Source organism: Protopterus annectens, chromosome 2.part1, assembly GCF_019279795.1.
Source record: "Protopterus annectens isolate FY-2018-M chromosome 2.part1, PAN1.0, whole genome shotgun sequence".
In the NCBI taxonomy this organism is placed as follows: Eukaryota; Metazoa; Chordata; order Ceratodontiformes; family Protopteridae; genus Protopterus; species Protopterus annectens.
The window spans coordinates 1,502,856,424-1,502,928,512 of record NC_056729.1 but is presented as its reverse complement, the minus strand read 5'-3'; positions in this window follow the sequence as shown (position 1 = coordinate 1,502,928,512).

The window sequence follows — 72,089 nt, the reverse complement described above, 5'->3', positions numbered from 1 at the left end:
CAGGCATCAGCTCCAAAGGCTCCATGATCAACAAGTCAGAGTCCTCTGGATCCAAAGAACCAGTATGGCTCGGACAAGGAAGAGTACTAGCTGGCAAAAGGTCTTTGACTCCGAAGCCGCTCGGATCAGAGCCGATAAAAATTTAGCAAAGGCTGGGTGCCTGTAAAAGCTTCTGCACCACACGATCCACATCCAAATCGGAAAAGCTAATGGAAGACCGAGATGAATGGATCGAAGGTGGTACTGACTGTATAAGTGGAGATTTTGGTATTTTGGATACCGGTTCCAAAACCGGGGACTGGCTCAGAAAAATAAGGCAGTCGGCTCTGAGGTCTCGAAGACTTTTTCGATTTTTTTTGATTCAGTGGAAGTCTTGGAAGACTTTGAGGACTTACTGGATCCATCTTGGTTGCTCAAAGCCTCCAGGAAAGAAGGTTTCAGTAAACCCTGTCAATCGGTTTCCTCTTTCTCTCCTGGAGAACCCTAGAAGAAAAGGAATGGGATATGGAGCAGCTTTCTTGGAGATGTAATACTCCTAAACAATAAACACAGTTTACATAACTGTCGGTGACAGACATTTTCTGTCCACATTTAGGGCATTTTTTAAACCCTGACTTGGGGTGTTTGCCCTTACTGTCAGACATTTGAACAAGCACAATGTTATTAGGGTGCTGTAAAAAAATAGACACGCCCAACAACAATTAAAAAATAACAACAAGCTTTCCTAAAAATACAGGCTAAATATAAATGGCACAAGCCCTTCAAACTATGGGCTAAAAAGTCACACACACACAAACTATCTAAGCAGAAGGTAGATAAAAATATGAAAGTTGTGACAAAGTCACTATCTAAATGCAAACAATACTATATACTACTGTTAATGCACTAAATAAACTTTAGCTCTAATTATTTTAAAGCTGTGACAAAAAGGTCACTATCTAAGCACACTCACTTGAATCTAAACTAGTGCTAAGGAAAATTGTGACAGAAAGGACATTATTTAAACACTACAATCTAAACTAGGCCTAAGAAAAAACGAGGCCAAATAGTAATCTATGATATATCTATAATATAGGCACACCAAGGGAAGGGAAACTACACAGTAAAGCTGTAAGAGCTTATCTAAGTATCTAAAAACTACCATTTAGAAGAAATTATTAATAAATTGAAAAATATTTGAAAAATAAGGTTTTACTGGCCTGAGCTAACGAGAACCTCCAATCTGTTGCAGCGGCAAACTAGATCTGGGGTAACTCTAGGTGCATCATGGGACAGGGACTTGGCCTCGAGCTATCTAAAGACCTCGAGCTTTGTAGCAGGCCATCTCAGAGCCGGGGATCAGCTCCAAACCCATCTGTAAGAATGAACGGTGAGATAGAACAACTTCACATCAATTTTTACTAAGCTCTTATACATCAAGGTAGGAAGGAAAGAGGAAAAGACAATGCATGGTTAAATAACCTGGCATGTCAGCAGGAAACTCAGTCAGTGTAACCAATAAAAAACTCCTCCCGAACCTCCAGGAAGGGGGAAGGAGGGGGGCCGCACGATGAAGGACAACAAACATGAAACGTTATGGTAGGTACATAACTTCTTTATGTTATGTTGTCCCATCTCGCCTTCATTCTTGCTGGTTGGGACCGCGTCCCCAGCAACTGATTCTTGGGTGGCTCACTGAAATAAACTCTTCAGGACCGTGGAACAAAAGGATGCGCTATTCCTGGAGACCACATCTATTTTGTAATGAGCGATAAAGGTATGAGGATTTGCCCATGTTGTTGCTGCACAGATTGAATCTAAAGGCAATTTTGCTTGGAAAGTAACAGAGGTGGCTAAGACCCTGGCTGAATGTCCTCTGGGACTTCCTGGAAGCATTTTTTTATGCAAATGATATGAATAACTGATTGTATCTGACAGCCATTTTGATAAGGTCACTTTTGAAACTGGATAACCTTGTTTATTGTCAGCAAAGAATATAAACAATTGGTCTGATTTTCTCAGGTCTTTGGTCCTGTGTAAATAAAAACGTAATTGTCTATGAACATCCAATTGGTGTAATCTATACTCTGCCTTGTTACTGTAATTGGTGAAGAACACAGGAAGCTCAATGGACTAATTTAAGTTATACTCTGAACAAACCTTTGTCAAGAAAGAAGGATTGGTACTAAGAGAGAGACTATCTTTGTAAAAAATGAGATACGGTGGGCGAATAGACAAAGCGTGTAATTCAGAAACCCGTCTAGCCGAGGTTATAGTAACCAAGAAGAGGGTTTTCCAAGACAGAAACTTCAGGGGGCACGATGCTGCTGGGTTAAAGGGAGGCAGAACCATTGAAGCTAAAATCAAGTTTAGGTCCGGGGGGGGTTCTCTTACCAGGGGCCGTAAAAGTGTCGTACCCCGTAAGAATGCTCTGCACAACTTATGCACAACTAATGTTAGAACCCAAGTCTCCTACATGAAAATTGGAGATGGCAGCAAGTTGGACCCTTATAGTAGCTGCAGCTGCCCCTTTTTCAAAGGTTTCAGCCAGAAAGTCAAGAATCTTGTGAACAGGAGCCGTAAAGGGATCAGTGTTATTACTCTTGGCCCAATAACAGAACCTCTTCCATTTGCTAGTGTAAATCTTCCTGGTAGTGAGCTTTTGGAAGGACACTAGGATGTGTTGTACAGCAGGGGAAATGTTTGGGAGCCTGGCGAAGACTGGAAGTGGAGTAACTAAGCAGTCAGCTCGAGAGTTTGGAGGGATGGGTGAATCCTGCCTGACTGATTCATCAGGAGGTCCGGAACTGGGTCCAATATCCAAGGCTCCAGTTGAAGATGATGGCAAAGAAACAGAAATCATATCTGACAAGGCCAGTAAGGAGCAATGAGGATGAGTTTGCCACCCAACGATTTTGCTTTCTAAAGTACCTTTGGAATGAGAAGGAAAGGTGGAAAGGCATATGGTAGACCCGGAGGCTAATCGTAAACAACTGCATCCCTGGGTGACTGTCCAGGAGGGGGAACTAGGTTGAAGTAGCTGCTGTATTTGTTGTTTAAGGGAGCGGCAAAAAGATCGCAGCATGGCTAACCCAATTTGCAGAAAATCAAGTCCGCAACTTCTTGCTTCAGCGACCACTCATGAGGCATGAGGATAGCCCTGCTGAGCCTGTTCGCTATCACGTTGGATTTTCCGGGAATGTGCATCACAATCAGAGAACATTGGGAAGACATTGCTCACTGCCATACTCAAAGCGCCTCCCAACGCAAGGGGTAAGATCTGGTTCTGCCCTGCTAGTTGATGTACCATACCACTGACATATTGTCTGTCTGGATTGCAATGGTCCCGGTAGGCACAGAGTCTTGAAGTGCTTGCAACGCCAGAAGCACCACTCTCATCTGTAGAACATTGATGTGCAAATGGTACTCGTGAGGTTGCCATGTTCCTTGGACAGTCCGTCCCTGATAATGCCCCCTCCCACCCTATCTGGGAAGTGTCTGTGGTCACTGTGGCTACCGGATATGGGTCTATAAAGGGTCTGCCCAGAGTCACCTAGGGGGAGACAAGCCACTATACTAGGTCCTTTTTGCAAGATTCCGTGATCAAGATCATGTGTGAGATTGGCAAATCCTGGAAAGACCACTGAGCGAAAAGAAGCCACTGTAGAATCCGTATGTGGAAGCGTGCTAAAGGAACTAGTGTAATTTGCTGCAGCCATTGAGCCCAGTACTTGCAAAACTTGTCTTGCCTGCACTCATCTTCTTTATGAGAAACGAAACTTGCTGACGAATGGTTGACACCCTGTCTTGAGGCAGTTTTGCTATTTTTGCTATCATGCATCTTGTATCTAAGTCTGCCCCTATAAAAGTAATAGACTGAAAAGGCAGACTTTTCGTAGTTTATGGTGATGCCTAACTGGGAACAATTTTGGATTGTGTAGTCCTGTGCTTTGATTAGTTGATGCTCAGTCGTAGTAGTGAGGAGCCAGTCATCTAGATATTGAAACACCTGGAATCCTAGATGCCTCAGGTTCATAGGTTCCATAGGTTCATACTAGGCTATCTGCCCTAGGGCATTTATAAGCCTAGCCAGAATGTGTTTGGCTTTCGCCACCCATTTTAAATTAATTTTGCTATGCCCTTTTTTGAGGTTAGTATACTGTGCCTCTGTCTAACAGTGACACAGAAGTGATACCCAGGGTAAACCTACGATCTCCCATCCACTCATCAAGATTCCTCTTGAAGACAGTCAATGAGGGACTCTGCCTAACCTGGACTGGGATTTTATTCCAGAGTGAAGGGAGCCTCTGGGTTATGAATCTGTCCCTCCAGCATGTCCTATTTATTTCAGTGATGAGGTTCACGTCTCTCGAGCGTGTAGCTCGATGGGATTTGGATTTTCTGAGGTGCAGCATGTCCATTAATTCCGGGTTGGACATGGCTTTATACGTCAGGCACAGATCGTCTCTGAACAGGCGGTATGCCACTGAGTAGAGCTGGAGTTTCTTTAACCGGGCAGCATATGGCATCTGTTTGAGCCCTTTGATCCTCTTGGTGAGGTACTTTTGGGGTCTTTCCAGTTGCTGCAGGTGTCTGGTAAGGTGCATCCCAAAAGGGGCATTGTACTCAATTATGGGCCTGATGAGGGATGAGTAAAGAGGCACGATGACCTCCCTGATCTAGATGTGAATCCCTTCATGATTAGGTGGCCTATATAAAATGTTTTTCTAACCACTTTGGCCACGTGGTTGTCAAATGAGAGATTGCTATTAACTTGGGTCCCCAGGTCCCTAATTAATTCTTCTGTACTTAATGGATTACCACCTATGTGGTAATTTGTGGGCACTTTGTTTTTGCCAAAGGGATGACTATACACTTTTTGGCGTTTAGCTTGAGGCCATGGCTCTGGCACCAGTTGTCTGTTTCTATGGGGCCCTTTTGGAGGATGCTTGTGTCGGCTGGAGAGTCGATTATGGCGCCCAGTTTGCAGTCATCTGCAAACTTGGTCAGCCACAGTCCTTCCGTGTTGGCCTGTACCTCCGAGAAATATATACCGAACAAGAGAGGTCCCAGGACTGAGCCTTGTGGGACGCCACTTGCAACTGGTTTGGAGTCTGACATGGCTCCAGCAATTCTAACCATGTGGGTTCTGTCCTTGAGCCAGTTTGCAACCCATCTAGTGACATAGGGGTTTATATTTAAGTTGGTGAGCTTATCTATAATGCCCGAGTGGGGTATAGTATCGAAGGCTTTTGCCAAGTCCAGCTAGGCTGTGTGGACCACCTTCCCCTCGTCAATGGCCTTGGTGACTGTTTCAAAGAAATCAACCAGGTTTAAGAGGCAGGATCTGCCGTTAAAGCCGAACTGGGTCGGATCCAGTGTCTGTAGGTCCCCAATATCTTTATTTATGAGGTCCATGATGATCCTTTCCATAGCTCAGGTGAGCTGTGACCACTGCCCTACATTTGGTGAACACCCTGGGGGCTGTGGTGAGACCAAATGGCAGGGCCCTGAACTGATGATGACTGGCTCCCAGCCGGAAGCATAGGAATCTCCAGGATTGCCTGTCCATTTTTAAATGGTAGTACGCCTCCTGGAGATCTATGGAGCACATCCAATTGTCCTGACCCAAGAAGGGAAGAATGGTCTGCAGTGTTACCATCTGGAACTTCGTCTTTTTTACCGATTGGTTTAGTTTGCTGAGATCCAAAATGGGTCTCCAGTCCCCTGTCTTTTTTAGAATTAAAAAGAACCTTAAGCAAGTTCCAGATCCGATTTGGTCTGAGGGGACTTCCTGGATGGCTCTTTTTCCTAGCAATCTTTGAACCTCTAGGACTGCATGATCCCGAAGACTGGGTGGAACATCTGGGATAGAACGTTTGTCTTTTGAGGGGGAGGGGACTGAGAAAAGTGAATTTTGTAACCCCTAGATATCAACAATACCCATGTTTCTCTGGTGACGGATTGCCAAGCTGCTGGGTACAGTAATAGGCTGCCCCCGACTGCCTCCAAAGGTGAACAACCCGGCCTCCCTTCAGGAGTGCTGGAAGGGCCTAACAGAGAAAGTATCTCTGTCGCCCTGCTGGTGAAGACTCCCTTTGCCGCGAGGGTGGCAACTTCCATTGTTTCCCCCTCTGCCCCTGGGGGAAAAATCTCCACGTGTGTCAGGCGAAAATCCCCAAGATTTTTGGAACCATATTTTTCCACTCTTCTGATCTTTAGGATAGGGTCTAGATGGAGTGGAAAAATGGACTCCTATGGCAAAGAGACTCTTGCCATCCTGTTCACACCTGGTGAGAGTCTCTTTTACCTGAGGCCCGAACAAGTACGAGCCATCGAAGGGGGTGTTGGTAAATGAAGACTTGAAAGGTTCCGCAAATTGACAAAGGCGCATCCAGGAGCGTCTCCACAAACCTACTGTGGTACCTACTGCCCTACTCGCTCCATCTGCCGCATAAAAAATTAGCCTCATGGAGGAGTTAACCACGGAGATCAAGGTCGCAAGCTGGGAAGCTATCCTGCTCGCAACTCCCTCAGCTGTAGGATCTTGCAGGGTATTTCCTAGCTCCTTCAGAAGGGTTGCTGAAGAAAACATACGCTTCCCATACCTGTCCATCGTACAAGACTCTTTGTTCGGCAGATGGACAGATGAAGTTTCAGCAAGTTCTTTCTTAGTGGCTGCTGCTGCCACCACCATGGCATCAACAGGGACCCTTTTGGACAAGAAAGACTTATCCTCTGGAGCAGTAATAAATTTGTTCGGTCTCCTCGGAACTGGTTCTATGGTGTCTGGAGTGGCTCCATGCCTTTCGACTCACTACAGACAAAAGTGGGTCGAAAGGCGGAGAAACCCAAGAGGTGGAGGGTCAGGAACCAAATGCATCCAGGTAGACAGACTCATCCTCAGAAGGGGCTAGGGACTTCCAGCCACCCCTCTGTCTAAGGATTTCCAAGATGTCTGAAAAAAACGACATCCTCAGAGGGGGACCGTGAGGAACCTTTCAATTCATCCAAGTCTGTATCCAAAGTGATAGACTCAGGGAAGTCTAGATGCATCCTCTTACATTTCTTCTTCCGGGGGACCTTGTTCGGGGGAGGTTTCGGAAGAGGTGGGGTCACCCAGCGGGGCATCCTGGGGCACGGGTTCCCTAGGTTTGGAGGCAGAAGGAGGGACAAAGGCAGGCACAGGCACCGAGGGAGAAGGAGCCAATGCAGCCAAGGGTGGAGCAGTCTCAGGAGACAGAACGCTCATCTCGAAGGCGCCACGGTCCCAAGTCGAAGGAGCCACCAGCTCTGAAGATCTGGAGATCTCCTTCGAACTGGGAGCGACGGCTCAGAGGCTAATGTAGGAGCCGAGCTCTCCTGCACCAAAGCTCCGAGAGGGAGAATGGGGTCGGACAAGGGTCTGATGCAACTTCCCCCCTCGGAGCCGGTAAGAGAGAGCTTCAGTGCACAGATCCCTTGACGGACTGAGACATCGAGAACATCGGAGCGGTCATCGGAACCGATAAGGGAGAAGAAACTGGGGCAGACGGTTCCACCACCATGACCTCCATGCACTCCAGCTCAGAGCTCAAGAGAGTCGGAGGAGGAATCGATGGAGAAGCTGGGAGGGCCGAAGGAGCCAGTTTCCTTATGGGCTGGGCTCGAAAGTAATTTAGCAAGTGCCTGTGACTTGAGCCTGTTGACCACTCTGTCCATGTTGTGATCAGAGTGTCTGGAGGACCGAGAGGAGTGTGAAGAGGACCGGTGACTGCCCGCTCCAGTTTGCAGCAGAGGAGATTGTGGAGCACAGCATACCAGCTCCAAAGGAGGAGACCTTGATCTCTTATAGGTCCGGACTGGCTCCGAGGATACAGATGGAGCCGCCGGAGACTTAGCTTTGTTGGAGCCAATCCTGGGATCCAACAGAGCCAAAGGTTTCTCAGTGATTTTTGTCTGTTCTGAACTCGGAACTGGTGGCTTGGAGTGTTTCTCGGACACTTCGGCCGGCTGAGGACCCTGAGACGAAGAATCATGAGGGTTCTTGAGGAGGCCTCTGGAACTGAAAGCGTGACAGATCGAACAAGAGTCCGGCAGGTGAACAGCCCATAAACAATAAACGCAACTCGCATGCCTGTCCGTAAGGGACATTTTCTGGCAACACGAGTCGCATTTTTTAAACCCAGAGGGTTTCGACTCTTTAGACATGGTAAACATTAGTCAAGGAAATTTTCACAGTACCAGAAAAAACAGAAAGCTATCAACTAACAGCACACAACATGTAACAGGTAACCCAACAACAAAAAAGGAAGAACTTTTTTTTTTTTTTTAAGGGGAGAAGAAAGAAGGGGAAGAGCCTCTAATTTAAACGGCGACTCCCCCGATGGGAGAGCCTCTAACTTAAACGGCAATCCCAGAAAAGGGTGAGGAAAAAGGAAGAACCCTCTAATTTAAATGGGCTCTAAGGGGAAAGCAAGGCCTGAGGAGAAAAAATGATGGCCAAAAGCACCACAACAAGCAGAGAAAGGGGTCGTTAGACTATAGGGGGATAGTACACACTCTTAACGAGTCAATACAACCACAAAAAATTAGAAAATTAGTGATAAATAACAAAAAAGCACAAAGTACTTAGCCTGTGCCAGTAGTAGCAATCTCAATGCTGCAAGCGGCAAACGAGATCTGGGTATTTGCTGCTAGGCATGTTGGGATAAAGGGTAGCCTCGAGCCAGTAAAAGCTCTCGAGCTATAGTAAATTGGGCGAGTCGGAGCAGAGGATCAGCTCTGAACCCAACCAGCAAGAATGAAGGCAAGATGGGACAACATAACATCTAAGCTTTTCCATTTACTTCTGCACAGTTTTCTTGTAGAAGCCTTTTAACTTGAAGATAAAAGAACATAATGGACAGGAGAAGAGAGCACTGGTTATCTGGCTATTAAAGGAATTGGAGAAACCATGCCGTTAACTTGAGGTTCGAGATATCTGGATGAATTATGCCTGCCAGATGAGACAGAGTCTGGAATCGGATCCAGAATCCAAGGTGGGTAAAGTAGATGAAGCCAAAGGAAGGGGAACCAAATCTGTTGTGGCTAGTAAGGTGCAAAGAAGATGACTTTGCTCTTCAAGCAGGCAGCTTTCTGTACGAATTTGAGAATTAGGGAGGTTGAAGGGTAGGAAGACTTTGGGATTTAGGGAGAATGGAGGGTAGGCATAGAGAAGACCAGGGGGCCAATCATGGTGTAGAGCTTTCATCAGTGATTTCCCCGGTGCAGGGATCAGGACAAAGAAGCTGCTGCACTTGTTTAGGACTGCAGCAAGGCTGGCCTCACTGACAGATCACATCTGTCACCTTCCTGTTGAGACCACTTGTGAGGTAGTAGAACAGACCTGCTGAGTTTGCCTGCTATCACACTGAACTTCTCCAGAATGTGCACTGCTATTAAAAAGCAGCTGGAAGAGAGCACTCATTGCCACACTCTGAGGGCTTCTTGACAGAAGGGTAAGACCTGGCTCCCCCTTGTTTGTTGATGTACCAAACTACTGACATGTTGTCTGTCTGGATCTCAACTGTCCCTAAAGGGAGAGAGAGTCTTGGAATGCCTGCAATGCTAAGAGCACTGCTTTCATCTCTAGGACACTGACATGCATACGGACCTCTTTGGGGGACCAACTGGCTTGGACTGTTTTCCCCAGGAAGTGCCCCCCTCCAATCTAGGAAGCATCCATGGTCACTATAGCCTTGGGTTGAGGGAGGATGAAAGTATGCCCCTGTAGACCTGATCTGACCGAATCCACCACCAAAGGTATCGCTTGCATGCCTGAGTGAGTCATATTTGTGCTGACATGTGTTGATAAAGAATCTACCACTGTATTGTTAGCATCCATTGAAGAATTCTCACATGAAATCTTGCTAGAGGAACTAAAATTATATCCGCTGACATTGACCCCAATGCTTGGAAAATCAACCAGGCTGAAATCTTGGTACTGCAAATTATTTTCCTGACCTGGAATCTGATAGTCTACACTCTTAAGAGGGGAACAGAAGCTGTCAATGATACCATGTATAACACCATTCCTATGAATTCCAATGTTTGAGCCTGCTGTAACTGACACTTGTTGTAGTTTATGGCTATCCCCACTTGAGGGCAAGTCTGGAGTACTTGATCTCTCACTCTTATTAGTAGATGCTTGGTCAGGGCAGTAATGAGCCAGTCATCTAAGCATGGAAATACCCCGAATCCCTGCAGTCTCAGGTCAGCTACTAACACTGCCATGCATTGGTGAACACCCTGGGGGGCTGTGGTGAGGCCAAAGGGCAGTGCTCTGAACTGGTAGTGACTGGCTCCCATCTGGAAGCGAAAAAACTTCTGGATTAGCTGTTCATTTTTGTGTGGTACTACGCATCCTGAAGGACTATCAAGCACATCCAGTCATCCTTGCCCAAAAAGAGAATGGACTGAATCGTGACCATCTGAAAGTGTTTGTGTCAAACTGACTTGTTCAAGTCGCTAAGATCTAAAATTGGTCTCAAGTCCCCTGTTTTCTTTGGCACTAAAAAGAATCTTGAGTAAGTTCTTGACTCTATCAGGATGTTGGGACCTCTTGGATGACACTCTATTCTAACAGCTTTAGTATTTCTAGCATTGCTGTTTTCCTCTGACTGGGTGGAACACTGGGAAATTTGCATAACGATGGAGGTGGGAGGGAAAAGAGAATTATATAACCTCTGGGAAATAATCTTCTGTACCAAAGCATCTTTTATGTCTAGCCAGGCTCTCTGGTGCAGGGATAATAGACCCCCGACTTCCTTCAGAGGGGGACAATCTGGCCTCCTTTCAGGAGCACTGATAAGGTCTATCAAAGAAGGAATCTCTGGACCCTTGGTTCTGCAGGCCTCCTCTGGTGTGTGGATGTCATTGTCCATTCGAGTTCTCCCCTCTCTCCCTGGGGGAACTATCCTAGAAAAGGATCTTTGAGGGGTTGAAAAATGTATGCCCACTGCAGAGACAATCCTTTCCATCTTTCTCACACCTGGAGTATGTGCCTTTCACTTTAGGGCCAAACAAACTGCCGCTAAAGGATGAATTGACAAACAAGGACTTGAAGGGCTCCACAAAAATCACACAAATGCATCCATGCGTGACTCCTGATGGAAATGCCTAAACTTGCTGCCCTTGAGGCACCTTCAGCCGCATGTAAGATAAGCCTCATGGGCGAGTTTGAAATAGCTTGGAGAGTAGCTTAATTGCAAGGCCACATAAAACTGAGCCTCAGCAGAAATGGTCCCCAAAAGGGAATTTGAAAGTTCCTTGCTCAAGTCCCTTTGTAGTCTCGTAAAGTGTGTCTAGTAGTTCGGCGACCTAAGAGCAAAGATCATTGAAGCATACACACATTTCCCAAATTTGTCAAACGGCCTAGGAAGCCTAGGTCACTGAAGCATACACACACTTCCCAAAATATGTTAAATGCCCTAGGCTCCCTGTTAGGGGGATAGACAGAGGAACTGTGCTCAGCAAGTTCCTTCTTGGTGGCCACCATCGTGGAATGATGTGGCTCAAGGAACAGAGACAATTGGGATTCCAGAGGGAAGACCTGAGAGGATGGGATCCGTCTGACCTGCCGGAGCAGAGAACACTTTTCACTACCTCAAAAATAGAATGCTCCATGGAGAAGGAAGACAATGGAACTGAGAGGCCAGGCTTCTGGCTTACCAGTTCCCTCTGTCCTGAAGACAATCTAAACAAGGTGGAAGTCAGAACCAAACTGTCCAGTGCCAAGGCTCTGAAAACGTCAGAACTGACTCCAGTGTCTTGGACCCAACAGGGGCACTTCAGATCTGAGACTTCTCCAGCTCTAAAGACATTGGACCCAGTGTACTCCGAGACAGCTAAAAATGTCTTCAGATCCAAAGCAGATGGACTCAGAAACCTTGGATCCAGGGGCTCTGAAACTATCAGCTGGATCAGAGAAGGAGCTGTAAATTGGCAGAGTCGTAGAAGGACAGACTTCCTGACCTGAAGAGGTAGGAGCCAGGAGAACTCCCATCTGAATCTGCGCTGAGAAAAATCTCATTATCTTGTCACCATCTGCTTCTGTTAGACTTCTGGAAGATCGAGTGGAAGCCAAGGATGGGGATCTAAAATGTTGGTGTTCTAATAAAGGATAAGGAACTCTGGAAGGCAGTGGATGAACAGAGGGCGAGTACCTAGTTCTAGATAAAGATTTTGGATCAGAGGCACTTGGATCCGAAGAGGAAGTTGGATCTGGTGTTAAAACTGCAGAAGTTGTCTTCAGATCTGATTTGTGTTTTTCTTTGCAGCTACAAAGATGGAGTCGATGATGTTGACGGTTTAGGAGATCTGGTAAACGTCTCTCTAGTTTTAGCCTTGGAGGGTTGAGCTCCAGCAAATAGCTTCAGAAAAAGAAGACGGGTCTAACCCTTTTAATATAAGTTTATTCTTGGTTAGCAATGGTCCATGGATTAAAGTTGTGAAGTATTTGGCATTCAAATTCAAAAGTTGGCTGACAGTGGAATAAAGGCACAAAATCTTCTTCAGAACAATTTTATTAGCACTTTCATTTAGTTGAATCACCAAACTTCTTCAGATAACCTTCTAATACACCAGTTCATTATTTATATTACTTTAAAAATGTCACACGTTATTACCAGCCAATAGATATTCACATCACATAATTAAAACTTTTCCTTAAACATATATTAATACATAAAGTTATAAAACCTGTAAAACATTCACTAATTTTACTTGATAATTCATTTTCTTCTTATCTATCATACACTTTTAATTTTAAAAGACTATTTATTGATATATCATTTAGACCGGGGGTACTTGCATTCAGGTAAATTTGCAACCATGTCTCTTTGTTCTCCAAATTTAACTTCCAGGGTCCCCCTCTGCCTTCCTTCAGCAGCTTGTTCTACTAATGCTGCTGCTGCTGTTAACCCTTTTGTAGGAATGCACACCTGTACCCTCAGGATTTCTGGGGTATTTTGGAAACCAGAGTCCATATTGCTATTACCGATAGTAGTTGTTTGTCTCATCAGTTTTTGTAGCAGGGAGGTTAAATTGTTCACCGATTCTTGGAGTTGTTTGAATTCAGTTGCTGTAACATCCCACATGCCTTCCTTCTCATTGCCCGAAGCCATAAACTTGAAAACACCCAACGTTAATACTGACCAACAACCAAATCCAGAAGGAAGGCCGATGAATATTCATGAGCAGAGAATGGGTGCTTTTTCATTAGACTCATGGCTGAATAGGACTATACCAACAGTGCCTGTAACCGCGGGTAACGCTACTATTCTTGACTCTATGCTTATTGAATTTAAAACTAAATTGACAAGTTATCGAAAGTTACAACAAGAAAATAACTATTTTCGAAAATGTTTAAAATTACAACAGGTACCGAAAGGTTTGTGTGTGTGGAAATTCCCTACAGGGTTAATAGAACACTCTCTATTGCATCAAGAACTGCTTGCCATGTTTGACTGGCATGGTTGCAAGCTCTTGGTTAAACATAACAATCCTACTATGGATGTTTTGTATGTAGAAATCAAAGAACTAGATGGTAAAATAGTGACTGACAGTTTGTATAAGGGGTATAAAAATCAGTATGATAATATTTTCAAAGACATTGACTCATTGTGGGGCATAGTAATAGTACAACATGATGAATATGTACAAAACATGTTACAAATGTTATATGGTGGGACTTATGAAGAAGTCTCAATTAATGAAATACATTTGGGATATAAAAGAATTGATTGGGAGCTACTTGACATGCGTACACAAGATCAAATAACTGTCCAGGAATATAACTAGAGGACTACTGAATGGCCTAGGATCCAGGCGATTTAAGGGTGCCTAAAATTCATAAAAATTTAATCAATCCACCATAAAGGCCTATAGTGGATTCTGGAAAATCTAAAATCAGCTATATAGCTAAATTTCTGGAGAAACAATTAAAAACAGAAGTAAGGAACATCCCAAACCTGTGCTGTGACTCATGGCAGTTTCTGACTTTATGTAATAGTTTAAATCCATTGAATGAGGGAGACTTTATAACAATTGATGTAAATGACTTGTATAGTAGTATCCCCCATGACCAAGGTAAGAATCGGTTTTGCCTCCTATTTATGTGAAATCATGGGTTTAAACCAGGATAAAATGAATACACACAGTCAAACTGGTTGATTTAGTCCTGAATTATAACTACATTTATTTTGAGGGACATTATTTTAGACAAATGGAGGAGGTGGCCATGGGGTCAGCCTGTGGCCCCCTTTTTGCAAATGTCATCATGGCAACGTGGGAACAGAAGTTTTTGCATCCAAGTCCTTATTTTGCATATATAAACATGTATGTTAGGTTTTTGGATGACCTGTTTGTGATGTGGAAGGGCCCTGTAACAGAAATTCCGAAATGTATAGATTATATTAATAAATCAACGGATTTTCTTAAGTTTACCTTTACTGTGAGTTATGATAAAGTGGCATATTTAGATGTAATGATAGAAAGGAAAGAAAGTGGGCAAGGTTTAAAACCTAAAATATATATAAAAAACCAACACACTCAAGTATCTATTCACACTACTCCAGTAACCATCCTATACATGTGAAGAGGGGAGTAGTGAAGGGGCAAATGGCTCGAACTGCATGGATGGTCTCGGACCATACAGATTTTATTGATGAGTGTGGATTTTTATCTAATATGTTTTATAATAGGAGATATCCCAGGAGAATAGTAAACCAAATTCACAATGAAGTGATTAGTAAGTGAGAACAAGGGTATTACATGCCATTACTAAAGGAATATAATGAAAATTTGTTAACTATTAACCTGGATCAAGAGACAGTTTCTATAGACATAAATACACAGGTTATGGAAATTAATGGTAATAATGACAACAGAAATAATAATAGTAAAAAATAGTTTTGCCCTTTTGTGGTGACTTATCACAGTAATAGTATGATTATAAGAGATATACTACAAAATAATTGAAGTATAATAAAAATGGATGAAAATTTACTGGAAAAATTGGGAACTAGTCCAAATGTAGTATATAGGAGGGGCTTAAACTTTAAAAACATCTTGGAGAGACAAGTACAGGGTATTAAGGAAGGAAAGGGGAGTCTCTGTGGGATGTGCAATCAATGCAAGTATGTCTTTAATGGATCAAGTGCTCAAATTATAAATAAAGCCATCTATGTAAAAGGAAAATATAGTTGCGATACACAAGGGGTTGTATATATTGTTTTCTGCGTGAAATGCCCAAGGTTTTATGTGGGTAAAACAGAATGGAAATTGTCCCAGAGAATATATGAACACATGTACGATACTGCCCACCAAAAGGATACAAATGCATTGTATAAACATCTTAAAAAATACCCAAACACATGTTTTTAAATTTTTGATTGTACATCAGGTTGTGAAGGATGCCAGAGGAAGACGCTGGAAGTTGAATTTGGAGAACAAAGAGACATGGTGGCAAATTTACCTGAATGCAAGTACCCCCACCGGTCTAAATGCTATGATATCAATAAATAGTCTTTTAAAATTAAAAGTGTATGATAGCTAAGAAGAAAATTAATTATCAAGTAAAATTCGTGAATGTTTTAGATGTTTTATAACTCTATGTATTAATATATGTTTAAGGAAAAGTTTTAATTATGTGATGTGAATACCTATTGGCCATGACATTTTTAAAGTAATATAAATAATGAACTGGCGTATTAGGTTGTTATCTGAAAAAGTTTGGTGATTCAACTAAACGAAAGTGCTAATAAAATTGTTCTAAATAAGATTTTGTGCCTTTATTCCACTGTCAACCAACTTTTGGATTTGGTCATTGGTCAGTATTGGCATTGGGTGTTTGCAGTTTATGGCTTCGGGCAGTGAGAAGGAAGGCATGGGGGATGTTACAGCAACTGAATTAAAAGAACTCCCAAGAATTGGTGAACAATTTAACCTCCCTGGTACAAAAACTGATGAGACAAACTACTATCGGTAATAGCAATATGGACTCTGGTTTCCAAAATACCTCAGAAATCCTGAGGGAACAGGTGTGTATTTCTACAAATGGGTTAACAACAGCAGCAGCATTAGTAGAATAAGCTGCCGAAGGAAGGCCAATGAATATTCATGAGCAGAGAATGGGTGCTTTTTCGTTAGACTCAAGGCTGAATAGGACTGTATCAACAGTACATGTAACCTCAGGTAATGCTACTATTCTTGACTCTATGCTTACTGAATTTAAAACTAAATTGACAAGTTATCGAAAGTTACAACAAGAAAATAATTACTTTCCAGAATATTTAAATTTACAACAGGTACCGAAAGGTTTACGTGTGTGGAAATTCCCTACGGGGTTAACAGAACACTCCCTATTGCATCAAGAACTGCTTGCCATGTTTGACCGTCATGGCTGCGAGCTCATGGAGCTCTTGGTTAAACATAACAATTCTACTATGAATGTTTTGTATGTAGAAATCAAAGAACTGGATGCTACAATAGTGACTGACAGTTTTTATAAGGGGTATAAAAATCAGTATGATAATATTTTCAAAGACATTGACTCATTGTGCGGCACTATTATTAATAGAAAAAAAAAAGTTTGCCCGAGATAAAGTAGCGTACCAGCAGGGCAAAGCATATCCTAAACCACCGGTAAGTCAAAACAACGGTGTTTCCAACTTGGGGCAAATACAAAATCAGCAGAATGACGGGGATATGTAAGAATCTGATGTAGAAGAAAAAACAAGTAATCTCCGTGGTATCCCCAAAGTCTCAAATCAACCCACTAAAGTGTAGTGGGTCTAAAAACAAAACAGTGTAAGAAACATCTCTGTGTGGAAGATTTTCAGTCCATATATTTCTAGTTAATCACTGTATATTAATCAGATCAGACAATAGTAGTAAACGTAGCGAACGTAAACTCGTCAAGTCAAAAAGTAATAATAGAAAATATATAATTCTACAGTATTACTAAGTATTCGAAAGTAATCCAAGCAAGGGAGGCAGACTGTTTCCAGTCGAAAATCCTTTATTAAGTACACAGACAAGCGATCCAAGTAAAACAAAAATAGAGTAATCTGATGTAGAAGAAATCCCTTTAGGCCAGCAAGAAGTGCGGAGGTCAGAAAGATTACGGAACCGCAAACAATATCAAGGACCCTATCTACAAACCGGGCGCAAGAATTGGTACCAGCAGAGGAATGGCCGCAGGAACAACAATTATTAGAGCTAACTGTTGAAACAACTTGTAAAATTCTTGTAAAATTATTGAAAACTCTACTCATGATTCTAAAGTGTTTAATTACACTTCTGTGCCATTAACAGTTGATTGCGCGGATTTATTTAGCAAGGGACATACTTTTAACCCTAGCAAACCAGTGGATGTGGTTCAATTAATTTGTGATTTGAAAATGTTTACTAGGAACCTGAATTTACATACTATCTTTAATAATGATGCTCAAGTGTACTCTGGTAGTAATGTAAGAATACCTAGTGTTTTTAACCCAGATATTCATCCAGTCTTAAAAACATTTGAGAGAATATGTGAAACTGATTTTAGACAGTATTTTGCCCAGAGCAACTGTAAGGATAATTTGTCTAAAAAGACAAAGAAATACTACAATATTTAAAGTCTTATGGAGACCTCAGGTTTATGCGCCCGGACAAGGGTGGGAGCATAGTAATAGTACAACATGATGAATATGTACAAAACATGTTACAAATGTTATATACTGGGACTTATGAAGAAGTCTCAATTAATGAAATACATTTGGGATATAAAAGAACTGATTGGGAGCTACTTGACATGCTTACACAAGATCAAATAACTGTCCAGGAATATAACTATATGACTACTGAATGGCCTAAGATCCTGGCGATTTTCGGGATGCCTAAAATTCATAACAATTTAATCAATCCACCATATAGGCCTATAGTGGATTCTGGAAAATTTAAAGCCAGCTATATTGCTAAATTTCTGGACAAACAAACAACCTGTGCTGTGACTCATGGCAGTTTCTGACTTTATGGAATAGTTTAACTCCATTGAATGAGGGAGTCTTCATAACAATTGATGTGAAGGACTTGTATAGTAGTATTCCCCATGACTAAAGTAAGGATTGGTTTGCCTCATATTTATGTGAAATCATGGGTTTAAACCAGGATAAAATTAATACATATAGTCAACTGGTTGATTTAGTCCTGAATTATAACTACATTTATTTTGAGGGACATTATTTTAAACAAATGGAAGGGGTGGCCATGGGGTCAGCCTGTGGCCCCCTTTTTGCAAATGTCATCATGCCATGGTGGGAACAGAAGTTTTTGTATCCAAGTCCTTATTTTGCATATATAAACATGTATGTTAGATTTTTGGATGACCTGTTTGTGATGTGGAAGGGCCCTGTAACAGAAATTCCAAAATTTATAGATTATATTAATAAATCAACGGATTTTCTTAAGTTTACCTTTACTGTGAGTTATGATAAAGTGGCATATTTAGATGTAATGATGGAAAGGAAAGAAAGTGGGCAAGGTTTAAAACCTAAAATATATAAAAAACCAACACACTCAAGTATCTATTCACACTACTCCAGTAACCATCCTATACATGTGAAGAGGGGAGTAGTGAAGGGGCAAATGGTTTGAGCTGCACGGATGATCTCGGACCATACAAATTTTATTGATGAATGTGGGGTTTTATCTAATATGTTTTATAATAGGGGATATCCCAGGAGAATAGTAAACCAAATTCACAATGAAGTAATTAGTAAGCAAGAGCAAGGGTATTATATGCCATTATTAAAGGAATATAATGAAAATTTGGTAACTATTAACCTGGATCAAGAGACAGTTTCTATAGACATAAACACCCAGGTTATGCTAATTAATGGTAATAATGACAACAGAAATAATAATCATCTTCTTCTTTTGGCTTTTCCCGGTTAGGGGTCGCCACAGCAGAACTCCTGTCCAGTAATGATTGGCAGCAGATTTTACGGTGTCGAGTTGCCAGCCCGACGCCCACGCCCATTCACGCATGCCTTTCGCGTGCCACTCAACCACGGGGAGGACATGCAGACTCCACACAGAAGGTGCTCCAGATGAGAATCGAACAGAAGTACCTCTTGCTGTGAGGTGACAATGCTACCGCTGCACCACTGTGGCTTGACAACAGAAATAATAGTAAAAAAATGTTTGCCCTTTTGTGGTGACTTACCACAGTAATAGTATGATTATAAGAGATGTACTACAAAAGAATTGGAGTATAGTAAAAATGGATGAAAATTTAGTGGAAAAATTGGGAACTAGTCCAAATGTAGTATGTAGGAGGGGCTTAAACTTTAAAAACATCTTGGAGAGATAAGTACAGTGTATTAACGAAGGAAAGATGAGTCCCTGTGGGATGTGTAATCAATGCAAGTATGTCTTTAATGGATCAACTGTTCAAATTATAAATAAAACCATCTATGTAAAAGGAAATAAGAAGTTATGTACTCACCATAACGTTCCATCTGAGTAGGTATCTTCATTTGTCTGCAACCTTTGGGATACGGATCCGATCTCGGATCCGAGCCGGCAACTTCTATCACAGCATAGATCCGAGCTCCTAGCTCCTCCCTTTACCCATAATCCCCTACCAACCCTAACTGACCTCAGATCAAGTTTGCCCTATACCACAGCAAATACTGTGTACCAGAGGGACTAATCTAAAGAACCCCAAGCAGGATCATTTTGGTCAGGGGGAAGGAGGGGGGGATGGTTGCAGACAAATGAAGATACCTACTCAGATGGAACGTTATGGTGAGTACATAACTTCTTAATCTGAAGTAGGAACTTCATTTGTCAGCAACCTTTGGGACAGAGTCCCCAGCTACCTGAATCTTGGGTGGCCTTCATGGAAGAATATTCCGGAGCACTGCAGAGCCAAAAGATGCCCTACCTCAGGAGACAATATCTACTTTGTAATGGCTGATAAAGGTATGAGATGAAGCCCAAGTGGCTGCGGAACAAATGTTATCCAGGGAAACCCTAGCCTTGAAGGCTGCCGAAGTAGCAACGGCCCTAGTAGAATGAGCATTGACTCCCTGAGGTGCAGGCCTTCCCGAGCTCTGATATGCTAAGAGAATACAACTAGATATCCATCGGGAGAGGGTAACTTTAGAAACCGACTTGCAGAAATTGGTTTTGGCAAAGGAGACAAAAAACTGATCGGATTGCCTATGACCAGTAGTTCGATGAATATAAAAACGTAGTTGTCTGTGCACGTCTATAGAGTGCAGCTTATACTCTCCTTTGTTTTGATAGTTGGGGAAGAATACTGGGAGATTAATAGATTGATTAATGTTAGCTTCCGAAGATACCTTAGGTAGAAAGGACGGATTGATCCTGAGGTAAACTCTGTCTGGGTGGAAAACCAAATACGGTGGTTTAACACAGAGCCTGGAGTTCCGAAACCCTCTTGGCTGAAGTTATGGCCACCAAAAAGGCCGTTTTCCAAGAGAGGTATTTAAGATCAACAGTGGCCGCCGGCTCGAAAGGGGGGCTAGTCAAGGCCTGCAAAACTAGGGATAAATCCCATGGAGGTACCACCTCTTTGACCGGGGGCCTGAGGAGGAAGGTACCCTTAAGGAAGGTCTTACACAGCTTGGAAGTAATAAGCGGGCCTGACTCCTGCCCTACATGATAGTGTGAAATTGCTGCAAGTTGTACCTTGACCGTGGAGGAACTAGCCCCCTGGTGAAAGAGAGAAGTTAGAAAATCTAGAACCGACGCTACCGGCGCCATAAAGGGATCTAAATGACGGTGCTCTGCCCAAATGGAAAAACGTTTCCATTTACTCCGATAGACCCTTCTGGTGGAAGGCTTGTGAGCTGCTACTAGAATGGCTTTGACTGGTGATGAGATTCCGGGAATCCTTATCAGGAGTGGAACTGGAGCAACCAAGTCGTCAGCTTGAGGCTGGCCAGGTTCGGAGTCGGAAGACCTAGGGGGTGTGAAATGAGATCTGGGAGGGGTTCCAGAATCCAGGGTGGATGAATCAGGTGAGACCATAGGTAAGGGAACCACGTCTGACGAGGCCAGAATGGGGCAATGAGGATCATCTTGCTCCCCAACTGACTGGCTTTCTGCAATAGTTTTAACATCAGGGGCAGAGGAGGGTAAGCATAAAGCAGACCGGGAGGCCAAGCATGAACTAGAGAGTCTCTCGGGGACTCCCCTGGAGGGGGGATCAGAGCGAAGTAATCGTTGCATTTTGTATTTGAGGGAGAGGCAAAAAGATCGCAACAAGGTCGCCCCATCGGGCAAATACTTGCTCTGCAACTAGAAGATTGAGAGACCATTCGTAAGGAGTCAGGATAGTACGACTGAGCTTGTCCGCTAAAATGTTGGACCGTCCTGGAATGTGCGTTGCGATGAGAAAGCGGTTGGTGGAAATCGCCCATTCCCACACTCTCATGGCCTCGCAGCAGAGAGGGTAAGACCTGTTTCCCCCATGTTTGTTGATGTACCAGACGACTGACATGTTGTCCGTCTGTACTGCAATCGTCCCCACCGGAAGAGGGTTGTGAAGTGCTTGCAACGTCAAAAGCACCGCCCTCATCTCTAGGACATTGATATGCAATGAGGTCTCTATGTCGTTCCACATGCCTTGGACTGTTCTGCCCGCATAGTGCCCCCCCCACTCCAGTCGGGAAGCGTCCGTGGTCACTGTGGCGACTGGCGGAGGCAGCGAGAAGGGGCATCCCGTGTGGAGATTGGGGGACTGGAGCCACCACACGAGCGACGTTTTGCAGACCCTGCTTAGGGGAATGGGATGAGACAGGGGATTGCGAGACAGGGACCATTGTACCTGGAGGGTCCACTGTATGACCCTCATATTCAGCCGGGCCAATGGCAGCAGCGGAATTGCTGCCGCCATGGACCCCAGAGCCCTCAGGACCAGTTCCGCCGGAGGGGCTTGAAGTTGAAGGATGGCCTGCACGTGCAACCTCAGGTTCCGAAGCCGATCTGGAGTCAAGAAAGCAAGCATCAGTCTTGAGTCCAACCTCGCCCCTATGAAATCCAATACCTGTGTAGGAGCCAGGGAGGATTTGGACATGTTGATGGTCAACCCTAAGAGTGGAGCCAGATTGAGGAAATAATCCCTGCATGAGCAAAGAAGATGCCTTGTTGGAGCGGTAAGGAGCCAGTCGTCTAGGTACAGAAAGACCTGAATTCCCTGGAGTCTCAGGTGGGCCGCTATCACTGCCAAGACCTTGGTGAACACCCTGGGGGCTGAGGTGAGACCAAAGGGAAGGGCCCTGAACTGAAAATGGCTGGCTCCCAGCCGGAAGCGGAGAAACCTCATGGAGCGTCTGTCTATCAGAATATGATAGTACGCATCCTTGAGGTCTATTGAGCACATCCAGTCGTTCTCCTGCAGTAGTGGGAGAATAGACTGCAGTGTGACCATCCGGAACTTTACCTTTGGTACTGCCAGGTTCAAGAGAGAGAGGTCCAGGATGGGCCTCACGTCCCCCGTCCTTTTTGGCACCAGAAAGAACCTGGAGTAAAACCCTGATCCGAGTTGATCTGGGGGAACGGGCTGGATGGCTCTTTTTTGTAAGAGCTGCTGAATTTCTGCAGCAGCCGCCTCCCTCTGATTGGGTGGTACATCGGGGAGGCTTCTGATTCTGGGGGTTACAAGAAAGGGAATTTGGTAGCCTCTGGATATAACCCGAAGCACCCAGCGATCCGTTATGGACTCCCACATTGCTAGGTGCCTCGAAAAACGTCCCCCGACTGCCTCCAAAGTGGAGCAGCCGGGCAACCCCTCAAGGGTTCTGAGTGGGCCTCTCAGAGAAGGGTTCTCTGGACCCAAAATTCCTGGGACCCCCCTCTGCCTCTAGGGCGGCATTCTCCTTGTCCTCCACTGCCACGAGAGGACTGGTTGTCCGGAGCAGACTGGGATTGATGCGATTTCCGGAACCACATCTTCTTCTGACCCTTTTGGTTCTTGGTAAAGGACCTCTGGGGAGCAGAGAAGCGGACTCCGATGGCAGACGACGTCTTCCAGTCTTTCTCGCACTGGACAAGGGTGTCGCGAACGGTTTTGCCAAACAAAGCAGAACCATCAAAAGGGGCATTCGCAAATGACGCCTTAAAGGGTTCCGAGAAGTCACAATGTCGGAGCCAGGCTTGCCTCCTCATGACCAGCCCGACTCCGCCTGCTCTAGCGGCTCCCTCAGTGGCGTGAGACAAAAGCCGCATAGAGGTGTTGGAAATAGAATGTAGGGTGGACATTCGGGAGGAGTACAGTTGCTTGTCCCCTTCCGACATGGACCATGGGGGGGAAGCAGCGTATTCTTTGATTAGATCCCACTGCATCCGAATGACGTTTGCCATATAGTTCAAGGCCCTCATGGAGAAGGTCGCTGAACTGAAAGCCCGCTTCCCAAGGCGGTCCATCGCATGAGACTCCTTGCTCGGCGGATGAACCGTGGGGCTCTCCTGAGCCAACTCTCTCTTGGTGGCTGCCGCCACCAACATGGCATCCACAGGGGGACCTCTGCTCCAATGGGTTCTCTCTGTCGGGGGACTCAAGATTTTGTCCGGGCGCTTGGGAACAGGCTCTACAGTGTCCGGCTCCCTCCAAGCCCTAGAGGCTACAACATCCACCAAGGGGTCGGGGGGGAGGGGACACCCAAGAGGTAGATGGCCCTGCCTCGAACGCCTCTAGGAATACGGACTCATCGGAGGAAGCCTTGGGGGCAGACCACCCCCCCTGATTCTGAGCATTTCCATGATGTCTCCAAAGGAGACATCCTCGGGGGGTGACCTTGGGGAGCCTTCCCCTTCATCCAAGTCCGTATCTTCGGTGAGGGACTCAGGGGAGTCCACGTGCCTCCTCTTGCACTTTGACTTGTGAGGAACCTCCTCGGGGGGGCTGTCCGAGGAGTCCTCACCAGCAATATCCTGTTCCAATGGAACACCTAGAGGCGCTGAAGCAGGCTGCCCCGAAGGCCGGGTGAGGGGAGCCAGGACCAGCTGAGAGGGAGTGCAGGGGGGAGCCGAAGCCAGGACCAGAGGCCTGGATGCACTCAACAATACCCTCTCCACCACCATGAAAGCCGAGGGGGAGCCGCTCTCTGACGGATCCGAGATCTGGCTCCCACTCGGATCCGAGGCGGGGATCGGACTCGGAGCCGAGACTATCGGATCCGAAGGACCCGCGCGCTCCGACCGGGACGGGGCCGAAAGCACACAGAGTCCCTTGGATCCGAAGCTCGACCCACGGCTCCGAGAGGTCGGATCCGACAAACTCGAGGGAATCATCTGAGCCGAAGTGCCTAGCACTGTCGGCTCCGACCCACCCCCGGATCCAACGCGGCTCGGCTCAGACAGCTCCGAACCCGGAAGGCGGGTCGGAGAAGGAGCAACAGGAGCAAAAAAGGGGGTCGAGCTCCCCCCAGGAGGGGGGGGGAGGAGGCAAGAGCACTCCCATCTGCATCTGGGCCTGGATGAACCTCCTCATCATCCGGTCCATGTCCGCATCTGACATACTGAAGGTGGACCTCGAGGAGGCCAGCGAGGCAGGCCTGGAGTGCCGCCTCGATGACCTCGATGGGGACCGGGTTACCTCCTCCTCGGGTCCCGGTGAGAAGCAAGGGGATCGGATCCGAGGAGGAGGCGAACCAGCAACCCTGGAGGGAGAAGCCCATTTGGCAGGCGGCCGCCGCTTAAGGTGCTTCTCCCTCCGCTTCTCTTTCCTGGCCTCTCTCTCCTCCAGAGCAGCAGTGGGAGGTTGAGTCCCGGTCGGAGGGAGGCAGGAGTGGCCACTACCGAGGACTGGGTAGCTGTCACAGAAGTACTGGAGGCCGAAGCTGGGTCTGGGAGTAAAAGGCCCGCCAGAATCAGCTTCGACCTCTGATCCTTAAGTGCCCTGGGGTTGAACGCAGCGCAAATCGCGCAACCCAAGGAGAGGTGTTCAACCCCAAGGCACCTAACGCACCGGGTGTGGCAATCAGCCGGTGAAAGCTTGTGGCCACACTCGGTGCATTTCGAAAAAATGGCTTTAGGGGCCTCCGACATCACTAAAAGGAAACACACCCGCTAGGCCCCTACACACTACACACACACTGTGACCAGAAAGGGCAGGGAGGAGAGATAAAAGATAAAAAATAAGCTAATTTAAGCTAAAAGGGGGTGAGATTAGCGCTAAGGGGAACCTAACACACACACAGACACTCGCTCAAAGAGAATATAGGAAAAAAATCAAAACTTTCTTTTTCTCACAAAAAGACCAAGAGCTCTGGAATCTAGCTGTTGCTTGAAGAGCGGCAAACTAGATCTGAGGTCAGTCAGGGTTGGTAGAGGATTATGGGTAAAGGGAGGAGCTAGGAGCTCGGATCTATGCTGTGATAGAAGTTGCCAGCTCAGATCCGAGATCGGATCCGTATCCCAAAGGTTGCTGACAAATGAAGTTCCTACTTCAGATATATAGTTGCTATACACAAGGGGTTGTATATATTGCTTTCTGTGTGAAATGCCCAAGGTTTTATGTGGGTAAAACAGAACGGAAATTGTCCCAGAGAATATCTGAACACATGTATGATATTGCCCACCAAAAGGACACAAATGTATTATATAAACATCTTAAAAAATGCCAAATTAGAAGTTATGTACTCACCATAACGTTCCATCTGAGTAGGTGTATTCATTTGTCTGCAACCTGTGGGTTATGGATCCGATATCGGATCCGAACCGGCATGGTTTTCCAGCTATGGATCCAAGCTCTCAGCTCCTCCCCTCACCCATAATGCCCTGCTCTACCCTCATGACCTCAGATCGAGTTTGCCAAAGCAACAATACCCTAAAAAGGGTAACAAGGAATATGCAGGAAACTGAAAGGCCAGGGGGATAGGAGGGCAGGATGGTTGCAGACAAATGAATACACCTACTCAGATGGAACGTTATGGTGAGTACATAACTTCTAAATCTGAAGTAGGATATTCATTTGTCTGCAACCTGTGGGACAAAGTCCCCAGCTACCTGAATCTTGGGCCATCATGGAAGGATATTCCGGAGCACCGCGGAGCCAAAGGATGCTCTACCCCTAGATGCAAGATCCAACTTATAGTGAGAAATAAATGTATGAGATGAAGCCCACGTGGCTGCTGCACAAATATCATCTAGAGGAATCCTAGCCTTGAAGGCTGCCGAGGTAGATACTGACCGGGTTGAATGGGCATGAACACCCCGGTGCGGGCCTTCCTGACCCTGGATAAGCCAATAAAATGCACTGTGAAACCCAGCGGACCAGGGAAACTTTAGAAATTGGCTTGCCCAAATTGAATTTTGCAAAGGAAATAAACAGCTGGTCGGATTGCCTATGACCAGCTGTCCTGTTGAGATAAAATCTAAGTTGCCTGTGAACATCTAGTGAGTGTAGCTTATATTCACCTTTGTTTTCATACTTAGGGAAGAAAACAGGGAGGTTAATGGATTGATTGATGTTTGCTTCAGAAGCGATTTTAGGAAGGAAGGACGGGTTGGTCCTGAGGGAGACACGGTCCGATGAAATACCAAGTAAGGAGGTTTAGCTGATAAAGCTTGAAGTTCAGAAACTCTCTTGGCTGATGTAATGGCTACCAAAAGGCTGTCTTGTAGGACAAGAATTTGAGATCCACCGTGCAGCGGGCTCGAAGGGGAGCGGTCAAGGCCTGTAGGACCAAAGAAAGGTCCCAAGGAGGAACTGCTTGTTTTATAGGGGCCTGAGAAGGAAAGTACCTTTAAGAAATGTTTTGCACAATTTGGCTGACATAAGAGGATTAGACTCTTGACCAATGTGATAGTGAGAAATTGCCGCCAGTTGAACTTTGACTGTGGAACTGCTGGCACCATCATTAAAGAGAGAGGTTAGAAAATCAAGCACTACAGGAGAGGAACCGTGAAGGGATTTAGGCCTTGCCGCTCCGCCCACAGAGAAAGCGTTTCCATTTGCTTCGTAAACCTTTCTAGTGGATGGTTTATGAGCCGCCACCAAAATAGCCTTTACCGGTGAAGAAATACCGGGAGTCCTTATCAAGAGTGGAACTGGAGCAGCCAAGCGGTCAGCTTCAGGTTGTCCAGGTTCCGACGCGGAATGCAGGATGGATGGGATATCAGATCCGAATGGGATCTAGAATCCAAGGAGGATTCACCGAGTGAGACCTTAGGAAGGGGAACCAGATCTGTCGAGGCCAGAATGGAGCAATGAGAATCATTCTGCAACCCACCCGAGAGGCTTTCTGAAGAACTTGCAGCATCAGAGGCAAGGGTGGATAGGCATACAGAAGACCGGGTGGCCAAGCATGCACCAGAGCGTCTCTTGGGGTACCTCCGGAGGAGGTATTAGAGCGAAAAACTGTCGCACTTGGTGTTTGAGGGAGAAGCAAAAGATCGCATGAAGGGTTCCCCACCGTGCGAATATGCGTTCGCTACTTGACAATTGAGAGACCACTCGTAAGGGGTCAGAATGGTGCGACTGAGCTTGTCCGCTAGGATGTTGGACCGACCGGAATGTGCGTTGCTATGAGAAAGCGATTGGTGGAGATTGCCCATTCCCAAACTCTCATGGCCTCGACAAAGAGGGTAAGACCTTGTTCCCCTTGCTTGTTGATGTACCAGACAACAGACATATTGTCCGATTGAATCGCAATTGTTCCCAAGGGAAGAAAGTCCTGAAGTGCTAGCAACGCTAAGAGCACTGCTCTCATCTCTAGAACATTGATATGCAGTAAGGTCTCTGAATCGCTCCACGTGCCTTGGACTGTCCGGCCAAAGTGCCCCCACCCGAGGCGGAGGCGTCCGTGGTCACCGTGGCGAGAGGGGAGAAGCACAAAATGGGCGACCCTGTGGAGATCCGGGAGTGGAGCCACCACAAGAGGGACCGCTTGCAAGCCTTGCTGATCGCTATGGGATGATGCATGGGAGAGCAAGGTATGACCACTGTACTAAGAGCGTCCACTGTAGAATGCGATATTGAGCCTGGCAAGAGGAAGAAGTGCTATAGCCGAAGCCATGGACCCTAGAGCCCTCAGGACCAACTCCGCTGGAACAGAACTTGAATGGAGAATGGCCCGCACCTGGAGCTGCAGATTTAGAACTCTGTCCGCAGTGAGGAAGGCTCAGAAACTCCTTGTGTCTAGTCTGGCCCCTATGAAATCTAAGAGCTGTGTGGCCAGGTTGGACTTTTGTATTTATTGTGATGCCCAGAAATGGAGCAAGATGGAGAAAGGAGTCTCGCCAAGAGAAGTAGATGCCTTGTTGGGGCGGTAAGGAGCCAGTCGTCCAGGTAGGGAAAGACCTGCACCCCTGAAGCCTCAGGTGGGCCGCTACCACTGCTAGTACTTTGGTAAACACCCTGGGGCTGTGGTGAGACCAAAGGGAAGGACCCGAACTGGTAGTGACTGGCTCCCAGCCGAAGCGGAGAAACCTCCTGGAGCGCCTGTCCATCAGGATGTGGTAGTACGCGTCCTTGAGATCTATCGAGCACATCCAGTGATTTTCTCCCAGAAGGGGAGAATAGATTGCAGAGTGACCATTCGAATTTTTCTTTGGGGACTGCCAGATTCAAGAGAGAGAGGTCTAGGATTGGTCTTAGTTCCCCGTCTTTTGGCACTAAAAAGAATCTGGAGTAGAACCCTGATCCGATCTGGTCTGGGGAACGGGCTGGATGGCTCTTTTCTTTAGCAGATGGCCAATTTCTGCCAAAGCGGCCTCCCGTTGACCGGGTGGAACGTCTGGGAGGGACTTCAACTTTGGAAGGTGAAGGAAAGGAATGCGATATCCCTGGATATGATTTGGAGAACCCAGCGGTCCGATGTTATGGACTCCCATGCCGCTAGGTGCCCGAACGTCCCCGACTGCCTCCAGAGTAGAGCAGTCGGGCAACCCTCAGGGTTGCTGCGGGCCGTTCAGAGAAAGGTTCCCTGGACCCGAAGTTTCTGGGAGCCCCTCTGCCTCTAGGGCGGCGTCCTCCCTGTCCTCCTCTGCCACGGAAGGACTGGTTGTCCGGAGCAGGCTGGGACTGCTGCGACTTCGGAACCACATCTTCTTCTGACCCTTTTGGTTCCTAGAATAGGGCCTCTGGGGTGCAGAGAAGCGGATTCCGACGGCAGACAGCGTCTTCCCGTCCTTCTCGCTCTGGGTCAACGTCTCGCGAACGGTCTTGCCAAACAGAGCAGAACCATCAAAGGCGTTCAAGCAGCGCTTGAAGGGCTCAGAAAAATCGCAGTGACGGAGCGAGGCCTGAGGTCTAGTGACCAGTCCTGTCCCGGCAGCTGTAGCGGGGCCCTCCGTTGCATGGGAGAGTAGCCGCATAGAAGTATTTGTGACTGACCTAAGAGTGGCCATTTTGGTGGAGTGCAGAACTCTGTCCTCCTCCGAAATGGACTCAGGGGGGGATGCAGCGTATTCCTTAATAAGATCTCGCTGCATCCGAATAACATGTGCCAAATAGTTCAGCGCCCTTACCGAGAAGGTCGCCGAACTGAACATCCGCTTCCCCAAGCGGTCCATCATCCGAGACTCCTTGCTCGGTGGGTGGACTGAGGGACTCTCCTGAGCCAGTTCCCTCTTTGTGGCCGCCGCCATCAACATGGCATCTACAGGAGGCCCCTTACTCCAATGGGTCCTGTCGGAGGGCGGACTAAGGATCCTATCCGGTCTTTTGGGAATTGGCTCCACGGTGTCCGGTTCCTTCCACGCCCTGGTGGTAATAAGGTCCACCAGGGGTCGGCAGGGGACACCCAAGAGGTAGACGGGCCCGTTTGAATGCCTCCAAGAACACGGACTCGTCCGAGGAAGACTTGGGGCAGACCACCCCCTAATACGGAGCATTTCCATGATGTCTCCGAAGGAGACATCCTCGGGGTGACCGTGGGGAGCCTTCCCTTCCTCCAAGTCCGTGTCTTCAGTGAGAGACTCGGGGAGTCAATGTGCCTCCTTTGCACGTATGCTTGCGAGGGCCTCCTCTGGGGGCTGTCAGAGGAGTCCTCGCAGCAGCAATTTGCTCCATGGGAGCAACTTGGGGCACAGAAACGGGCTGTCCCAGGGGCCGGATGGTGGAAGCCTGGCCCAGTGCAGAGGGAGCGGGACGGAGCGAAGCAAGTGCCGGGGTCCGGAGACCCTCAACAGAGCCCTCTCCACTACATCAAAAGCCGAAGGGAGCCGACCTCGACCAAAGGATCCGACAATCGGCTCCCTCGGATCCGAAGAGTGGATCGAGCCGGCGCCAAGCACTCGGATCCGAAGGGACAGTGCGCTCCGACACAGACGGCGCCGGCGAGCACTGATCCCCGGATCCGGCTCGGATCCAGGCTCTGAGAGATCGGGTCCGACGCACTCGAGGGCAGGGTCGGATCCGGTACCAAGTACTATCGGCTCCGACCTTCCCCGCCCGGCTGCTCGGCTCCTGCTCGAACCGGATAGCGGGTCGGAGAAGGAGCAATAGGCTTAAAAAGGGTGTTGAGCTCCCCGGAGGGGAGGCAAGAGCACTCCCATCTGCATCTGGGCCTGGATGAACCTTCTCATCATCCGGTCCAGATCAGCATCAGAAAGGCTATGGGTAGATCTCGAAGAGGCTACCGAGGTAGGCCTGGAGTGCCTCCTCGATAGCCTCGACGGAGATCGGGTCTCCTCCTCCTCAGGACCCGGTGAGAAGCACACAGGGACCGGAGCCGAAGGAGGAGACCGACAACGGAGCCGGGAGAAGCCAGCTTGGCTGGCGGGGCCGAAACAGAGGTCTCGGCCCGCCAGGTGCTTCTCCCTCCGTCCTTTAGCTGCATCCTCTCCTCTCCAGAAGCGGGAGTTTGAGTCCCAGGAGCAGGAGGGGTGCCACAGGGGAACAACTGCAGAAACAGTAGTCCCGAAGGAGCGGAGGCGGAGCCGAGTCCGGCGGTAAAGACCCGCCAAGACCAGCTTGGACCTCCGCTCCTCAGTGCCCTGGGGTTGAACCCTGCACAAATGGAACAACCAGATGTGAGGTGTTCAACCCCAAGACACTAACACACCGAGTGTGGCCATCAGCCGGTGAGAGCTTATGGCCACACTCGGAGCATTTCGAAAATATAGATTTAGGCTGTTCAGCCATAATCTATAAAACCTAAAGTTACAGAAAGTAACTTAAACAACAAAAAAAAACACACAGGCCTACACACACACTCTACGCACAGCGAGGGGAGGGAATAAAAATTATTACTTTAACTTAAAATAAACTCAAAACAGTCTATTAAAGGGAAACCTACTACTTTCACACAAATTTAGTTAAAGAATCAAAAAAAAATTTCTGTTTTTAAACAAGAAAAGAGTTCACTTAGCTGAGAGCTATGTACCCACATCCAGTTACCAGCGCGGCAAACAAGATCTGGGGTCATGAGGGTAGAGCAGGGCATTATGGGTGAGGGGAGGAGCTGAGAGCTTGGATCCATAGCTGGAAAACCATGCCGGTTCGGATCCGATATCGGATCCATAACCCACAGGTTGCAGACAAATGAATATCCTACTTCAGATCACATGTTTTTAAATTTCTGATTTTACATCAGGTTATGAAGGATGCCAAAGAGGGACACTGGAAGTTGAATTTGGAGAACAAAGAGACATGGTGGCAAATTTACCTGAATGCAAGTACCCCCTGGTCTAAATGATATATCAATAAATAGTCTTTTAAAATTAAAAGTGTATGACAGATAAGAAAATGAATTATCAAGTAAAATTAGTGAATGTTTTAGAGGTTTTATAACTTTATGTATTAATATATGTTTAAGGAAAAGTTTTAATTATGTGATGTGAATATCTATTGGCTGGTAATAACGTGACATTTTTAAAGTAATATAAATAATGGATTGGTGGTGTATTAGGAGGTTATCTGAAGAAGTTTGGTGATTCAACTAAACAAAAGCACTAATAGAATTGTTCTGAAGAAGATTTTGTGCCTTTATTCCACTGTCAGCCAACTTTTGGATTTGGTCATTGGTCAGTATTGACGTTGGGTGTTTGCATATTTGGCATTCAACTTTAAGGTTATCCGGGCTCCGACAGTAAACGCATAATGAATGCGTGTCTGATAAAGGCAACTAGTGCCTGCACGTTTGACATTTCTTAAACCCTAAAGGGCCTTTTTCTGACATCCTGAACTATGGAGAATTATAAACAAAGAAGACAATCATTTTTTTATATATATATTTTAGAAAGAAAGGGAAAAAGAAGAAATGCCAACAATAGCAGTAAGAATATATAGAGTTATGTAAAAGTTGGAAAAAAATAACTACCAACAATGGTAAAAGGAGGTTTAGTAGTAAAAATAAAATACTTATCGTTCTGAATAATTTCTCAAGAGCTCAAGGTGACCACGTCTTATTTGCAATAGTGGCAAATGAGATCTGAGGAATGTTAGGGGTTGGTGCATTATGGGTAAGGGAGGAGCTCAAGAGCATTTTGTTGGCCATATGCTAAAGTAAAGGCTGATTCGGATCTGAGGATTGGAACTCAACAGTTGAGGAGAGAATGAAAACTGACATCAGATCAAAATGTGTGTACTTGCCTTAACACTAGATCTATGTTGTCTTCCATCCATCTCAATAAATGGGTTTAACAGATCCAAACAGATCTGATCTTGGCAGCTAAAACAAGACTTCTTGTCACCAAAGCTCAGGCTCTGTCCCTTCTCATAATGCATCGCCACCCTACATCATTCAGATCAAGTTTGTCCTACCATATATGACTAGAAAATAAGGACATTCCTAGAAAACACTGACAGACAAGCATATAGCTGAAGATAAGCTAAGGGACATGAATAAGATCAGTGTGGTTCAATGGGACCCATAGATGGACAACAGTTTATTAAGGAGACATGGGAGAGTATGCCAAGATGGATGGTAGAAGACAACACAGATCTAGCATTATAAGTACATATGTTTCATAGCAGATGTTATCTCTTACACTCTCAACAAATGGCACTGAGTTCCTAGCCACATGAAACCCAGGGGAAGCATATGGAAGGATCTTCCGGAGGATGGTGCAACCAAAAGCAGCCAAAAGTGTCCCGGGGACCAATTACGGACCAGAGCATCCTTCGGTGATCATCCCTCTTCTGGGAACAGATGAAAAACCTGCTGCATTTGATGATGGACTGGGCTGCAAACAGTTTGCATCAAGGCTAGCCCCTGCTGCCAAACATCTCCAATGTCACTGATGGGTTTAGCGATCACTTGTAAGGTAGAAGAATAGATCTGCTCAGTGTGTTTGCCAGAATACGGATTTCTCCAAGATGTGTGTGTTGCCAAAAGAAACTGATAGGAAGGCATTGCCCTCTACCAAACATTCATGGCCTCCTGACAGAAGGTATACAATCTAGTTCTGCTCTGTTTGTTGATGTATTAGACAATCGAAATATTGTTCTCAGGATTGCAATCACATCCCTGGGAAGTTAAAAAGCATGCAATGCTAGTAGGGTCATTCACATCTCCAACATATTGATGTGAAGGTTGACCTTGGTTGCTGACCAACCCTTGTAATGTCCCCACTCCAGCCCACATGGGAAGCATTTGTCATCACTGTGCTCAGCAGGGGAAGAAACACAAAGAGGGTGACCTAAAGGGACTAGAGAAGTTATCTCCCATTGGATGTGCAGTCTGCAAATCAGAGTTAGACTGACTGGAAAATCCAAAGGACGGTGAAGAATGGACCACTGAGCTGAGAGGGTACACTGAAGGATCCTCATGTAAAATCTCACACTAGGCATGAGACTGATAGACTTTGCCATAGATCTAAGGAGTCAGGGAAGTGAATGAGCTGGGGGTTACTGGTGCAGAAGTACCAGAGAATCTAGCATTGGCAGTGAGGACAGTCTGGACAATGGAAGCTTTGATATCTGAGAGGATGTAGCCAGCTGACACCCTATAAATTATATTACTTGCACAGGTTTCTCAGCAGACCTTCCCCAGTTGATTGTGATCCTCAAGGACAAGACCAGGTGCAGTAACGAATCTCTGATTAAAATAACAGTCCTGCATGATGGCTGTGGTAGATGCAACCCAAGTCATGCAGGTAGCACTGCCATGCATTTGGTGAACACCCGGGGGGGCTGTGGTGTGACCGAATGGCAGTGCCAGGAACTGATGGTGACTGGTTCCTACCCATATGAGAAGGAACTCCCTTAACTGTTTGGCAATTCTGACATAAGCATCATGGAAGTCCACCAAGCACATCAAACTGTCTTTCGTCAAGACAGGCAAGATGGACTGCAGTGTGACCATCTGCAATGATGTCTGTTTCACAAAGGTGTTCAAACTGATAACAGCCAACACAGACCTCAGGTCCCTGTTCTTTGGCACCAAAATGAATAGCAAATAGAACCTGGATCCTCTCTAGTCTGGTGGGAACTCCTGGATGACTCGTAGGAAGTTACTAGGCTACTGGCCCTGGAGGCCCTTACAAGCCTAGCCAATAATCTAGCCCACGTTCCAACAAGTCAGCCCCCGGATGCCCCGTCCAGAAGAGACACAGGTGGAAACTCAGGGGTGCACTTTCTTTTCTCCATCAAATTATCCAGGTTGTGCTTAAAAAGGGTTAATGAGGTACTCTGCTTGACGTGGAGAGGGAGTCTATTCCCACACAAGGGGAAGTCTCTGGGACACAAATCTGTCCTACCAACAAGTCCTATTGATGTCACAGACCAGGTTTAGGTCACGTGTGGGTTTACTCGAGTGCAGCTAGACTTGTGGATATGCCAAGTCCCATCAAGGCGAGGTCTGAGACTGCTCTGTATGCCAGACAGAGATCACCACTGAGGAGTCTGTATGAGACGGAGTAAAGGGACAGGGCTTTTAACCTATCTGTGTAAGGTAGATGTTTGAGGCCCTGGATTCTTCTGGTGAGGAACCTCTTTGGTCACTCCAGCTGCTGCACGTGCTTTGCAAGGTACATGCTGAAAGGGGCATTGTACTCAATAATGGGTCTTATAAGGGAAGAACACAGGGATGTTATAACCTCCTTGTCCCTGGATGAGATGCCCTTACTAATGAGGTGGGCCATGTAGAAAGCTTTCCGTACAATGGAGGCAATATGGTGGTTAAAAGTCAGTTTGCTATCAACCTGGGTGCCCAAGTCCCTCACGACTGATTTCATGCTTAGGACCTTGTTATTAATGTGATGACTTGTAGGGACATCACTCTCCTCAAAGGGGATGATGATGATGCATTTTTTTGAAATTCAGTTTGAGGCCATGATTCTGGCACCAGTGATTTGTTTGGGTGAGACCCCTTTTGGAGGATGTCCACATCACTAGGGGAAATTATGGCAGCCCCTAGCTTGCAGTAATCTGCAAACTTGGTCAGCCACAGCCCACTGGTTTTGGCCTGCACCTCAGAAAAGTATATCCCAAATAACAGAGGCCTCAAGACCGATCCCTGTGGTATACCACTCGTGCTTGAGGTGGGTTCCCCTATTTTGATTAGGTAGGTTCCATCAGTGAGAAAGTTTTCTACCCATCTGTTAACACATGGACTGATGTCTAGTTGAGAGAGTTTATCTATTCTACCCGAGTGGGGAATAGTATCAAAGGCTTTGGCCAGGTCAAGGTAGGGGGTGTGCACAGTCTTTCCCGCGTTCATAGCTTTGGTGACCGTCTCAAAGAAGTTGACCGAATTTAACAGGCATGGCTTCCCCTTGATGAAACTAAACTGTGTGGGATTGAGTGTTTGGAGGTTGCCAATGCCCTTGTTAATGAGGTCCATGATTATCCGTTCTATGGCCTTGCAGATCAGGCTAGTTAGGCTGATGGGTCTATAATTTCCTGGATTGGTCGATGCTCCACCTTCGTGCAAAGGGATGACTGTGCCTGTCCTCTACTTGGCTGGGATGAAGCCAGTACTCAGACTTTGGTTGAATAGCGTGCCTAATGGTGTTGCCCAAGTTCATGTAGGATGCAGCCTGGGATGTTATCGGGTCCCATGGAGGCTGTATTTTTTGCCTTTGAGGGGGAAATTATGACTTGCTCCCTAGAGATTAAGGGGGGGGCAAGTGCTGGGGATGCTTTGATTTTTCTGATGGGGAGCAAAGGGGTGAAGTTTTCAATGAACCTGTCTGCCAGCAGGTTGGCTATACCTATGGTGTTTGTGTATGTGGTGTCCTTGATCACTGAGCAAATCTGAGTTCTTCCTTTGAGACTGTGGACATATGTGAAGAAGGCCTTATGACTGTCTTTAGCATATGGGGCCAGTTTGGACTCTAAGCTTGCTTTGGAAGATTTCACTAGTGCCCTTATTTGCTTGTTCAGGTTAAGGACAGATTGCTTCCAATTACACACCTGCTCCTTCTTGGTCCTGGACAGAAATTTTTCCTGTTATTATAGAGTTTATTTATTGTAGATGTCCACCAGGCAGGTTTACTCTTCCTTGAGGAAGATGATTTTGTCCTGCCTGATATTCCTGATTCAGCATTATAAATGCTTGTATAAGTACTTTGGTGTAGATTTGGACATATGTACCAGTTCATGTGGAGGGTGAGGGGGCAGTGAAGTTTACACCTTCCCTCAAGAGGTTGTAATCAGCTTTGGAGAAGTTTTTTTGTTTGACCCTAGCTGATGGGGGGGTGTGACTTCATAAGTGACTGCTCTGTGATCGGATCTTACCAGGGAGGATGACACTGTAGGGATGCTGCAGTGGCTACTCATGTTGGTTAATACAAAGTCCAAGATATTATCACCTCTTGTGGGGGGTATCAAAACCAGCTGGTCCAAGGTATTTGCATGGACTAAATCAAGGAATTTCTGGCCATTATTTTGGCATGAGTTGTTCTTCCGGTCTATGGTTGGATAGTTAAAGTTGCTCAGGATCAGGGTAAAGGAATAAATCTTGATAGATTCAAAGAGGTCCAGATAGTTGGAGTGGGCATCTTGAGTCAAAGATGGGTGCCTGTAGCTAGCTATGATTTGAACAGGAGTCTTGTCAATGGTTAACTGCACCTGGAGTGTTTCCTGTGCATCATACACACCTCCAAGCTGGTCAAAGAGTATGTCTTTAATATATATATTGCAACTCTACCTCCTTTTGCTTTGCTGTCCACGGTTTGGGGTCTGAATGTATGATAGGATGAGCTGGGGTGCTGTCCGCAGCTTTGAAAGGGTTAAGAATGCCTGCAATGAGTGCAGTTTCATGTTTAGATCCTAGCATTTAGCAGCATGACCTTTAGCTTGCGTTTTGATGAGATTTTCATGCTGGTAGTTTTGACCTCATGGCATTGCCTAACAAAAAGCACTATGGGGAGGCAAAAGCCTTTGCCAGAAGTCTGAAGGCGAAGGGAGACAGATGCAGGCCATCTCTGGCAAAGCATCACGGTCTATCAATGATGTCTTCTCATGCTGTCACATACTGGAGCCCCTTGGAATGACACTAGAAACGAAGTCAATTGTTAAAGTCAATCATTTTCTGTTTGTATTGAGGCATCATTCTGGATGATGGTAAAATGCTGCTTAACGCTAGAACATACCTGCCTGGGACACGCATTCAATGAGCTCGATCATGCCCCTCTTCATATAGTCCAGGGAGGTACGTCTGAAGTCATTCACACCAACATGGACTATGTCAGAGTCATAACAATACCTGTTGTTGAGAGACTTGCGTGGATGGGTGATATGGCAGATTCTGGCACCTGACAAACAACTAACCCTGACTTTCTCCTTATCCAGCCTGTTAAGGGGCACATCTGTGTGTCTCACAATAGAGTATCCTATGACTAATATGCTGGGTTTATGTTTAGGCATTAGTGGCTGTGAGACCACAGGCGTGTGGACTATGTGTGGTGTGGTGGGCAGTGGAGTTTGCTTTTGTTTTTGACTTGGAGGTCTCTTTTGTTTGATTATGTTTTTGTTGTGGACTTCCGTATATGTCGGTGTGTGTTGTGTAGGTGTGGTGTTTGTGTTGACAACCTTCTCAGTGCCAGACATACTGGCTTGTGAGGGAGAGAGCATAGACTCTAGGTTCTTAATGTAATTGCATCTCTCACAAATTGTGTTCTTAGGTGGTAGTAGTACAGGGTTGTCCGCGTACATGAGGCAGTTGTATAGCAGCTTTGAAATTTCTAGAGCTGCTGTCCTTTGCTGGGGGGGGGGGGGGGGGGGGGCATCTGGAATGGCTTTTCTTGAGTTTAAACAAGGGAAGATAGAAAAGGAATAAAATAACCTCTGGAAAGTATTCTCAGCACCCTCTCATGTCATGGCTGACCAGATGTATGAGTGCAGAGACAGACGTACCCTGACTGGCTCCAGAGCAGGACAGTTATGCAAGCATTCAGGAACGCTGGAATGGTTTAGTGGAGAAAGGGGCACAAAACTCTTGATGTTACAGACCATCAATGCCCATAGGGCAACACCCATTAGTATTACACCCAGTCTGCCGGGCGGGGGGCTCTGTCACTAGCAGTGCCTGGGGTAATGCCCTGAAACATATGGAACCACAGACGTTTTAGACACTTATGATTGTGAGAAAAGGACCACTGAGGGCTGGAGAAATTAATGCCAATGGCGGACAAGGTTTTGCCCTTCTGCTCACTCCTGGTTAGGGTTTCCTTAACTTTGGGACCAAACAGCAAGTCTTGTCACAGGGGCATCATCAAAGAATGTCGTCTTGAAGTTTTTGACAAAGTCTTATATAATCACATCCAAGCATGGTGATGCAGAGCAATTCCAGTACCTGCTGCTCTAGACGTGTAATCCACCACATTAGATAAAAGATGAATGGTCACATCACATTTGTGATGGACTGTGTGGTGGCCAAATGGGACTCCAGCACCTTCTTGGACTCTGCATATGTAACATCACAGACAAACAGACTTAAGAGACTTCCTTAGTCAAATCCCTTTGAAGGAAAGTAAGATATGCCACGTAGTTTAGTACCCTCAAAGTGAAGGCTGCTGAAGCATACACCCACTTTGAGTCTGTCAGAGTATGGTGGCTACAAAGATGGACCTAAATATGGAAATGACATCCTGCTTATAATATCTTGCATGTGTGTGCACAGAAACCCACATTGCTGTGGCACAAATGTTATCTACAGAAAAGCTCCTGAAATAGACCAAAGTTCAGATAGACTGAGGAATGAGTTTTTGTATTGCCTGACAAACACTTGTTGCTATGAAGTTGCAAATAGTAACATCCAGACAGCCACCAGTCTTACTTCAGCAAAAGCAAGGAAAAGGTGGTGATCCTTCCTAAAATAGTTTGTTTTGTGGAGACAGAATCTTACATCAATTGTGACTATTCAAGCAATGCAACTTGTAGTCATCTTTATTGGAGAAGTGTGAAAAAACACATCAGAAGATTAATGGCCTGATTTAAGCTTAAATCTCAGCTTACTTTAGACATGAATGCCAGGTTAGTTCTCAAGCAGACCCTCTAATTGAGAAATGCTAAATATGGGGATTAAGATGGCCTGAAGACCACAGACCCTTCCTATATCAATTCTGTCAGCAGTTTCAGTAGGAAGTACTAATTTTTCTAACACAAAATTCGGGCCCCATGGAGGAAAGGTTTCTCTGAAATGTGGGCGCAATAAGAAACTGCCTTGTAGACAAGCCTTACATATCTTCACTGATGCCACAGAAAAAGAAATGAGACCTCAGTGAAAGTGTTATACTGCTGCTACGTGTACATTCAAGGTTGAGTAGCTGTATCTACTACCAACCATAATCAGTCAAAACGTACTTACACGACTCCTATTTCTGTGGTTCTGTAAGGATGTACTAACCTGTGGGTAGCAAAAATGGAGAATTTTGTCCATTTATCTTTGTAGACCTATTAGTGTTTTTTTGCTACTGTAGGATCCAGACCAACCAAGCCTGGTTTACTGAGTTTGTGGCTATTAATGGAACTGGAGAAGCTATACTGCTAGTTTGAGTTACTATAGGTCTGGATGAGGTTTGCCAGATGGGCAGGACAAATTAGCTTAGTGAGGTTCCAGGAGTAGTTGTTTCACTATCAGACAAGGCCACAGTAGGGGAACCATACTAGTCAGGGCCGGATCAGGGCTATGAGAATGATTTTGGTCCTGCTCATCTTGACTTTCAGCAGAAATTTCAGAATCAGTGGAAAGGGTGGAAATGCACGACAGTTCTGGGGCCACTAATGTACTAGAATGTTCTTTGTGGACTCTGTTCCTGTGGCAGGATTATGGAAGAGAAGCTGCTGTGCTTGGTGATAGTCAAAGAAACAAACTGCAGGAAGATGCTCTCCAGTGGTGGAAGATCGTGTGAACTGCTGTCCGACTAAAGGCCCAAGTGTGTGTCATCAATGGACATCTGCTGTCTGTCCACAAGGGAGTTGGCCTGTCCCAGGATGTGTATTTCTATCAGAAAACAATGAGAATGTATTGCCCATTTTCATAGATTCATGACTTCTAGACACAAAGGGTGGAACCCAGTTTCCCCATGTTTATGTCCAATGAAAAGCCTGCAATGAAAGGAGGGCCACTGTCATCTGCAGGCCACTTACATGCAAGTTGGTCTCTTGGTCTGTCCATGTCCTTGAACCATCTTCTTTAAACAATACTCCCCGACTCCACCCCCCTCCCCCCCCCCCCCCCACACACACACCCCAAGGCTGACATCTGCAGTAGCAATGAATGTGGGAAAAGGAGGAGAAAAGGGACAGTCCTGCTTAAGGTTATTTCTGAGTAGCCACCACAGGAGGTGCTGGTGGCAAGTGGAAGCAAGAGAAATACTTTGAAGTTGATGTTTGGGACTACTAAACAATTACAAATCACTGTGACAGTAGCCTAAGCTATATGTGACATCTTGCCAGCTTCCAAAGCTTCAGGGTACCCTAGCCACTGTCCTGCATGAGGGAAACAGGATAAAATCAGTGACTAGGGTATCAAAACATCAGAGCTTTCTTACCTCAGGAGGAGGCTACAGCCCTGCCAAATATCAATACAAACAAAAACTCCACACACTCGCATAAAATTTCAAAAGTTTGGAGGCTGCGGCTACTGCAGTAGTGATCTGTTTGAACATCTACTGTTGTAAGTTTTCTTAGATGACTGTACTACAGTCATAATTTTTATTTACCTAATTAATTTTGACTACCACAGATTAACAAGTAAGTGGGCTAGTCATGGTTCCTTTTCAGCCACAATCTGAGCCCAATGGGTCCAAGTACCATACCATTATTTAAGCCAGTTTGTTAGAGTATTAATGGACAACAAACAAGCAACAAAATACAGTATTTACAAATGTAGTGATATATACATTTAGCAACTGAACATTAGAAAAAATATAGTAAAAGACAGTAAACAGTTGCAAAGTTATTATACTTACATTAATTACAGTTGGCTTAAAATTTCAATGAGTTTATATGTATAGGAACAATCATCAAGGCACTTCAGAATATGAGCACCTGAATAGTTGGGATAAACCCTTTTCTTTGCAGTAGGAGTACTTAATTCAATCAGTAAGTGTACTTTTAGTTTGACTTTTAAGTTGGGTTCCAGGTGCAAATCAAATGGACTATGATTCCAAGGAGCAGGAGCTGGTTTGATCCTTGGCAGGACGTCCCATTACATCACTGCGGCAGTAGCCTAAACTATATGGGACACATACCAGGAGGATGAAAATGGATTAGAGTCCAAGAGCCCCTGGAGAACAGTTCTAGAAAACCATGCTCTTGACCTAGAGAAGGGGTCTAGTTTGTAGTGTTTGGTAAAGTGTGTACAGATGACCAAGTTCCTGCCTCTAGTACATTTAGAGAGTCCATTTCTTTCCAAAATGCTGCAGAAATAGCCAAAGCCCTGTTACAGTAGGCCCTAAGTGTCTTGCTATGGTGAAACTAACAAAAAACAATAGTGTGGGATGATCATTTAGAAATCAACTTAGATATTGCATGTCCTTTTTGCTGAGACAGACAGATGATCAGCAATCCTGAAGGTTTCCATTCTGTCACTGTAGTACTGCTGCCTGGGCCACAGAGAAGTCACCACAATTATCTTTGAAGAATCCTTCTGTATCTGTAAACAAAACCCTGGTTATAAGAGGAAAGGGTGGGAAAGCATACAAGAGAATTTACAACCATGGCAATGTAAAGGCATGCGTCTTCCAGGCCTGACTGCAAGGAATCCTCTGGCAGAATTTCTTTAACTGTCTGCTACAACTAAAGGCATACAAATCTACTTGAAGAGTTCCTTACAGATTGATCAATTATTGGAAGACCGCCCAAATTCAACTTCCATTTATGAGGGCCTGTCCTGGTCCTGCTCAGCTTGTCGGTAGCAATGTTTTGTTCTGACAGAATATATGTAGCTTGGACTACCATAGGTAGTCTGCAAAGTGGGTAGGACCAAGACCAGCCCCCCCCCCCCCCGTTTATGTATCACATCAATGCAGTGGTAAACTATCAAAATCTGGAAAGTACAGTTGTGTACACGTACCATAAATGTACATGTTCGAGTGTATTCACTGTTGCAGACATCACATTTGGGTTATCCCTGCCAGGGTAGCCCTTAGTCGGCCCGAATACCAGAGGCTAAGTATTTCTGGGTCAGTTGCCATCGCTCTAGGACTGGCGTCATGTCGTCAGTGTTATAAATTAAGGCAGCCGATGCCATTACATCAGTTTTTCTTGCCCTGTCAGCAGCCCCCAAGAGGGAGCTAGGATATGGTGGAAGAACACCACCTGTAGAAAGTAAACACCAAAAAATCCTTGCAAGGATAGAGAGAGAGAGAGAGAGAGAGAGAGAGAGATAAGGGGGATGGAGGAAGGGAAACCAGGACTGCAACAGTGAATACACTCTAACATCTACATTTATGTTAAGTATACATAACTACTGTACTATGCTCTTCTGTTTCACAGTTACAGTCATCACACTTGGGTTGATTCCCAAAGCTGAAGAAAAGGGTGAAGGTAGTCAAGAAGTCCGGGGGCTGGCTAGGATGCCCTGCAAGACAACTGTGGCCAAGCTTGCCCTGGATTTGGAGAAGGTAGGCAGCTGGTAATGCTTGGTGAAGGTATAAACAGATGTCCATGTTGCAGCCTCCAGGATGTCCCTGGTGGGGACCCCCTCTGAGGAAAGCTGCAGAGGTAGAGGTTGCTCTGGTAGAATGTGTCCTGACCCCCTTGGGGGGAGGTTTTCCGTGCTGCTTGTAGCAGAAATGGATGCAGTGTGCTATCCATTTGGAAATGGTTTGTTTGGACATGGCCTTGCCCTCTGCTCCTGCAGCAAAGCTGACTAACAATTGATCAGTTTTTCTAAATGATTTAGTCCTGTCTAGGTAGAATCTGAGCTGTCTGTGCACATCTAAAGAGTGCAAAATCCTTTCCCCCTTGTTTTGTGGGTTAGGGAAAAAGGTGGGTAAATGAATGGATTGGTTGAGAGCCACACTGGATGCCACTTTTAGCATGAATAAACAGCCTCAGAATCACCAATAATTGTTTCACCACTCGTACAGCATAAAAAAAGCATGATTTATTGCAGCAAAGCATGAAAAAATTCCAATAATAACGTTGTAATTAACTACATACGGTTAAGCGCTTTCACCCAAACCACTTTGGGCTTCTTCAGAACATTTTAAAAACAATGAAAAAAGCTTATATACACTTTTTGGCGCCAAAAACTTTTGAAACAGTTAAAGAACCAGTATCCGATAGTACATACCAGCAAATTAATCAACCCTCCAAATCCGTACGTAAAAAACATGAATTTAATTTATCCTGACTGTAAGGTCTAAACTAATGAAAATTTCATCGTAAATATAGAACAAATTTATAAAATAAATTTATGGTTGAACAGTTCTATAACAACAATTTATGGTTGAACAGTTCTATATTTACGATGAAATTTTCATTAGTTTAGACTTTACAGGGCCATAAAAACTCAGTAGTTTTTGAAAGAACGCTAGATGCGAAAGGAGACAGTGGTCTGTGTTGAGAATCGGTAGTACAAAGTACTTCCTCAGAAGCTGGTGCCTGCACAGCAGGCCCCAGACCAATCCAAGGTAGAGACATCTGCAGGATCCTTAGTCGATGAAAAGTCTCGCGGCATACTGGACTCCGAAAGGGTTTCTGGAGAGGCCTGCGAATCCACAGAAGCGGGCATCAGGGGGATGTGAATGAAAGTGCCTCACTGAGGACCGGAGAACTGATGACTAGCTTAACAGAAGCGTTGTCGGCAGTTTTGGACCTGTACGGTCTCTCTGCTGTCAGATGGCTTACCAAAGCCATAATGGAATTCGGGGACTGAGAGTGAAAATATCTAGCTACAATAAGTGCCCGATGATGTATAGTTCTGGCGTTGAACAAAGCACAAAAGCGACAGCAGGGGATGTCGTGGTCTGGGCCTAAGCAAGTGACGTAGTAAGAATGAAAATCTGTGGTATTTGCTTTCCACAGCTGAGACAATTGTTAACTTTTTCTGACATCGGTGAGAGCAAGAAAAACGGATCCCCAATAGGGTACTTAGCTTTAGAAGTAAAAGTAACTTCAAATTCGGAAACGAAAAACTCAGGTAGCATCCGACTGGCACTTGTGCGAATTGCTTCTGCTTTGGGCTTCTCAGCAAGAAAGACTGATGTAATGGCATCTTCTGCCTTAATTTATAACACTGATGACCTGACATCAGTCCTGGAATGACAGCAACCGATGCAGAAATACTAAAGCCTCTGGTATTCGGCCGACTGAGGGCTACCCCGGCAGGGATAACCCAAGTGTGATGACTGCAACAGTGACGCACGAAGAACATCGGCACATACAAAACTGGGAGGGTAGAATGCATGTCTTTGAATCCTTATTAGTGAAAGGTTCTGTGCATTTGCTAATATGGGATAAACATTCTTATAACAGATTGTACTAAAGTGGGATTGGGAAATTTACCCTTTTCCTCACTGTAGTATGATCTTGGAGTCCCCCCCACTCCGCAAAAACATTACTGGTAACACTGAATTTTGACATTGGAATTTCGACATTGGAACTTCCGGTGTTTGAATGTTGATTCCGTGGTTACCATTTCTGATGTTTTGATAATTCTGTATTACCAAATTTGGATAAATTCATTCAAAAAGTGGAAAACTGTTTTGATTTTCCACATTTTGATAGTAAACCCACTGCAGTGTTGTCTGCGACTATTAGCAGAGGGCCAACATTCCGAAGATGGTTCAGAGGTTTGACATTTATTAGGGCAACTATTTCTCTGACGTGCATTTTAACTAGTCTTGCTTGTTCCAAAGACCCTTGTCTCTCAACTCAACTCAAACCTTCCTTTCATTCTTCCAGACTCCACTTAGTAACAACAAATGCATCATACTTTGCTTGGGGAGCAGAGTCCCTCTCTTTTCACAAATCTCAGCATTGCAATTTGAAATGAGAGTGGGTACTGATGAGGAATCCAAACTAATCTACAAGCCAATGAATCTTTCTTATGTGAAGTGTGGCCAAATAATGAGAATAGCAGAAGCCATAAAACCTAGAATTCTAAGATATTCTCTGGCAGATACCAGAGTTTGTCAGCAAATATCAGAGATGGCTCCTTATAACAGTCCACTTTGTTGTGAGGAAGAAAGGCCATCCTGACTGTAAGGTTCCAGAAAACATCCCAGAAACAGTATCCAGAGGAATGGAATGAGAGATGAAATCCCAGTCTGAGAAAAAGGGTTATCCAGAAGAGAAATTCTTCCCAGCCTGTAAAGCAATCTGCAAAAACAGGCAATCTAAATATGAGAAAATGTGAATGCCCTGTAACTTGCAATGGGCTATAACATGAACCAGGAACTTTTGTAAGCACTCCTGGAGCTGCAGATAAAACAGTGGAATATGAAAATGAAAACCAGACAGAAAAATGCAAAAAGCATCTGAAAATCTTAATTACTAGAATGGGATGGCAAGCATCTTTTAAATTCAAAGTTACTAGAAAACCGATAGGTAGAATGAGGGGTAGCAGATTGTAGAGAGAGAACTTTGAATTTTGATGCGAAGATTTAAAAAAGAAACATCTAGGACAAGTTTCAAAGTTTCTTCTTTCTGTGACACAGGATACATTCTTAAATACTCTCTCTCTGATGTGGAGGAAGAGGTTCTATAACCCAATGAGACAGCATCCAACACAGGAAGGAAAATACAGTTGTGTACAGTTACCATAAATGTAGATATTCGAGTGTATTCACTGTTGCAGTCATCACACTTGGGTTATCCCTTCCAGGGTAGTCCTCAGTCGACCCGAATACCAGAGGCTTAGTATTTCTGCGTCGGTTGCTGTTGCTAAAGGACTGACGTCAGGTCATCAGTGGTATAAAAACAGGCAGCCAACGCCATTACATCAGTTTTTCTTGCTCCAACCTGTCAGGAGCCCCCAAATTGGGAGCTAGGTTATGGTGGAATAATGCCACTTGTAGAAAGTAAATACCAAATAGCACTGTAAGGAGTGAGGAAGAGAGAGAGCGAGACAAGGGGGATAGAGGGTGGGAAAACCAGGACTGCAACAGTGAATACACTCTAACATCTACATTTATGATGTGTACACAACTGTACTATGTTCTTCGTGTTTCTCTGTTGCAGTCATCACACTTGGGTTGATTCCCAAAGCTGAAGAAATGGGTGGAGGCAGTCAGGAAGAGCTGGGGCTGGCTAGTATGCCTGCAGGACTGTGGTTGCAAAGCCTGCCCTGGATTTGGAAAAAAGATAGGCAGGTGGTAATGCTTGGTGAAGGTATGAACAGACTCCATGTTGCAGCCTCTGGGATGTCCCTGGTAGGGACCCCTCTGAGAAAAGCTGTAGAGGTGGAAGTTGCCCTAGTGGAATGTGTTCTGACCCCCTGTGGGGGTAGTTTCTCATGGTGTTTGTAACAGAAATGGATACAGTGTGCTATCCATTTGGAAATGGTCTGTTTTGATATGGCCTTGCTCTCTGCCCTGCTGGAAAGCTGACTAATAACTGGTCAGATTTCCTAAAGGGCTTAGTCCTATCCAGGTAGACTCTGAGCTGTCTGTGCAAATCTAAAGAGTGCAGGATCCTTTCCCCCTTACTTTGAGGTTTAGGAAAAAAGGTGGGCAAATGAATAGATTGGTTGAGAGCTACACTGGACACCACTTTAGGTATGAAAGTTGGGTTAGTCTTGAGGGAGACTCTGTCAGCATGAAAAATGATGAAGTGTTCCACAGCCATGAGTGCTTGTAGCTCAGACACTTTTCTAGCTGAAGTGAAGGCCAGAAGCAAGGCTGTATTCCAAGAGAGGAATTTTAATTCTGTTGAAGCTGCAGGCTCAAAGGGGAGTAGCATGAGCTTCTCTAACACAAAGTTAAGGTCCCAAGCAGGGGTAGGGGCTCTTCTGGGTGGCCTTAAGTTGTTAGCCCCTCTAAGGAACTGCTTGATGAGGGGGTGTGAAAAGAGAGGTGGCTCTGTGCTGTAATGCGCAGCGATGCCAGAGGCATGGATTTTAATAGAAGAGAAGGATAGGCCCCTGTGAAGCAGGTCTGCTAGGTAATCCAGGATGAGAGGTAAGGAGGGCTGTGCTGGTTCAGCTCATTTATCCTGGATCCAGAAGCAATACCTTTTCCACTTGTCAGTATAGGATTTTCTAGTGCTGGGTCATCTGGCTTCATGTACAACATCCAGGACTTGCTTGGTTAGGCTGGCTACTGGAGGAGAGGTCAAGGAATAAGCCTGGCTGCCAGGTTCAGGGTCTGCAATTGTGAATGCAAGAACTCTCCCTTCTGCTGGGTCAGGAGAGTTGGAATCTGAGGGAGGTGCCATGGAGGCAATGGTGTCAGACTGCGCAGTAGTGGGTACCAGTGTTGGCGTGGTCAGTCTGGGGCAATCAAGATTGCCCTCAGTCTTTCTTCCCTTATGTTGAGTAACACCTTTGTAAGAAGCGGTAGAGGGGGAAATGCATAGATTGAGAGGTTTACCCATTGGAAGAATTGGGCATCCACTTTCCAGGCCTTGCTGTGAGGTTCCGTGGTGCAGAATTTGCTGAGCTGGTGGTTGTTGGGGGAGGCAAATATGTCCACCTTCGGGGTACCCCATTTCTGGGTTACGAGGCTGAAGGCGTTGTGGTTTAATTGCCACTCGGGTGGGTCTAGGAGATTCCTGCTCAAGTTGTCTGCCAGAGAATTTTGGTTCCCTGGCAGGAATTGTGCTAGCAGGTGAATCTGCATGGTTGAAGTCCTGTGCCAAAGGGTCATGGCTAGCCTGCATAGTGGGTAAGAGTGGGTTCCGACCTGCTTGTTGATGCACCACATCACTTTGGTATTGTCTGTTTTGATTAGTAAAGGCCCCGGAGAGAGTAGGGGTCTACAAGCTGTCAGAGCGTGCTGAACAGCTAGCATCTCATTTTGGTTGATGTGCAGATGAATTTGATTTGGGCTCCAGTGGCCCTGAATGCACCTGCCATCCAGGTGTGCACCCCAGGCATACTCTGATGCATCTGTGGTTAGGGGTCTGGGCGGCATGGGGTTGTGAAAAGGGAAGTCCCTTGTTGTGGTTGCATGCTGCTGCCCACCAAAGAAAATCTTTCCTTAGACAAGGTATCATAGGTATAACAGTTTCCAGGTCCTGACAATGTTGACACCAAAGGCTTTTTAAGTACCACTGAAGTTTCCCCATATGCAGTCTGGCATATGGAATTAGTAGAATGCAGGAGACCATGAACCCTAGAGTTTGCAGGATTTTCCTTGCAGATAACTGGGTTCTGGTGACAAGATGAGAGAAGTAGCCTGTCAGATAGGCTTGTTTTTCTGGAGTAAGGAATGCCATCTGGGATGCAGTGTCCAGGCTTGCTCGCAGGAATACAATTTTCTGACAGGGGTTTGGAGGAAGATCTGGGAACCCTTTTGGGGTTGGCAGTGTGTGGAAATAAAATTTGTACCCCTGGGACACCACGTTGAGGACCCATCAATCGTTGGTGATGGAGGCCCAGTTTTTTGCTTGAGAGTCAAGTTTTCCTCCTAGGGGCACAAGCAGGGGCGCAGAGGTAAGAGGTGGAGATGAAAAGTCATTGTGAATTCTTTCCATAAGGGGGTGGCTTAGTGCTCCCTGTTTTAAGTGGAGGTATTCCATTGCTTAGATCTCTGCATTCCCTGGGCTTGCTTTCTGGTGGGGTCTGCTTCCCATAGGTCTAATCTGAGCCAGCCTAGAGGGGGCTGGAAAGGACCAGTGTTTTGAGGGGCAATGCCTACTGAATCTCGGAGGCTAGACTTGCAAAAGGTCTTTAACTGTCTGCACAGATTTAGCTTTTTCTTCCATCTTTTTTTCAAAACCTCCTCTGCCTTGGTGCCAAACAAATTGTCTTTGTTCAGTGGTGCGTCCAATAATTTTGATTTGACATGGTCTGGGAAGGTCTGTTCCTTACGCCAAGCATGCCTTCTAAGTACAGAACCTGTGACTGCCGCCCTGCAGGATGCTTCTAGGGCGTCAAACCCACATTGCAGGGTATGCTTAGTAACTTGGTTTGCAGAATGCATAAGCTCCTGTAATGCTTTATTTTCTGCACAGTCTGGGAAGGTAATACATTTTTGTTTAATAAGTTCCATAGTATGTTGCTGGTATTTCAGCATGTGGAACTGACAATTTAATGCTCTAATGGCAAGAGTTGCAAGGGTGTATACTTTTTTACCCCATCTATCTAAAGCTCAGGAATCCCTGTCCGAAGGGGTGGGATTCCTAGTTGTGGTTGCTTTTATTCCTTTAGGTCCTTGGGAGATGGCCTCTGGGTCAACAGTAGGATTTTTGAAAAAAAAAAAATTGTGAGAGTCAGGGACTCTGTAATACCTGTCAGGTTTCCTGGGAGCAGGAGACAGAGTATCAGGAGTTAAACTGGATTCCATGAAAACATCATCCACAACATCCAGAACAGGAGGAACAGCTTAGGGTCTGTGCTGTTGTAAATCTAAAAATTCTCTGAGTCTCTTTTTGGACTGAGAATAATTCTGGTGTTCCCAATGAAAATGCTCTCTCAAGGTATGTAGGGTTTCACCAAAAGAAAAATCCTCTGGAGGAGAGGCAGAAGGAATGGATTCCTCTGCATCTGAATCTTCATAAGCAGATAAGGGCATATCTTCATAATCAGAAACCTCAGAGTCGTCGGACTCTTGGTCAGATAAAGCTGCTGGGGACAAGTCTCTTTCTTTTAGAAGGGGTAGGCTGGCTTCCTCTAATCAGCATGATAAGGTCTTTTGCCATTTTAAGCATTTGAGATTGAGGCATGGAAGCTGGTGCTTGAGCTTGGGTCGTCATTTTTTTAGGCGTAGTTCATACCCTGGGCCTTAGAAACTTGGTAGTTTTAGAAAGAACTTAAGACGTGAAATAAGTCATCAGTTTGTGTCGAAAGTTGGTAGTGCGAAGGACTTCCTCGGAAGCTGGTACCTGCACAGCGGCTCCGGACCCATCCACGGTAGACGTCCACAGGTTCCGTAGTCAAAGAAGGGTCTCATGGAATACCAGACTCTGAATGGGTCTCGGTAGCAGCCTGCGAATCCAATCAAATCAGGTGCTGCGAAAGTGCCTCACTAAGTACCGGTGAACTGGTGACTAGCTTACCGGAAGCATCGTTGGCAGTTTTGGACCTGTGCAGTCTGTCTTTGCCTTTATCCTTACGTTTTTTCGGAAGATCGGTAGTCAGATGGCTTACCGAAGCTATTTCAGAATACAGAGATCGAAAGCGAAGGTATTTAGCTACAAAAAGGGCCCAAAGATGTATAGTTCTGGTGTTGAATAAATCCCAAAACCAACAGCGAGGAACATCGTGGTCTGGGCCTAAACAGGTGACGCAGTAAGAATGGAAATCTCGGTGTGGTATTTGCTTTCCACAGGCAAGACAATTGTTAACTTTTTCTGACGTCGGTTAGAGCAAGAAAAAAGGATCCCTAACGGGGTTACTTAGCTTTAGTTATTATACTTTTCCTGCTTTTACTTTTACATTTTTTTGTGTTATTAAAGCTGATTTTATCATTTTAACTATGGTGTTTCGCTGAAGTTTCTACCAGCTGCTATAAGTACTAGCTGTGGTGCTTTTCCGAAGATTTCATTTCGCTTTTGTTTTTTCTGTTCCTCGGCAGCTTCAGCAGTGTTAGCAGTATTTTTGCTTGTTTGTACAGCATTATAAGACATTACAGAGAGACAGCGCAAGTCAGAAAACTTCCTTGATAAAAGGAAAGAAATCCCTCTCGGTCCTCCAGAAACTCTAGGCTGGGGGAAGGAGGGTGGGATGTAAGAATGAAGGCAAGATGGTCAACAAACATGGAACGTTATGGTAAGTACATAACTTCTTTACATTATGTTGTCCTATCTTGTCATCATTCTTACTGGTTGGGACAGTGTCCCTAACACCATATATCCTGGGCAGCTCAAGGGAGTATATTTTTCAGGACAGTGGTACCAAAACAGGCTCTGTCCCTGGAGGCCATGTCTACCTTGTAATGAGTAATGAAAGTGTGACATTTGGCCCACGTAGCCGCAGCACAAATATTATCGAGTGGCAGTCTAGCCTGAAATGCAGATGAAGTTGCAATCGCCCTTGTGGAATGACCTTTAACTCTAAAGGGGAGATGTCTATTGTTAGAAGTGTATATAAATGTGATACAATTTGAAAGCCATCTCGAAAGAGTGACCTTTGAAACAGGATTACCCTTTTTAGCCTCTGAAAAGGAGATGAACAGCTGATCAGACTTCCTGAAAACTTTAGTTCTGTGTAAACAGAAACTAAGTTGTCTATGTACATCCAACTGATGGAGTGCATATTCTGCCTTGTTGCCATGATTTGGGAAAAAAGCTGGAAGCTCAACTTGATTGATTAAGATTAGTTTCACAGTACACTTTTGGTAAGAAAGATGGATTAGTTTTCAGAGACACCCTGTCCTTACAGAAAATCATATAAGGAGGCCTGACTGACAAAGCTTGAAGCTCAGAGACTCTTCTTGCAGATGTGATAGGAATCAGTAAAATTGTTTTCCATGATAAAAATTTGATGTCACATGTTGATGCGGGCTCAAATGGAGGAAGGATCAGTCGAGAGAATATGAAATTTAGGTCTGAAGTTGGAAGAGGGTCCTTGATGGGTGGTCTTAATAAGCAGGTGCCCTTCAGAAATGCTCTGCATAATATGTGGGACATCAAATTTGGAGATGCATGCATGAAAACTGGAAATTGCAGCCAATTGATAGTAACTGCAGTGGAACCTTTATGAAAAAATTCAGCCAGGAAATCCAAAATAGAGCTAATAGGTGCAGAAAAAGGGTCAAGATTTCTTTCTGAAGCCCAGTAAGAGAATCTCCTCCATTTACTGAGATATAATTTTCTGGTAGAGGACTTGCACGAGGAAAGAAGTATGTGCTTTACTGCTGGTGTGAGTGTAGGAAGTCTGACTATATTTGGAACTGGAGCAGCCAAGCTGTCAACTTGAGGGTCTGGAGGGAGGGGTGGTGCGTTCCCAACAAATGAGTCAGAAGTTGCGGAACTGGGTCCAGAATCCACGGTTCCTCCTGAAGATGAGGCCATAGGAAGGGGAACCAGATCTGACGAGGCTAGTATGGGGCAATGAGAATCCGCCTTCTGCCCAAGGATTTGGCTTTCTGAATAACTCTGGGTATAACAGGGAAGGGAGGGAAGGCATAAAGAAGTCCCGAGGGCCAATCATGCACTAGTGCGTCCCTAGATGGCTCCCCCGGAGGGGGAACTAGGGCAAAGTATTTTCTACATTTGGTGTTTGGGGGGTGGCAAAGCTGGCCCAACTTTCCAAAAATCCTTTCCGCTATCTTTTGCTTTAGGGACCACTCATAAGGCATGAGTATTGCTCTGCTGAGTCTGTCTACTATCACGTTAGTTCTCCCCAGGATATGCATTCCCACTAGAAAGCATTGGGAAGATGTTGCCCATTCCCACACTCTGAGTGCCTCTCGACAAAGGAGGGTAAGACCTGGTTCTTCCTTGTTTATGTACCAGACCAACGACATGTTGTCTGTCTGAACTGCAATCGTTCCTTCCATGGAAGAGAGTTCTGAAGTGCCTGCAACGCCAAAAGCACAGCTCTCATCTCTAGAACATTGGTGTGCAGGTGGGCCTCATGATCCTGCCAGGTGCCTTGGACAGTCCTTCCCAGATAATGCCCCTCCACCCTATCTAGGAGGCGTCTGTGGTCACCGTGGCTATAGGCTTTTGAGGAAGAAAGGGATGAGCTACTGTCACATGGCTGGAAAGGAGCCACCATCTCAGGCCTCTCTTGCAAGATTCAGTGATAGTGACTTTGTGAGACATGGGTAGTTCTTGTAATGACCATTGGGCAAATAGGAGCCAATGAAGAATTCTCATGTGCATGAGAGCAAAAGCAACTAAAGTTATCGCAGCTGCCATGGTTCCCAGGAGTTGAAGAACAGTTTTTGCTTTGACTTTGGTTTCTGACATGAGACTGAGAATTTGCTATCAGAGTAACGAAACTCTTTCCTTCGGCAACCTTGCCATCATAGAGACTGTGTCTATGTGTGCTCCTATATAGAAAACATGTTGCGATGGCAACAAGGCAGATTTTTCTGAATTTATAGTAATCCCAAAGTATAAACAGAGTTGTAAGGTGGCATCCCTTGCTTGTTGGAGTAGATGCTTGGTGGTGGCAGTTAGGAGCCAGTGTAGGTATGGAAACACTAGGAATCCTAGAAGCCTCAAGTGAGCTGTAACCACTGCCATGCATTTGGTGAACACTCTGGGGGCTTTAGTGAGACCAAAGCGGACAGCTCGAAACTGGTAGTGACTGGCTCCCAAGCGGAAGTGCAGATGACTCTTTTATGGCCTATCCATTTTTATGTGGTAGTACGCATCTTGGAAGTCTACAGAGCACATCCAATTGTCTTTCCCTAAAAAGGGGAGAATTGACAGCAGTGCCGCCATCCAGAACTTGGTGTTCTTTACAGATTTGTTTAATTTGCTGAGATCCAAGATTGGTCTCCAGTCCCCTGTTCTTTTTGGCACTAAAAAGAATCTTGAGCAAGTTCCGGATCCTATCTGGTCTGTGGGGACTCTTTGGATGACTCTTTTGTCTAGCAACTTTTGAATCTCTACAGCTACTTGATCCATTTTGACTGGGTGGAACGTCTGGGATGTTTTTCGAGGTTGTGATGGGGAGAGAAAAGGGTATGGAGTAGCCTCTGGATATTATTTATCTCTTGTAATTTCTCGCCAGGCTTCCAGATGCAAAGACAAACAACCCTTGAATGCCTCCAGAGGTGGGCCGGCGGGCCTCCCTTCAGGAGCACTTAAAGGGCCTACTGCGAAAGGAATCACGGTCGCTCTGTTTCTGCGGACTCTGTCTGCCACGAGGACAGCATCTACCATTATTACCTCCCCCTCTGCCCCAGGGGAAGGATTCACCTCGTGCGTCTGGAAAAACTCCCTGGGATATGTTGAACCACATCCCCCCTGACCCTTAGGACATGGTCTCGAAGTTATGGAAAAATGCACTCCGACAGAGAGAGTTTTACCTTCCTGCTCGTATCTGGTGTGTATCTTTGACTTTCGGTCCAAAGAGAGAGGACCCATTGAAAGTGGCATTTACAAAGGTAGACTTAAAGGGTTCCACGAAGTTAAACAAGCGCATCCAAGGGCCTCCCCCCAGGGAAACTCCCAAACCCGCTGCTCTACTCGCTCCATCTGCTGCATATGAAATGAGTCTCATGGAGGAGTTCACTATGGAGGTTAGGGTGGATAGCTGAAAGGTCATCTTATCTGAGACCGCTGCAGCAAATGGAAGTTAGGGTGGATAGCTGAGAGGTCACCTTATCTGAGACCCCTGCAGCTAATGAACCTTGAAGAGCATTTCCTACCTCCTTCAGAAGACCTCTCTGTAGTCTCTGCAGTCTTTTGAAGGGTACCAAGTAATTCTGCGATCTGAGAGCAAATGTCGCTGAAGAAAAGATGTGCTTCCCATATCTGTCCATTGCACGTGACTCTTTGTTAGATGGATGGACAGATGAGGATGTTTTGGCCAGATACTTCTTGGTGGCTGCTGCCACCATCATAGCATCCACAGGAATGCCCTTAGATATACTTATTTATTTTACTTACATTTGTTAACCGGGAAAGTCCGACTGGACACAGACTTTTTCAGCAGATGCCCAGGGAGAAAAGTTCCCATTGCTAAGCATAGAAGAGAAGTACTAGTAAAAACTACAGAATACAAATACCTTAGGTTTTGACAGTAATAAAAAATTACAGGACTGGATGACTTGTAAAATAAAGCCATAAATGTTGGGAAACAATGAATACACTGTAGAAAGTAATAGCAAATACAAAGTAAAAATACATAGGTTTTGACCACTTTTCAAAATCCAAGGATTCAGATGTTTTAAGAATGAGCCTTGGATGTCAAATAAAATAATTAAATGGATAGATCAGTTATAATTTCTATGATTTGAATCCTTAATATGGTTGAGAATATTAGCCTGAGTCAATAAAAGGAGAAGATCAGAAGGAAATTAGTATTGTTAGTGTTTGCTAAAAGAAGAGAAGAAACTAGAGATATGTTACTGAGATTATTAGATAGTGAGTGTGGCTGGGAAAAAGTTGAGTAGATACAATAGTTTTGGTGAATTACCCTGGGCTACAGCAGGAGCATAGCTATGAGTTTACTAGATAGGCTCTTAGCGCTTGTTTAAACAGGGGTAAGGAGAGCTGGGATACAATATTGTTGGGTAGTAGATAGAAAAGGTTGGTCATCTGAGACTGTGACACCCGTGCCCTGGCCCAGCAATCAAGGAGCCTCAATCCTCACCACTAACACCAGTGAGGGGCGTCTCATATAGGAGGAAAGGATAACAAATGCACACAGTAAGTGCAATTTTCCTTAAGAGCACACAGGGATCACAGTCAGTCCGGGGCTGGTCGCTCCCTTACTCTCCAGGTCCCAAATAAGACTCCCCACTGGCACAGCTATAGGGTCCAGATCTCAGCCTAGTGAGCAAGCTAAAACCTCCAGTACCCTCTCTGTCCAACCTGTGCTTTGTGTCCGTGCCTAAGTAGCTGACACACACACACACCGAGATAAGAGTTTTATACAACCACACAGACACTCCTGGGGAAGGCTGGCAAAGGTTCTCCAGCTGTGCCCCTTTTACCCAGACTATACGGTAGAAATCACTGCCACCACAGCTAATAATTATCAGCTACTCAAAGGCCCTTAAAAGGGTGTCCAATTATTACTGAGCAATATTATTATTCAATTGGTAGTATAACTAAACAGTCAAGGTTTATTAGAGTGACTTGGTACAGGATCACTATATACATGCCAATGTACTCTTAGAGCTTATCTCTACACAAAACAGCCACAGTTGAAAGGTTTTAAAATATTTAATAATAAATAATAAAAACATAAGACAATACTTCTTACTACACAGTGCTATTCAAGAGTTCAGGGATCACAGAGAATACTTAAAATAATTCAGTAGTACAGTTCTGACATCACAGAAAAACATAGTCTAATCTTTCTAGTTTCTAGCTATTTCTAAGAGAAAACACAGGTCTAAGATAAACTTACATACAGAACACAGGCAAAGTGCTGATGAGTTGGATGGCCAAGACAAAAATGCTTAATTCTCTCAGATTATCTCTGTTTTTAAAATCACATTCCTGGTTCACATTACATTATTCTTCACAATTCCCTGGGTTCCCAGGCGAACAGAAACTACATTTACATTCTTTAGTAAGCTCACACCAGGTCAGGAAGAAAAGCCATAAAGGACATTTATGCATTCAAATTCTGGCCATTAACTCGGGCCTTAAAATAATAACAACAATTCTTCACCTAGACAGGTCTGAGCCAACTTTAAAGATCAAAGACAGTCATAAAATGCTTGACTTAGCTTCCTTACAGCAGAGTGCACTGTTACATTATTTTCCAGTTCCACATGTAACACTATTTTTACCATTTAAGACAACAAGCCTGTGGTTTACATTAATACTGACAGATGACAGAATTATCTATAAAATTCTATCTGGCTAGGCTGGCGGCCTTCACATGGACTATAATAAATGTGTTAGGTGACAGAAAATGTTTGTCATCTGGGGCTGTAATAAATTTGTTAGGCCTCTGAGGTATTGGTTCCACTGTATCTGGGGACTCCCACGCCTTCCGACTAATTAGTTCCAAAAGTTAATCGAAAGGTGGACATACCCAGGAGGTTGAAGGGTGAAATCCGAAGGCTTTCAGGTACACTGACTCCTCCTCAGAAGAGTTGATGGACTTCCAACCACCTCTCTGCTTAAGGACCTCTGGGATATCTGCAAAGGAGATAGCTTTAGAGGGCGACTGTGGGGACCCTTCTGATTCATCAAGGTTAGTGTATGATGTAAGAGACTCATCCGGGGAGTCAATATGCTTCCTCTTGCAAGGCCTCTTCTGGGGGCCCTCTTCAGAACGATATTCTGGTGAGGTTTCGGAACAGGAAAGCTCACCTGATTGGGTACCCTGAGGCCTACGGTCTCCGCTGGTCTGTGGTTGGGGTGGTGCAGAGACAGAAGCCGGTGGCTTAGGGCGAAGAATGTCAGAACCTTCATGTAAAGCTGTGTGGGAGAACAGCACAGTCCTCATCAGCTTAAAAAAACCCTCTTCTCCTGATCCGAAGATCCTTCCGGCTCTGAAGAGGCAGAGGAAATCCCCAGAACCAAGGGAGCCGGCTCCGAAGCTGATGGTGTCGAGCTCACCCGTGCAAAGGCACAGAGGGGTAAATTCAGACCTGACAAAAGTCAGAGTAGAGTCCCCCTCCCCCGGACCCAACAGAGAGCTTCGGCCCCTAGACATCCCAGATGGCACCGAGAACGTAGGAGCTGAAGACAGTTCTGAAACACCAACTATGGGTCTCAGCACTGACAGTTCTATCATGATCGGTTCCAGACATTCCTGCTCTCATGATCCAGGTTGGCTCAGAGAAGGAATCGTAATGGATGAAAAAATCTTTACTGGCTCCGGGTCCAAATGGGATGGAGCCGGCAGAATTTTGGCCAGTGCTGGCAAATCCAGTAGCCTTCGCACCACCCTATCCCCATCAATGTCCAATAAGGTTCTGGAGGACCGAGACGAAGGGGTCAGTGAGGTACCTCTTTATAGTATGGGTGATCTCAATGTCAATGAGACCGGTATAAATTCAGGAGGCCGGCTCTGAAAATGTTTTTCCATTAGTTCCGAAAACTTAGGAGCATGAAGACTTATCGGACCCATGTTCCTTTGTATCCGAGTGAGTAGATTTAGACATTTTTTTGGCAGGCTCTGAATGGTCCGAGCATGAAGAAGAAGACCTTTTGTTAGATTTGTCAGATTTAGCTGGTGGAGATTTGCTAGAGGTAGTCTGACTTTCCAAAGCTTCTGAGAAAGGCACTTTTAGAAGCCACCTAACAATCAACTTGTTCCTTCTCTCGAGTAAAACTCTGGAGCTGAAGGAGTGACAGATACTACAAGATTCCTGAAGATGCATGGTACTGAGACAATAAACACAAATCGTTTGCCCATCAGTCAAAGACATCTTCTGCAAACATTTTTGACACTTCTTAAAACTAGACAGTTTAACTTTTTCCTGTTTCTTGGACATTACTGCAATTATATCTATTAAACAGCACAGCAATAAGAAAAACCTAAACGCTAAAGTTCGACACTCACTAAGAAAGCTAACTACTGCACACCAATAATATGAAAAATTATGTGTGTATATCTAAGCACAGCACACAATAATAATAGAAAAATAGAAAGCACACTCAATAGAAAAAGGCACAATGGGGGGGGGGGGGGGACTCAACTGCCCTGTAAAATGGGCTGGAATTCCACTAAGTTAAACGGATACACCCAGTATAAGACACACAGGGAAGAGGGTAGCCCTCTAACATAAATGGGCGATGGGCCCTTCTAACTTAAATGGACCAACAGCTCAGGGAACAACACACACAAATAACAGCAAGCAGAAATACAAGTCACCCTGTACAGAAAAACACTAAAAACAAACGACAATGGGATAGGGAGAAGGCCTAATGAGAAATGATGGCCAAAAACTATTATATACAGCAACCAAGCGATAAATAATATCGATAGATGGCATTTAGATTAAGCTATTCACTATCGTACAAAAAAAAACAACTGGAATAATTCCAAAATGAGAAATATTCTAAGAAAAAATGTAGTCTTAGCCACAGCCAAAATGGAGACCTCCGACTTCTTTCGTGGCAAACGAGATCTGAGGTAGCACACCACTGCATCATGGTCAAGGGTGTTCAGCCATGAGCCAAGTGGAAGACTCTGAGCTTTAGAATGTGGCCAAGTTGGAACCAATGATCGGTTCCGCGCCCAACCAGTAAGAATGAAGGCAAGATAGGACAACATAACATCACATCTCTGTGAGGCATCCACTCGTGAGTCTCTGTTATGACTGCTCAGAGTCTCTACCACAAGGTTCTTTTCTGAAGGAATATAAACATCCTGAAAAGTCACTGGATACTGGACAGTCAGATCCCAAACCTGAAAAGTTAGTCTGCACAGGAGGTAAAACCATCTCCCCCCTTGCTTGTTGATGTATCAAATCATTATGGTATTGTCTGTAAAGACTTTGAGAGGTCCTGGAAGGAACGGAGTATGAAAGGCCTGAAGAGCAAGAAAGAGAGCTCTCATCTCTTTGAGGCTGATATGGTCCACCCTCTGACAAAGGGACCCAAGGCCCTGATCTTTTAGAGGACGGAAAGAAGCCCCCCACTACATATCTGCAGCATCCAAAAAAGTTCCTGAGAGGGGGACTTGGGGCTGAAAAGGAAGCCCTCGGTTGAGACACAGCTGATGACTCCACCACTGAAGCTCTAGCTTGAGGCATGGAAGAAGAGGAACTAGAAAGTCCAAAGGGTGAGAATGTTGAAGCCATACTGACTTTAGGAACCACTGTAGCTTTCTCATATGGAGCCTGGCTAGAGGAAGCATACGAATGGTGGAAGTGATGTAACTCGCTAGACAGAAAATTCACCCCGTGGATCACTCCAGTGGCTCTACTCGACAGAGGCACTGGGAACTAAGGTTGAGTGGCACAATGCCAGGGTAATCCTATAGGCTAGGCTTGTAAAGGCTCCAAGGCCATTAGCCTAGTACATAGCTATGAACCTATGAACTCAGAGCCCGTTGACATTTCCCTGGCCATAACTAAGACTTGAGGAAGAAAGTATTGAAAAAAGGCAATTAAGAATCAGAGCCTTGGGAGGCGGCAGGAATGCCAACACAGGAATGGTCTGGAGCCTGCACCTGAGAATAACATGGTCCTGAGATACGGTCAGGAAAGATTTCTAGAAGTTTACTGTAAACCCTAGGCTTTGCAACAGGCAAATAGCATAGTGGAGGTGCTGAAGCAGGGTTTCTGGAAAGGAAGCCTGAATGAGCAGGTCGTCCAGACATGGACAGATTTGTATTCCCCCTCACTCCGCAAAAGGCAATGACATCAGCAAAACATTTGGTGAAAACCCTTGGGGCAGTAGTGAGGCCAAAGGGCAAAGCAGAGAACTGAAAATGTAAGGAAGAAACACAGAAATGCAAACATTTCCTGAAACATTGATGAACAGGGATGTGAAGATAGGCATTCTTGAGATCCACAGGGACTAGGAAAGCCTGGGGTAGAAGAGGAGAAAACAGCATTTGAAGATACAGCATTCAAAAGGAGGGAATCTTCAAAAAGGTGTTGAACTGAGAAAGATCCAGAATGGGCCTCCAGGTGTCTTTGTTCCTGGGAACCTGAAACATTCTGAAATAAAATCCCTTCCCCTTTGAGGAGTAGATATTGCTTGAATCGTGCCTTAATTCAAAATTATCTGAAGTACATCCGGAAAAAAAACAGCAGCTGTTTCTGAGGTCGAGAAATGCCCAAAAAAGGAGGAAGGGATTTCCATACCATGAAATACTCCTGATGAATGACAGACAGAAGCCAAGAATTCCAAGCGATCCTTAACCAATTGTGAAGAGACAGCTATAGATGAAGAGATAAAAGAACCTGACTTATGAGGGAGGGAAGAAGGTGGTCAGACAGAAAATGGCTTTTCTGGAAAAGTAGGCTTCTGAGTAGTAGGAGTTTGAATAGACTTAGCAGGAGGAGCTCTTCTAGAACCATTTTTACCTTTAGGAGGAGGAGGGCAAGACTTTCTACGTACAAAGGCAGTCTTGGAAGTATAATTCCTCTGAAATTTGGGAACTGGGAGAACAAAACTATCTTTCAATTCCTGCGGTGCTTTATCCCTCTCCTGAAAGGACTTAAAAAGATCACCCCTGCAGAACCAAAGAGATTTTTGTTGTCAAGAGGAGTATCCATCAATTTAGCTTTATTAACAGGCAAAGGTTGGCAGCAAAGCCAAGAATAAAGTCTTAACACAGAACCAAGGCAGCAGCTGTAGAAGAAGCATCACCTGCATCATAACTACATTTAATAGAATGATGGGCTACTTGAGAAGAGGGGCCCAATAAAGAGGGCTGAAGCCTTCTCCTCAAAATCAGGAAGGTCGGAAATAATCTGATAAGCCTGAGAGAGAAGAGCTAAAACATACCTGGTCATATAATTCTAGTAGTTAATAGCTTGAAAGGCCAAGGTAGCATCAGTGTACACCTTTTTGCCCAGCCTTTCCATGGCTCTACTGTCCTTGTCAGAAGGAAGTAATTTATTGGAAGGCAACAGTTCTGACAAATCTTCCAAAGAAAGAGACAAAAGAGGGGGTCAGCAGAAGGACATTTGTAAAGCATCTTACAAGCATCTAGCACCTTATAAAACCTATCAGGTGTTTTGTAGGCTGGGAAACAGGTGCCTGAGAAGCTGCCAAAAAAGTGTCCAACAAGGCAGCAATGACAGGGGGGACATCAGGTGGCTTAGGAGATTCCATCTGGAGGAGTTCATAATATTTCTTCTGGATGTCAGTAACCTGGGTACAGCCCCATTTAAAAAATTCCATCATAAGAGAGTATCCACAAAGGAAAGTTCTTCAAATTGAGAATCTGGACTAATGAAGTCCTACTCAGAACCACAATGTTAACAGAGAAGGAATCACACCAATAAGCCAAAGACTCTTCTCCAGAGTCCAATTCTTCATCAGAAGAGTCCTACTCCCTAAGCCTCTTAGCACAGGAGTAGATAAGGTAGGTGGGGGCCTTCAAGGCTGTGAATGCATTAAACAATTCCTGTGTAAAATCCTGTCATTCACCACTGAGGATCCTTAGGAGCAGGGGAAATAGGTTTTATTTTCTGCTTTTTCAAAGGGACGTCAGCCCTATAGATCTTAGGATGTTTGTACCCTTGCTGACCCTCAATATAGTGGGAATCTCCTCCTTAACAAGAATCTGCGGAACACCCCCCCGGTTCCTTGTATATGATCAGCCGTAGCTCCCCCTCAAAATCCATAATGGATGTCTGCAGAGCCTACAAAGACATGTGAGAAGCCAGATCCATTCTGGCCTCCAAAGAGGTCACGGCATAGGAATCCAATGGAATAACCAGACGATCCTCTGAAACATCTTGGGGAGGAGGTACAGCTGCCGAATCAGATCTAACTTTTTTGTTCTTCTTCTTGGCAGATGGCGGACCTTCAGGCCGGGATGATTCTGCCATCATGCCCTGCTCCAACAACTAAAGAAGATGGTTCTCTAGGTAGATAGACTAGGAGGATACAGGACTATGAAGAATCTTGGGGACAAATGCTTGATAAATCAGGAACGATGTATGATCGTGAGAAGCACTCAAGCAAAACAAACGCTGCTCGTGATCGTCCTTAGGCAGAGTCTTTCTCCCACAATGACATTGTCCCTTTCTGTATGACATATAGCCTTGCAACAAAAAGAAAAAACTCAAGATAAGAAGAAAACCCCCAACAGGACATGCATCTGAAAAGGGCTTGGCAACCAGCAGATGAAGGAGCATCCAGACCACTGATTGAAGATGGCTTTTGGATTGGAGGCAAAAAGGTTCTGAGGTGGGTACATCACCTTTATATTCTACCCTGTGAGAGGGGAGCATACCTGTGACATATGACGTCCTTCTAAAAAAATCTAAAGGTTTGGATGCTGGCAGGACATGAGGCTGCCCTCTGCAGGGGATCCCTTTAGTAAGGAATACTGCAGCAGTGATATGGAAGGACATTTTATAATGTGATCCAGGCACAGAAAGTCTTAATGTCTAAAATCTGGTTCTATAGGAATGTGATGATATGCAGTTTTTAAATCTATGGTCAAAAGAAAACTCAAATGAAGAAGAGCGGTTACAAGTTGTGAAGGGCTAACACTATGAACTTGGGGGCCATCACAAACAAGTTTAGAAAGACAATATTCAAAACTGGTCATTATGAAGCTTCTGTTTTTAGCACCAGAAGCATTCTTTAAAAAACGCTTCCCCGAACTGAGAATGGACAGCTTCTACCACCCAGTGAGAAAGCAGATGCTGAATAACAGGAGGGAAATAGTTTTGTCTGGCAGATGAGGGGGAATCCCTTGAAAAGGAGGGAGAAAGACCACCAACATCTGTAACACTGATGATTATTTTCAGTACCTATCTGTAAGAAATTATCTGTTGCCAAAGAGAGAAATGGAGGTTCATACTTTTTAGCAGTTTGGGAAGCAGGGGAGGTCTTGTATTCAGACTTATTAGACTGTCCTTTGTTCAGGAGGTTTCCCTTTCTTTTTGGAACTTCCTTACGATGCTTTTTAGACACTGACTTACCAGCAGCTTGCTAGGTTTATTTTTCTTTTTGAAAGAGGTTGCACTGGCAACATTAAACACATTGACAAACTTGGATAATAAAGGTTGAAAATATGCAAAGTTCCTTGAATCAGCTTAGCTCTCATTATACTTTTAATGACCACTGCAGCAGAAGGGACTAAAAACTCTCTCTCTCTCTCTCTCTCTCTCTATCTATCCAAGGGGGATTTCAAAATCTGACATCTTCTGGAAGGTTTTGGGCAAGCAACCAAGCAAAACTACTCATGAAAATTCTAGTGGCAGCAGCCCTGGAAGTGGCATCAGCAGTATCACAAGCACATTTCAAACAGCGGGTAGCCACTTGACACATACAAGCAATCAGGCCACATAAATACGTTTTTCTTCCTCAGAAGAGGAAACTTCTCCAATAAGATAAGCATAAACTTAGCATGCAAGCCTTACAGCTGAGCATTCTATAAATCAGTATTGCAAAAGAATATACTTTTTTCCAAAATCTATCAAAAGCTTTTCCATACCTGTCAGAAAGGGGGAGGGACTGGTATTAGCCGAAAGTTTAACAGCAGTTGGGTTAAATAGTATAATAGCTGCTGGGTCTGCTCTGTGATTAGTGCATGCAAACACTGAGGATCTTTATACAATATATACCTTGTTCATGGGAGTGTGACTACTCCTCTATAGACTAGGATGATTCCTAAACAGCTTGAAATAGGACCTATCAGGACCACTTGAGTCACTTTACAACTATAGCCTGAAAACAAGCTTTGTACCATAAGAATGGAGGGATGACTAAGGATTATCCAAATTAACAAGGGTGGGCTATTAACCAACTGTGGAAATTACAAACCTATTAGTCTGACTAGTCTAATATGCAATGCAAGTTATTATGTAAATGATCAACAAAGACAGAGGCAACCTTCAGACACTGGACCCGACCCATTTTGGCTTTGTCATGAGAAGATCATGCCTACTAAACTTGGTGTACTTTTGAGAAGGTCACCAAGGCAACAGACGAGGGGAAAACCATGTATAACATGTACCTCGACCTGGCTAAGGCATTTATACTCCACTTGGGTGTAGCTGAGAAACTCACCAAACTGGGCATAAACCCATACATAACTTGCTGAATTGCCAGTTGGCTCACTGACAGGACACAGGAAATCAGAACTGGTGATACCACCTGCACCAAAAGACCGGATAGTAGTGGGGTACCTCAGGGCTGTATGCTGGGCCCGCTCCTAACTGGCATCTATTTCTTAGAGGTAAAGGTTAATGTCAAGGCCCTTTGGCTGACCAAGTTCGCAGATGACTGCAAACTGAGGGCTATCATCGATTCCCCCATGACTCAAACATCTTACAAAAGGGTCTAACCCAAACAAATGACTGGCACCAAAGTCACAGATTTAAATGAAGTACAACACACTCCGTAATTAATTAATAAATCAATCAATCAATCAGTGATGGGTTCCGCCTGTATTTAAAGCTGGTTTTCTGCAGTATAATTCATCCTATGAATGCAAATGGCCGAGGTACCAGATGCATGTCTTTCACTGTTGCACTTTTAATAAATTAAGTTACTCTTTGGCTCCTTTCATTTTGTTTGTTTTTTCCCATTGTCTAAGTTTTAGGAACTTATTAGCCATTTAAGCTAAGTACCAAGAAATGTATTACAGTGCCTTTTGTGAAAACTACAACCCTGGAATAATTACACCATCAATAAGAAGCTCCTGAGAGTTGACCCAGTAGTCAAGTATCTGGGAACATATGAAGACAGTAGTCTGGCCTTAGGGACATGGGGACAAGTTAGTAAGAAAGCAATTCTAAGTTTCCCAACTTTCAGTAAGGGCATGGCATCCAGGTCCAAGGAAGTCATAGTGCCACTTTATTTGGTCCTTATCAAGCCCATCCTTGAGTATAATGCTGCCTACGGCATGAACCTGACCAGACATATGCAACAGCTGGAACTCCCATAAAGGTTCCATACCAGGAGAATCCAGGGTATAAGCACACTGTCATGTATGGATCACCTTAAAGCTCTATCTCTATACTTGGTCTTCTATAGGTTACTGAGAGGCAATCTATGTCTGTCATACAAGGCATCCTTAGATACATCTCTGATGTACCTTTTGTACATCCACAAAATAAACCGCATCAGAACCACCAGATCCACGTATTTATATTCTGCTTGTGACATCAACAAGACATGCTAGCAAGACAAATATGTGTCTCAGAGGATCCCCATGCTCTGGGACAGACTCCCTGTCAAGGTGAAATAGAGTCCATCCTTAACCCTATTTGAGCATAACCTTAACCAATGAACAAGAAATTGGAAACTCACCCCCGATCTGGCCCCATGTCTCTGATAGACGGACAGAGACATTAATGCCAAAACTAACATGCTCCCCTACAACTAACCTCTAGAAAATTCCTAATTAACATACTGCTAATAAAGGCCCATGATACATAGGGACACAACTGGGTTGGTTTGCATGACTATGCTTATGAAGGCCCTGGTGGTCTTTAGCTTAGTATACACCTATGAACAAAAATATCTGCTTTCTTGAGGGTAGCAGTCTGACAAAAACATCTTCCAATGTTAAAAGAACAGGGGGGATAGCAATAGGTTCCACCTGCAATATATCCTTATTCTCTTCAGGAGCAGTGGAATGTCATTATGCTCCCAATGAAACAAATGATTCATTATAGTAGCAGTTTCACAGTGAGAGAATCCATCCAAGTGACTGGTATTAACCACACTATTCTCAAAATATGAATCAGAAACCAGAAGAGACAAAACAGAACCTGTCCCTTCACAACCATTTTGTGGTTCAAAATCTTGACCCTCTTCAGAAAATGAAGAATGCCTTTCTTTTATCAGAAAAAGCTGAACTAGAAGGGTCAATAGCCCAAACTAAGCCCTGGGTTAATCCCAATAAATTAATGCTATCCAAAGTGATTGAAACAGAAAATACGTCTGAGTTTTTGCTTATTTTCTGACAGACATTCCTGAGGAAGTAAAAAAATTAAATAAAATAAATAAACCAAAAAAATAAATAAATAAACTTGTCTGTGATGAATAAATGGTTGCTGCTCTGGAACACTACCTGGGTTTCATGATTTTTGGAAATTATTGTGACTGAGCTCATCAATGACATTTTAAGACTACTAGTTTTTCTGTTTTTTATTTTTCTTCAACGCTTGTGTTGGTGAGGCTGGAACTAAACATATTCTTGTGCTTGTCCATTTTATTTATTTATTTTGCATTCCTGAAGAAGCAGACCCAATTTTGCCAAGAAAAACTTCCCTAGGGATAAGCATAGCAGTCTGGCTAGGCAAGGGGGTATTCCCTGTCCCCCACAGCTCTCAACCTTCCATCTCCAAAATGAGGAACACTAGCCCTTATAATGTGGAACAAATGGGCAAAATGTGGAACACATACTATAGGCTTACTAACAACTTCAACTAGAAAGTCATAGGATACTACAGACTTACTAACAACTTCAACTAGGAAGGACATAGGATGGTTTAAATATGCTCATTTTACTTATAAAACGATCTTTTAATGAATTATTATGATTCATTTCTATTTACCATGAATATCAGTTAAAAATTTCCTAGTACTGAATGTGTGACAGAATGTGGAACTTTGAGGAACACAAGATCCCAAATGAGGTACGTTCCTCATAATGAGGTACACTTGAGAAGTATGCTGTCCCCTTTCTTAGCACGAACAGTAGACCCCCCCTTGCCCACAAGGACACTCCCAACAGCAACACAGGAAAATAGTCTATTTAAAAGTTCCCAAAAGTCACAAGACAGTAAAATGTTTTTTCCTAGCTTGAAATTAAAATTTTCAAAGAAAAAAGTATAGCTTCCATCATAAAAAGTAAGAGTGGGAGTCCCCCCTCCCACAATGGAACTAATCTGTCTGGACTAAATGTTAAGTTTGTAATGGGACACAAAAGTAGGAGTGTTTGCCCAGGTAGCCACTGAGCAAATATCATCCAAGGAAGCACAACCAAAAAAGGCTGTTGAAGCAGACACTGTTCTGGAAGATGAACCATTAAAAGTGTATACAAAGGATATGCAGTCAAAAAGCCATCCATGGACACCCATGACCTTAGAAATATACCTAACCCAAAGACAGACGCACAAAATATAGCTTAGTCCTTGATAACGAGACACATTTGGTCCAATATCCTAAAGCCTTTAGTCCTGTCTAAATAAAATCTCAAATGACAATGAAAGTCCAAGTAGTTAAGCATGGGTATTCACCCCTGTTACTAAAATTTGGGAAGAATTCTGGCAAATTAATAGAATGATTCAGATTTGACTCAGATGCTGCCTTACGCACAATGTTGGATTAGTATGCAATGAAACTCTGTCCTTGTGAAAAATGTGGTAAGGAGGACTGCAGAACAAAGCCTGAAGCTCAGAGACCCCTTTGGTGGAAGCTAATGCAACTAAAGAGTTTTCAAAGATAAAAACTTCAAGTTCACAGTGGCAGCAGGTTCAAAATATGTCTGGTCAAAGCTTGTACTAAAAGTAAAAGATCCAAAGTGGAACCAGGTCCCTTATAGGACATCTGACAAGAAAGGTACTTTTTGTTTTCAAAAAGCCTTAGATATCGTTAGAGAAGTTATGGGAAGATGGTCTCAACTAATGTGGAAATTGGAAATGGCCACCAGCTGAACATGAAGAGCTAGCCCCTGCCAGACAAAAAAATCCAAGAGAGCATATAAATGAATGGAAAATTTATCCAAAACCTTAGATTTGGTGCAAATAGAAAATCTCTCTCACTTATTACATATACTGTTCTGGTGAAAGGCTTCAAAGATGAAGAAAGGATGTGTACAAATTCAGATAGCTTAGGATCTCTGGCCATCACTGGAAGTGGATAAACTAAGTGGTCTGCCTGAGGGGTTTTAAGTTTGGGAGAGTCTTCCCTGAAGGATAGGGAAATTGGATCTGGAACTAGATCCAAGACCAAAGTAAAGTTCACTAGATGAGGTCTCAGAAAGGGGAACCAGACTTGTCTTGGCCAGAAGGGGGCTATGATGATTATTGCTGTGCTGTAATGAGCTGCTTTCTGCAAAAACTTTATTGACAAGTGTGTTGAAGGGTAAGCGTTGAGAAGTTCTGGTGGCCAAACATGGACTACAGCATCCCTTGAAGACTGTCCCTTGGGCAGGATCAGAGCAAAGAAACTACTGCATTTCATGCTGTACGGGGTTGCAAACAGGTCACAGCAAGGCTAGCCACTAGCAGCTGAAAATCTCTGCAGCCATTGATGAGTTGAGGAACCACTTGTGAGGCACTAAAATGCTCCAACTCAGTTTATCCTCTAGAAAGTCAGATTTCCCCCAGATGCGCACTGCTATAAGAAAGCGTTCAGAGGACATCACCCATTGCCACACCGTCATAGTCTCTCAACACAAGAATAAGCTTGAGTTTCCCTTTGTTTGTTAGTGTACCAGACCACCATCATTTTGTCAGTCTGGATTAAAAATCACATCTTTGGGAAGGCAGTTGTGAACATTGATGTGCAGATGGATGTCTGACTCAGTCCAGAGACTTTGGACCATCTTTCCCTTATAATACCCCCCCCCCCCCGAGAGGGAAGAGTCTGTGGTCACTGTGGCCATGGGTTGGGGAAGAACAAAATGACCATCCTGAGGAGACTTGATCGTACATCAGAAATCAAGAGATATGACAATGACAGCCCTCCATAACACATATACTGAAATGCACTGCGTGAGTTGTCATACACCACTATACCAAAGCTGTCTGCTGAAGATTCCCCATGTAGAACCTGGCCAAGGGAGTAAGTAATATACAACAGCAATCAAGCTGAGAAGGCATAGAATTAGAGAAGCTGGAAGCCTCTAAAGCAGAAGAATTTGATGTACTTGAAGACATAGGCATAGTAACTGTAAGACAGGAAGCTTGGGAATCTGACTAGTCGTGTTGAGTTGACAGTCTATAAATTCCAGAGCTTTGGATTTCTAGACTGTAATTGTCAGTCAAAGTTCACTGTAACACCAAGAAATGTTACAAATGGAGCAGGGGGTATCTTGCCTTCACTAGTGATGCTCCTGAGATTATAGTACGGAGCCAATTGCACAGGTACTGAAAGATATGAAATCCCTGCAGCCCAAGTTCTACTAATATCACTGGCATGCATTTGGTAAACATCCAGGCTGGGAGGGGGGGCTGTGGTAAGGCCAAAGGGCAGTGCTCAAAAACTGGTAGTGACTGTTTTCCAGCTGGAAGCACAAGACCCTCATGGAATACCTTTCTATCTTTATGTGGTAGTAAGCATCCTTGAGGTGCACTAAGCACATTCAGTCATACTTCCTCAGCATAAGTTGAATGGACTGCACCGTAACCATCTGTTATATGATCTGTTCAACAATCACATTTAACCTGCTTAGGTCCAGGATGAGCCTGATGTCCTTGTTCTTCTTGGGCAACAAAAAGAATCTTGAATAGATCCTGGATCTTCTCTGGTAATGGTGGGACCTCCTGTATGAAAACTTGTGAGCAGCTTTTGAATCTCTGCTGTTGCATCCATCTGCTGATGGGTGTAATGTGTGGAAGAGATCTCTAATATAAAGTTGGGGTAAAATGAAAGGGTAGCCTCTGGCAATGACCTTCAACACCCAGGAGTACTATGTGATGGCCTCCCAAGCTTGAGGGGAGACAGCTAAACAGCCCCCCAACTGCCTTCCAGAGTGCAGCAGTCAGGCAAACCTTCAGGAGCACTAAAAGGCCTCCTGAAGCCCTGGTTCTGTGGACTGCCCAGCCCCTATAGCAGCATCCATTGAAGTTCCATCCTCTGCCCCTGGGTATACACTCACTTGGAGTGTCCTGAACTGCTCAGAATTATGGAAGAGTAACTGCCTTCTACCCCTCTGGTTCTGCGAACAGGTCCTCTGACTGGCAGAAAAGCAAGCAAACAATATCTTTTCCACCTGGGCAGTGTGCTATCAACCTTAGGGGTAAATAAGGTGGACCCATCACAGGGGGCATTAAGGAAAGATGCCCTGAAGTACTCCGTAGAATTACAGAGGCACATCCAGGCATGGCAGTGAAATGCAATGTCTGTGCCTGCTGATCTGGCCACACCATCTGATACATCAGAAATGCGATGGTTGGAGACTTTCAGTATCAACAGTATGGTGGCCAACTGAGCCTCCAAGGACTTACAATCTCAACTGTCAGTTGGGATGCTACTGACTTACAGATCTCATTGATCAGGTCCCTCTGAAGCTTAGTTAAGTGTGCCATACAGTTCATAACATGAAAGGCAAACAAAGCCAACACCATAGGTGCACTTCTGAAATCTGTACAATGCTTATAATTATTTGTCTGGAGGATGGACCAATGCACTGTCCTCTGAAAGCTCTTTCTCAGTGGCTGTGGCAACAACAATTACATCGACCACCAACATCTTGCTTCAATAAGACCTATCCTTGTGTGGTACTGAGATTTTATCTGGCTTCCTGGGTATAGGCTCCACCAGATCTGGTTCTCTCTATGTCCTCCTAAACATGAGATCCACAAAGCACATCAAAAGGGAGAACTGAGCTACTTATGGACAGTCCTGCACCAAAGGCCTCAAGAAAGACTGACTCCTTAGGGGAAGGGGCTTTGTTGGTCTAACCCTCCATTTTGTCTCATCAATTCAGGAAGGTCACCAAAGGAGATGGCATCATGGGGGAGTTTTGTGAACCCTTCCCCCTCACACAGGTCAACGTCTTCTGTTATACTCCTGGGTGGAGTAACTGCCTCCTTCTACACTGATGTATTTTATACTCCGCTGCAGAACAGTAAGACTCAGGTTGTTTTGGGTCTGTAGGCTGTTCTTGGGTAAGATGCGAGACTGAAGATCACAGAAGATGAGATGATCAGGCTGGATCTGATGAAGGGTGCGACAGTTCAGTCCTAGAATGGGACAGAAGCCTTTCTGCAACTTCAAAAGCTGAAACTGAGGCCTTATATCTGCCGACGAAATGTCCTCATTCCACAGACCTAGAAAAAGCCCCTGCTCAAGCCAACCACCCACCCAGCCGGATCCAAAGTAGAGACCAAAGTTGAAGGCTGAAGCATTAAGGGACAAGGATGGCTCTAAAAGCCTCAAAACTGAAATAGACTCAGGCCACTGACCCCTATCCCTTGGCCCCGCAATACAGACGGCTGCAACAGACCTGGAGTCAAGTACAACACGGCAGACACTGGCACTGACAGCAACAAGGCTGTCAATGCAGATGAGGAAACCACACAGAAGGGAGTCAAATCCAGAACCACTGGTGCTGGAGGGTGGACCGTAGAAAGAGAAACAATGTAAGGGAAGAAGGGCCACCACTCTCCCCTCTCACAGCTGAGGGGAAGGAATGATTTCCAGTTCAGTGGGG